Genomic DNA, 72,089 nt, shown 5'->3' with positions numbered 1-72,089 from the left:
AAGATAAGAAAACAACATTCACTACATACATAACACAAAAATCTTTACATCCCGTCACTGAAAATGCATCCAACACTTAAAATATTGCTCCACTATCTAAGATTAGATGCAGAGACGTCTATCGCATCCGTGAACACGGTTACTTCTGATATTCTATTTGTGATAAACTATATCAGATTGTAGCCTCTTCAAACAGATTCATCGGTGGACACCATGCTAGACCACCAAACAAGGCAAAACACTTTATGATATTCCCATAGTTTTCTCATCCTCTTCAGCATGATACATCAAAAGCCGTGAGTCATTCCCCCCCCCTCTCTCCCTCTCTCTCTCCCCCTCTCTCTTAGAATTAGCCACTACATTCCTCTTTAAGTATTTTGTTATATTCTTCGTAGAGTCAAAATTATGCCTGATGCTTTAATAGCGTGACACTTCTCTTTAATCTATTTGTCTATACTTTATACAAACTTGACTTTGTAGCTCACATCGACTGCTGTGTCCTGCATAGCTTTACACCAGTCTATGGCCTCCATAGTACAGGAGCGGTGAGTCTCAGTGCGACCGTGGTAAAACTGCCGAGTTGTAGCTGTCTCATAAGCAGCGCCAGGTCTATAGGCAGAAGTAAAAACGAAACGAAACAAAACGAACCGAAACGAAAAGCTCAGGTTTGTTTCTTATGGGGACATAAACTGGTTATACAGGTCTTTATTTAGAATATCATGTTTTCATTATGTTATGGTTTAGTTTCTTTTTTTACAAAATGCATGATAATTGTTGTAGAAAAATACTGAGCAGAATTTGCTCTCAAAATCTATACCTCTGATGCTATTTTATGCTGAATACCAAAGTTTCGCATTTCACTTCATACATCCTTTTGTTCTTTGGCTGTGTTTGTCCGTTGAAAAAAAATAACAAGATTGAAATAGACGCAATTAAGCTGAACTCAATTATGATATTGTCGCAACGTTCACTCAAGTTCTTACGCAGTCTGCCAGTTAAGTCTGTTAGTTGGTCAGTCATTTCACCATAGCATTATTTTCTATCACATGGATTTGAAGTGCCATTACACATCATGATATCATGAAGATGGATTGAATTAATAAAATCAATTCAAACCAACAAGATGGAAGAGTTTTTATAAATATTGGAACTAAGATGAGGAAGGTATGGAGATCTGGAAAATATTTTCAGCAACCATTTAGGCAAATAAGATGACACGCTGAAGTCATGACCTCACAATTCTATCACTGAACTATACGTACAAATCTTCTCTAGATCTAACCAATTAGGAGGCCACCTCCCTGACATGCCTGATCTAACTTAAAAAACTTAGATTTGATCCTTTCTTCCCGTCAATTTGTAACGTTGCTATACAATTTTTAGCAAATGATGGTACTTATATACGGGGGGAAATGTGTATATTATATAACTATATTGCAACTACATCCATTTCCAGCACAGGGACACGACATTTTTTTTATAACTTAAAGCAAACCGCACAACAGCAACAACAACAGCAGCAATAGTAATAATAACAACAACCAAGTACCTGCCAAATGAGGTGTAGTAGGCAAGTTGTAATGCAAGCTGGATGACACCATCCGGGTGCAAGCCGTGTTTCTTCACGAAGTCTTTGCCGAACACGTAGTAAGAGCTGCAGACTAATTCAAAATTAGCCGCCTGTTGGAGATGAAAATATCGCCGAGAATTGCCTCTGGCATTTCCATCTTCAGCATCGCACATGATTGTTATACAGTATCAAATTTGAAGACAGGACTACACTAGTCGGTCATGCATTATAAGATGTCGGCCTAAAAGGTAAACTAGGCTAGTTTCTCGTTTAAAGAAAATTGGCTAATCCGTTCAAAAGTTTGGATTGTTGAATAAAAAGGATATTGGAGTTCGTGACGTCGCAGCAGGGGAACGATATAAAGAAAATATGAATACAATATCGCTATTACGAATGCGATGGCCCCATCAAAATTTAAAATTTATAACTTTCAAAAAGAATTCCATGGACATCACTGATGTGTTCTACTTTTGATATCGCCGCATTCATTGAATCCACATAACAATCATAGTTTTGTTGTGATGCCAATGAAAAGATTATTCATACTAATATCGTCATATAAAGTGTACTATGGTATTGTTGACGTCATTACACTTTCATTGTAATTTTCATAATGATATAATCTTTTGTTTTCCTCTTGCGCGTTACTATTAATTCTCTTTCGATATACGCTATCATCATTACCTTCATTTGTGATTTCTAGAGTAAGACCAAAGGCAAGAGTTAATTTTTTTTTTTATATGATATATGTTGAAATGGAAAAACATGTTGAAATTCCATGGCTATGCCATCACGCCTGAAGTTTACTAGCCTGGCTGGTTGCTGCAATGTTTTACGCAATTATTTAATGGTATAAGCATATATTAATGGAAATTAAGTTTGTGAAATGATCCGTGTGACAACTCAATACGTATGCATTCCACTTTGTTTACACAGCATGACAACATTTGCCTGTAACAAAAGTTCCCACGTTTAGTCCTCCTTGAATTTAAGACCCCCATTCGATAAAAAGGCGAGAGCATATTGACAGGGAAAATAAGTTTGTAAAATGTTCCGTGTTAAAACTCATCTACATAATGAATTCCAGTTCCCGTGCCGAACGTCCTCCATGCATTTTGAATCTTCATTTGAGCTTAACGATATTAAAGGGCATATTGTATATTGTAAGCGTCCTCTTCCACTAATCATTTCGTCAAATGGTTGACCTGAATACTAGCCCAATATCTGCTTCCTGGCCTTTTTTTCCCGCTGGCTCAAAACAATGGAGATTGTTACGTCTGGTTGATATGAACTGAGCGAGCAGCCAACTTACATTTCTGTTGTACACGTCAATGGCGTGTTTAATGTCCTTTCTCACTCTGTCATCCGTGACAAATATGAGCTCGCCTGGTGTTTGACAGTTCGGTCTGTCAGTTACAGGTTGATGCTGCGTAGTAAAATATGTTCAAGATAATTTATGTTTTTCTTTCCATCATAATTCAGATCAAACTTGAGAAATGACAAGACATTTTGATGCATAATTACAATCCTGTAATGCCGCACTTATGACATGTATGATACATACACAACAATATCTTTATTTGAATATTTTTTTCTAAATACTATATTTGCACGGGCTTTATCGATATTCATAGAGTAATATCACTTTGTTAGATGAGATTGGAAAGTTTTATTTTTTTTTTTACTTGAAAGATAGTTATGTCTGTTTCCTTGTCGATTTAATAATCATGCATTTCAAGATGTATATAGTATGACTATAGTTTTTATATTCTCAAGCATCACCATGTATATGACGACGGATAGCTCTGTGTGCGTAATTCATCTCGTGTTTATTTTGCTCATTTATGAGATATAACAAGAACTTACCGGCCATTCTCCACCACTTGTCTGCAATTGCTGGTAGAGGTACTGTGATAGTGGTATGAATGCCATTCCGTCAAATGGTGCATGCTGGTGGAAAAGACGGACTATTAGTACACTGTATTACGGCGACCATGCTAACTATCTTTAAAGAACAAACAAACATGCAACTTTAACTTCGCGCTCTTCAAATTTGCTGATAAAATTCGTGATAGATAAAAGAGGGATGGTATGGTTTGGGTGGAGATGGGAATTCAAGTTTTAGTTTTTTGCTAGATAAATATAAAAGAAAATCACTTATATGAAGTATTAAAGAGCATACAATTCTATGAGAAATTAAGTTTATTTGATGAAAAATGGTTTTGAAATGGATATCCAAAAATGAATAAAGTGATCCTTATAAATGGTGGGACCCACTTTTTATTGGGACCTCTTTCTTTTTTGGATATCTCAGCCATTCTAAGTCGATTTTCATCAGATAAACTTTTAATTCATCGAAGGATCAGATGCTCTTTAACATTTCATACAAGTGGTTTCTAATTATTTCACACAAAAAAAACACATGAATTCCAATCTCCTCCAAAACTATACCATCCCTTTAAAACAATCTTTTATCCATCACAAACAAGTACAAAATTGCCAAATTGAGGAGCGCGAAATTGAAATCAAAAGATTCACATTGTGGCGGACACTCAATTTGACTTCAACCACTTACGTCAATGTTCGTACACAAAACCCCATTCGAAGTGACGATCAAGCTGTATGATTTGTCGAACCATCTGTTGTGAGGGAAGGCTCCAGCTATACCGTGATGACAGGTCTAAAGACAATGAAAAAGTTATACAAACATATTATGAAGAATTTGGTCCTAAAGCGGGTTAAGCGCCAAATGTAAACATTTTAAAGTGAGACCGCCATCTGAAACAATTAAGGAAACCAAATCTTTGATGCGATACCTCACTTGGTATAACATGGAACACTTTTTGAGTTTTGATTGGTTACGTCTTATAAAGAGCGTATAGGATTACCTCTTTAACTCTAGCCTGTTGGCCTACAGGGTTAAGTTTCTCGCTATAGGCCTACAGTCCTGTGCCAAAATTACTATGGGAATCGAAACTTTTCAGACTACCGTTCAAAGTATAAGAGTCTAGGTCTAGGTCTTTTCTTCCTAAAGTCTGCATACTAATACATCTCATCTCTGATTACATAAACTTATCGTCTGACTTTTTCCCCAACTTGATAAATCTGATGAAAACAAATCGTAGTTTTCTTTTTTTCTACTATATTTTAGTTAGAAGCTCTCTGAGTACAGTCCTTTGGTTTAATCTTATACCTTAACTGCCATTATGGTCACGAGAAGATTTCTTTTTATTTTCTTTTTTTTTCCGAGGAAACTTTTCCAACATCCGTTTCAGGTTCACTATCTTGTCTTAAGAATTGTTTTTCGCGCCGGTTAGAATGTCAAAGGTTAACCAGCTAGAGGGTAAAAATATGAGATGTTAAATGCTACAGGTATATTGAATAAAATCCCAAGCAAAAGTATTAGAAAAAACGACATCAGATGTAAAAGTGGTAGAAGCTAAACGTGTAGAAGAGGCAGAAATGTCCTAGGCAAAACTGTTAGGTAAAAATGCCAGACAAAAATTTTCAAGTCGTTGAAATTCGAAAGATTAAATTGTTGAGAGGTTAAAAGATATAATATATTATATAAGTTAAAGTTACCTTAATGATGAAAGTAGAAGAAGAAATATATTAGAGATAAAAATACCTGATGTAACAATGCCAGAAGTGATATGACAAAAACAACAGAAAAAAATTCAAAGAAGCACAAAATAATTCGTGACTTTCGATATATATGCCCACGCTTTAAACATTGAAACTATTGCCTGATATCTTGTGTTATGTCTTATTCCTTATGCCTTAAGGATCTTTTAGGCCCGTAAACAGGACCTGACGATTTCGAAAGCCTTCAAGAGGAGCATTATAGACATTCTTGGTCAAGATGTTTCACAATGCACTGTGTCCCTCGATCTTGGTCTATGGATACTGCATGTGGTAATGTGTGATGAATAATGGTGGCTGGGCATTGTTTCATAAAGCTGTTCGTAAAGTTACGCATGACTTTACGAACGCCTGGAATATGAAGTGCCAATATGTGTGCCCGTTTTTTTCTTTACATTTTAACAAATACGACTGAATGTCAATATCTTTTTATCTACATTGGGGCAAAAATACACTTTCAACTAAAACGTGTGTCAAAATACAAGAATAATCATTATCATCTGCAAATTTCAACTTTAGCTATTGAAATTAACAATGATTAGGAAACTCACTTGGCTTGCCATATTCCAGTCGTTCGTAAAGTTATGCGTAACTTGACGAACAACTTTATGAAACAAGGCCAAGGGCCAACTTTGGAGGGAGCTGTGTTAACACGGAAGAGACTATCATACATGGGCAAATAAGGTCATATGATTTTTATATGATATTTATTCGTCGTTTCTATAGCAACGAAAAGTCATGTGACGACGCATGGCTACTAGTAGTGGAATAATAGGAACTTAATGTTAAAGAAACCAAGGAAAATTGAACATACTTTCGTGACCTCTCATTATCACAACAATGAAATGAAATGAAACAACATCTACTCGGAAATATAACGTTAATCCTATCATGATCACAAGACTTGTAATTCTAGAAGCCCTGAGGAAAAACATTCCACTTCGCCATCATCATATACTTCCGCATATGTCTTCGGGTTTCCGTCGTCTAGAATGAAGCCCATGATACTGGTTTTGATGGTCTCTATGTGCTTGCGGTTGGCTGGATCCAGAGAACACAGGTGATCAAAGGCCTAAAGAGAAGCAACGAAATGCAAGTACAATGGCCAAACATGATTGTGCATAAATAATGTATCATATAATGTTAATACATACACAATAATTATTGTATAACGAGCGATTTAATTAATATGTTATACCAGAACTATCGTAAAAACTGCGTGCTGTACTTCTACTACTACTACTACTACTACTACTACTACTACTACTCTACTACTACTACTACTACTACTAATGCACTGTATTTTCATGTGTTGATGTTTTCAAGTTCTCTTCGTGCCAAGCATGCAAAGACAGCCAAGCAAACCCATACGTGTAAATATATCGAAATATATATTTTGCTTGTTTGTTTGTTTTCAAACAGTGTGCGTACAATGCATCTAAGCGGTGAAGATATACATTAACCCTTTCTATGCCAATGAGTCAACAGGGCACAAATTTCACATATAAACCTATGGACAGGTTATAAATGTGACACACAAAGGGTTAAAGGGACACCGCCATACCGCCTCGAAGTGAACATTTTCTGATCTCTGTTCCTCTTCCTCTTTACACCCAAAGTAACCATTGAAGATAGATAACAAAAAAAAAAATGATACTACACATACACACATGTCTCTTACATTTTGTTCGTATTTTATTTTTGTATGTGCGTTTCATGCAAGTTTACTTTAAAAAAGAAACAATTTATATGTTGTGTTTTTTTCTACAGTATTCTGCTTTCCTAAAATACCAGGAAAGAGTTCAAGAAAAGCTCACTTTCTTACCTAGGAACTTTGTTTATTAAATCAGAAGCTTTCAACATCGTAGATGATGACGAAAAAAAAAAATAGTCTCCTTTGAATTTTGTGCAGTGTTTTAACACCTTTCTACCTCTTAACGAACGATTGATTGTGATCATCACCTTACCATACCACAAGCTCCCTTCCCCGGAAAAAAAAAAAATCCACATAAAAGAAGCAAAAATATAAGGACCATGCAAAGCAATGATGTACCTTGGCGTAAGTCACTCGATCGTCTGCGGAGAGAGCTCCTATACACTGACCCCTCTCTCTGCTCATCTCTTTGATGTAAGTCAGTTGCCTATTTAATTGAATATTGTGCAGAAAAACTGTTCAGTCCTGGGGATTTTTTGCAGATAAAAACTTTTTATGATTCATGACACTAACTACTGTTTCATACGTTTGATAATAAATGGTCACTACAGAAAACCAATAGATCATCTATCTCTATTAGAAGTATTATCATATCCAACGACTGCTCAAAACAAAACATGGCCTCTTTGACTCTTCTCGTTGGCATCTCTATAACATTTCAAATGTAGTGTTACGTTTATATACCCCAAATGACATGTCGACGTTTTACTTATGTACACTGCAAAAACATCGGTGTTAGATTTAACACCGATCAAGTGTCAATAGAGGACCACACCCACAGGTGTAGAAAGTATGCTGTGATGGTGTTGAAAAGTGTTCACCTGCCACTTCGTGGTGTTAATTTGACACTGTAGCTGGTGATTGACACTGCGCTCGTGTTGATTCACCAATGACACCGCATGGTGTTGATTTGATATTGCTGGTGTTAATGTCAATGGTATAGCAACCGCCTAGCTTCAATAGGAGACCACACCAACTGGTATTAACTGTGGTGTAAATGTGTTCACACCTTGTTTTAAAAAATCAAGTATTTTATCGGAAAATTCTTGATCGTTTTGCTGAAGTTCAAAATCAACTAGAAGAACAGTAACTATATGAAACTATTCTAAAAACAATGATATATTTTGAAGTGACACCCGGAGGTGCTCATCTAAAACCACAAATGAGCACCAGAAATTTAACACCAGCTCGGTGTTTCATATTTAACACCGGACTTTTTGCAGTGTATATAATGTGCTTTATTCATTATTCATTATCCATTATTAATTGTTGTTGGCTGTTTTTTTTTTTTTTTTTTGATTACGTTCAGACGCGTTCTAACTGGTATTCGATAGGTTCCTAGACACGCCATAATAATGATTATCACTAAAGATTACATTTTGTTGTTGGTGTATAGCATTACAATCACGAGAGTCGTGATCCATACTGAGATGACATGCTTCCATTTAGAGCGAACACATTTCCCAGCTCCTGCACAACGCAACCTACCCTCGCTTGTTGATGTCATTGGATATCTTTTGACGAAAGATGACACTTATTTGGATAACTTCCAACTATGACTTAACCGGTTATGATGAAGTCAACTTCATTCCCTACATCCCTCGACGAGTTATAGACACTGAATCTCTTTCACTTCGTTTGTTTGATATTTTTTACGATTATGATAATCCCTCTGTTTACCTGAATATCTCCGATGTTGTGTTTAGATTACCCTCACCATCAAAGGGCAGCATCTTGAATATGTGCCCGTTGCAGATAACATGAATATGCCTCGGACATTGGCCCTCGCTTTCTGAAAGGAAATACAATTCTGCACGTAAACACTCAATCAGGCAGTATCTTTCTATACACTTTCAGCAAAGACAATGTCACCTTTAGATGTTTGACTGAAATTGATTGAGTTTCAAGTTGGAAATAAATGCGGCTACTTTCCGTGTTTTCTTGAGTATGACTTTAACCAGTTTTCTTCAGATATGAATACGGTATTTTCAAATCCAAAGTGCTTTTGGATGAGACCTCTTTGTAGCTTTATTGTCGTTGTATTTGTGAAGATAAAAATAATGAAGATGATGACCTCACTGGAGGAAAAATAATGGTGATTCATTGACGATTGTTATCGTTATTTAAGTCATTGCTTTCATCGTAATTATTATCATCATTACTACTAATGCGTAAGATTGAAGAGCATGTGAAGGTCGGCATAGCAAGAACTGCCACGATTTAAACACGTGGCCCAAATTCACGAAGGTGGTACAAATGAAACCATGGTTTAAACCATGGACAAAAACCATGGAGCGCCAAGTGTCGCACGGAATATTTCGTTACGAAATTGGTCATTTCGTCGACAAAATGACCGTTCCGTTAACGAAATTATCATTTCGTGGACGAAGTGTTCATTTAGTTACAAAATGTTGTCATTTCGTTACAAAATAACCATTTCATCGACGAAATGACTGATTTCGTAACGAAATATTCCATGCCACATTTGGCGCTCCATGGTTTTTGTCCATGGTTTAAACTATGGTTTCATTTGTACCACCTTCGTGAATTCGGGCCTTTGTGTAAAATACTAGAACGAAATAGAAAAGGAGTCTAGACCAGTCTTGAAGAATCTGAAGAGAACGTCCCGCTCTAGTCCAGGTTCGCGACAGGTGTGGAACAGACCCCGCTGCTGGTCCATCGAGAAGATATGTGTTCCGGCCCTGTTCTTGTCCACGGGGATCTGCTCCCTGTATCACAATAATGTAGAACGTATACAACTCTTAGAGCAGTATAGGTCTACTTTGAAATGGCTTTCTTTCCATATAAGTAAATAGTCTACAAATAGCGCCGCTCGCATATACAGAAAAAACAAAACAAAAGTAAAAGCAAAAAGTAAACAAACAGTTGTTTTCCTGCAGACGGAAACGGTGCTCAATGTTTCGTCGTTTGATACACGGCTCATGAAGAGCTGTCTCTTTTGTCATTTCGGATTATTTTCTTTGCAATATGCAAACTTTGTTTACAAGCAATTCCAAGTTTTGTACAACCCAACAAAAACCAGCGGCTCATTTTATGAATGGCTTTCATATTCTTATTTCTTCAAGATGATTGGTGAAAAGAAGCGACAGCAGAACAATACGGTGACATGACATTTGCTCCTGCGACAATTGCTCCGGTCTTATTTTTCTGCTTATAGGGTTAGGGTTAGGGTTGTGATATATAGGTTTTAGGTTTAGTCTGATGTGAGGATTAGGATTAAGGTGAGGGTTATAAAATTGTTTATGGGTAGAATTTATGTTTGGCTTAGAGTGCAGATATTTCATTTTCATGGGAGCAATTTATTGACGTAGGAGCAAATGTCATGGAACCAAACAATACACAAAGTTCATAACGTTTGTTATGATACAATCTTTTATATCAGAAGAAAAGCTAAGTTGTTTTCAAACCTTACTTTCTGACAAGTGTGTAGAAAGTGAGTACATGCCAGAGAGCGATGGCCCCTCGTTCAAGCTGACTGCCTTTCATCGGGGGCCACATGGTGTCTTGGGCTGGGAACGACCCGGAAGGGTTTTGGAAAACTCCAAGAGGACGTCGAGATGACAGATATGCTATTTCTTCCCACCATTGTTCCAACTACACAGAATATTAAAGCGGAAATGATGCGCAAGTGATCTCCTCTGGCTCAAAACCCACAAACAATCTCAGATTAGGATTCTCTGTAATGGACCAAAATATGTCATATGAGTTGACCGTCTCAAATCTTGTAACTTTACATTGTCTTACCTAGGAGAGTAATATTTTCTCTAACTAGATATATACCTGTCAAGATTTTGCGGCTTAAAACGAAACCCAAATCGAGATATTAGCAGGTTTTCTGGACCATTTTTTTTTTCCGGACAGGTGTTACAGTGGGAAATAGGATGTATTTCGAGTAATGCTTTGGCACAGCACGCCTTGTGGTCCTATAATTTTTAAATCGATTTTTTGATAATTTTTACTCCTCTTTCTATGAAACTGCGCACCTCCTTATAAATGTATTAACTTCTGCCTTTACATTTCAGTCACTTTTTGAATGAGTTATGTGTATGACTTTCAAGCTTTTTAGCTTATACCCTTTTGTACCATGTATGAAAAAAGTGGAAATTCATATTGGCCTTTACTTTCTGTGGGTTTTGAGCTGGGCGTTCACATTATCTCTTCCCATGAAAATTAAAAATCCGTCTTCTTTTTTTTTCAATTGTCTCACAAATCTGGTAGAAAGAACAAAAAGGAGAATATATCTAATAACAAGAAGAATGTATTTAAGCAGAAACAACAACAACAACAAATAGGCTATTGATAAATTCTGAAGGTCCCTGCTTTATCTGTTCTCATATATGGGTTATGTTTGCTTAACTGTGTCTGAGTGTGAGCTAATGTTATCTCAATGTGAAGCAAGTGTGTCTATTTTTATATCTTATCATGCCTGATGACAATGTTACATTCTATATGCGCTTTCCGCCTGAGCTTATCAATATCTTAGCTTTGTTTTGTATTGATATATAGTATAGAGTTCAAAGGTGGCAAAGAGTGCTCTGATATCATTCTCATATTCTGTTTGATGGCATATTCTCCTCAATAGACCCAAGGCACAATTATTATTTTGTCAAATATTATATGGAGTCAATATCTGCGGGGTTTTTTGTGTTTTCAAATTAGTTAATTGCCAAACTCGTTTTTATTATTCATTAACAAGTCATTACCTGAAAGTTATGAAATACACGATTCTTTTTATAGTGCCAATAAATTCAGCTCAAGAGGGGAATTCACTTCCAAGTGACCATTCCCTCTGACGATAATGATTATCAGAATATTTTACTGCATTGAAATGGAATATAGTCCAAATGAGAACACATCCTACTAACCGTTAAGGACATATAAGTAAATGCTGTCGGTCTGAATACTTCTCAAATCTTATACATATTGAAGAACACAAAATAAATTGAAGAATGATCATTTACCCAATTTTTTGAAGCCTCAGACTTCTTGAGAAGCTCGTTGTGAAGTGTTTTACCAGTTCCTTGGCCGAAACGTCCCACAATTCTTTGCGTCTCCCGGAAGTCCTCCTCAGACAAGAAGGGTTTTACTATTAAGCAGAAGAAAGTGATACAGAAAAATGGGTGTGCTTAGGGACATATAAATGTCTCGCGGTCATCGTGTCATTGATGTTGATACCTACTCTATTATTGATATATAGTTTCAGCTATCGTTACTTTCATTAGAGGTGGTTCTTATTTCCTCAGATGTGTGATTTTTATAATTGTAAATGCATTGGAAGTATTATCTTACCCGAGTCGACGTACTTCTTCAATGTTTGCTCGAGGGGTGGCACCGGTAAAGGAGGCAGCTCGTCATCGTATTGAAATGTTCGCTCTCTGGATGAAACTTCCATCATCAATGTCACTGGTTATAGTGATTAGTGATATATCTCAAAGATATCAAACTGCGCTCTAAAGTGAAAAGATGGGGAAAAAAGACTCATTGCGAAGCCGGGTTCCTGATCGTGATTACAAAAACAATGAATGTATACAGGTATAATAACAATTCTTGACAATGTGTCGACTACCAATTCACAAACACACATGGATGCACTATATATTATACACACTAATATAAACATACACTACACAAACGTACTCATCATCAAAAGAGATAAACAAACGTGTAAACACTAACACATGGCAATCGGAAAAGTATGTCCTCTTGATATTCTGTACACTGAAGGAACGAAGAAGCCATAATCGTACCTTTTTTTCTTCTTCCTCCTCAAAAACCAGTATACTTCAACTCAAAAAATACCACGCGAAGTGCACGACTGCTTTTCAACAGTCTAAGAATTCATAATTAATCAGAACTGATAGTCGTTGAACTTAGCCGTGTCCCATGATTTCTTATCAACTGTGTATCTATGTAATACGTTAAGTATTATCAGATCCCTGACGGGGAGAACTAATGATTTAAGTTTTGTGAATGATAACCGTTGAACTTTAGACTTCATGACATAAACGGCACACGACAGCAAGATCGAGTGAAGTCGTTTGGGTGTGTGATACCTTCTTCGACCCATCATCAACTTGGTCGATTCGAGATGTAAGATCTCGTCTCGATGAATGAATGGAGCTTAGAGGAAAGGATAGCGACCTCGATCAGGATAGAAGTATAATTATGATATATGATACACTATATATATATATATATATATATATATATGTGTGTGTGTGTGTGTGTGTGTGTGTGTATATATATATATATATATATATGCATATATATATATATATACATATATATATATATATATATATATGCATATATATATATATACATATATATATATATATATATATATATATATATATATATATATATAGCCATGCCTGCTTGTCATCACTTTTGCATGGTTCGCGTCTGCTTCGCGAAAGATCTGGGCGGCTCTGCCGTATCTTGAGAGACGATGAAAGTTGGGGGGGGGGGGGACGTATCACAGCTGTGTAACAGATTCACTTTAACATAACATCTTCATGAGACATATTGTTCTTACAGCCTGTGAAGGTATAATCGACGTTTTAGAGAACTTCTTACCTGACCGCAGGTCCCGAAGACCAGAAGAATTTAAAAAAAAAAAAAAAGATTCAGCATCATTATTTCCTTCGCTGATATTGTCTTCCATTGTGAACATGAAACGCGTTCCACATTAGGAACCAACTACCACTTTTACAAGCATTGCTTTTAGTTGGTTCCTTCATATTTTACATCGTTTGTGACAGACAAAATGTCTTGATTCCGTCATTCACATACTCTAGATAGCCCTGTATTGTCAGATTGTCGACTCGCCCATTGCATTTAGTTTTGTAGCAATATACGTGTTTTTTTTTTCATGCTTTACGTTGTGATATGTTAATTTTGTGGTCTTGTTCTTTTTTTTTTTGGGGGGGGGGGAGGTCCAGTGATATGTATTCTACACTGTATTTGGTTTTCTTGTGAAATATGAGAATAAATTCAATTCAATTGAATATCTGGTTGCAACGACATATTATGTACGTGTATAAATCATTGATTTGTAAATAAACAAAAAAACAACTTTCCCAACCCTGATCTGACGAATCCTTGCTCTATCATACTGTTCGACACATTCATTCTATAAAAATGAAAGCCATCCTAAACGTGATGAGGTAATATAACGTACTAAATTCTTGAAGTTATAACCCGTTTGGAAATCAAAAAGCACTCCATATTCTGGTCGTCTTTACATATGCTTTCACTTTTACTCTATATCAAAGGCAACTTCAATACGGAGTGATATTTCACTGTATAGTTCACATTCTTGAAAACGCTACTTTCATCTCTGGGGAAACACTTAAAATAAAAAGGGAAAAAATTGAAATTGTGCACGTATAAGAGTAAAGACTCATTATATATGAGTTGGCAGTAGCAACATCCAACAGTAATTTTGATATTCTACGTACACATTTAGTTAGTCTTGTAGTTAGTTTTAAATAAGGCCCATTGCATGCCTTCTCATTAACCCCTTCACTTGATAGCGTTGTTTGTTTGTTTGCTTGTTTGTTTGTTTCTTTTGTCACATTGTCATGCTATACTTGTCATATTATTGCCACATTTTTATGCATGCTAAATGAATAAAAAAGTGAAAAAATTTCCTTCAAGGAAGCTTTGACTCTTCTGGCCTATAGAAGCAATTTCACGGTATGAGAAATGAATGTCTGTGGTATGATAAACCAACTCAAACATTATTTTGACGTTTCTTTGGACTTTGGGGGAAAAAAAATCACAATTCTACATTGTGAAGCAGAATCACTCATTAACAATACACCATTTAATGTAGTGTCCAGTCATCGCCATGAAAATCATAAGTGAGGATGTAGCGAAAACCAAAGATTTTAATGCATCGTTATACGTATGATGAGACAAAAGAACTCAGCAACTCTACATAACGCGAGATCATCTGCAGCAAATACATGTAATAAGATAACGCAGCGGAATAAAACGGAGCCACTTGACTTCGTGTCCAGTGACGGCAACGCATTTGAAATCTGATCATTAATCTTTTGTCACGTTGATAGCAAATGGTATACCTGCATCAAACTTAAACTTCAGCAAACAACTAGAAAATCATGGCGACTTTCCTACCCGACAAATCTTATGACAATTCATTTGATAGCAGAAGCAATATCTAAGCAAAACAGTAGGACTTTTCATTCATAATTGCATTTGATTACGTGGAAGTACTCTTACACAAATAGAGCATCATACAGTTGCAGTGAATTTTTGATTGACGTCAACAGAATATTGAAACAAAATCCTTGAGATATTAGAATAAGAGAGAGAGCGAGAGAGAGAGAGAGGGAGAGAGAGAGAGAGAGAGAGAGTGAGGAAGGGCGTGTACTAAATACGCCTAGATACAAACGTCTGATCCTATATCTTTAATCATTGCTTTAAGAAGAAAACTGCTGTAGGGGCAAAGGATTCATTTTCCTGTTTGTCAATGCAGGCTTAATAAAAGGTTGATAAAACTGACTGAAAACTTGGACCATTAAAGTATTGTAGAAATCTAGCTACGTCTCTACCGTCCATTCCTTTATCATCACAATGTGTATACATGTATTTAAAAAGCATAGTGACAAGTTAATCGCATCTTTTCGTGTACATCTATATAGTATTCAAGAAGTATCCTCGAACGCGGTTCAACAAGGAAATTTCACATTGTTGATATATTACACGTTTCGACTGGTGATCGCGATAGTGTTTCAACCTGCGATATCAACTTGCATATACACCACGTTTATTGCATTATAGCGAGCGGCACTTATACGCACATTCAGGGCAGGAGTAAATTGTTATATGTCTGGGAATACCTTCCAGTTCCGCTGCCACTCTAGCCTTTGGTTGTGATACGTGCAACTTTAAAGGACCTATATTATGTCATGCAATCTGTTGATTTATAATACCATGACCATCACTTATATGCACAAAAGATGAATTCAAATATGTGTTATATATTTAAAGAACAATAATCTTGTGCTACTCTTCTTCAGATTACTACGAAACAAACAAACAAAAAATCAAACCAAGATTTTGTCGATGACAATGGCGTTTGTTAACCTCATCGTATGGAAACATGCAAGCTATAATGGTCGGTTTTGAGGAAGGGGTATTCCAGTGTCTTTTTGTGGGCGTATCCAAATAATTTAGATTAAGGAATAACAGGGGGAAAATCAATATATGCCATGTCTCTAGATATTCTTTATGCTACATAGGTATTGATCATGGAAGTATAAATCAATACATGTCAACATGCATTTGCAATGCATAGGTCTTTAATTCATCACATGGATGCTGAATTCGCCAATGAAATTCTACTGCCAGTGGTGGCTTGTACAAAAGGCAAACAGCTTTCTAAGAATGCAGACCGGAGTTCACACAAAACATAACTGCAGGAAGTGGTTTCACTTACAACCGTTACGAGGCAAATGCAGTCACCCTGTCTATAGTGGCCACCCAAGAGAGACAAAAAAAAATGTGACCGTTGTAGACAGGTGGCCACTATAGACAGGGTCTTTGACATGGCTTTTCTCTTGGTGGAATCGTGTTTTCTCGTCGCATACAGCAAGTGACCGCTATAGACGGTGATCGCTATGCAGGTTTGACTGTAAGTTCTATAATAATTCAAAATCGTCTTATTACTAAATTGTTTGCTAAGTGCCGTTTGCCTGAAACGAAACTTCGATATGTGTGTAAAGCCCCTTTTACACTTTCACGGATTGCTTCACGGATGACCACGGATCGTCATCCGTGGTGTTCCGGCATGCAAAATATCGATTTGCCTCTCAATGCCGGTGTGAATACGATCTCAACTGGGTGTCTACACGGACAAGTACGGAAGCTATAAGGACAAGTACGATGCCTATACGGACATTCAAGGAATGAACTCGGACCACAGCAGAAACGATACGGAGCTAACACTGATATCAAGGAAGAGCACGGATGTAACTGGGTCCCTTCGCGGTCTTCACACGGATATCCCAAAAAAGTTGACACATGACATGGTTTGCTTTTGCTTTTGATACTTTATCATTTTAGGGCGATATGCTTCCAGAGCTAAGTACAGTGTATACATGTAACAAGCACACCAGAAAATCTACAGCAGCCTACATACGCCTCTGCTTGTCAACAACATAAAGGCATATCTTTTTGTTGCAAAATCTCTTTTGAATATAATATAGTATAATACATAACATAAACAAAGCAACACGAAATAAAACAAATCAAAAGACAAAAAAAGCAGGAACATGTGTGTGGGTCACTGAAGCTTCTCATGCGACCACTACAATGTATAGGCCTACTAACAGTAAGAGGAGTTGGTGGCTGTACTGATGGGGGAAGATGTGAGCAAACACGAATTTCTCATCCCGACTGGAGCCTATTCCAATATTCACATCCCGATGTCTTCACGGAGGCAACATGGAGTAGCCGGTGCCTTCAAGGAAGGAATACGGATGCAACACGGAGTACACGGTTCCAACAAGGAAGAGCTCGTATTGATTTTCATCCGTGATGTCCGGGATGAAAAATTAAGCAAGCTTAATTTTTGCCGCGGACATGCCGAATGATCAAGGATAATGCCGGATGACTTCACGGAGTCAACACGGTCATGCCGGAAACAGTACGGATGATCCCGGACCGTCGATCCGTGGTCATCCGTGATGTGATCCGTGAAAGTGTAAAAGGGGCTTAAATAAAGCCCCTTTTACACTTTCACGGATTGCTTCACGGATGACCACGGATCGTCATCCGTGGTGTTCCGGCATGCAAAATATCGATTTGCCTCTCAATGCCGGTGTGAATACGATCTCAACTGGGTGTCTACACGGACAAGTACGGAAGCTATAAGGACAAGTACGATGCCTATACGGACATTCAAGGAATGAACTCGGACCACAGCAGAAACGATACGGAGCTAACACTGATATCAAGGAAGAGCACGGATGTAACTGGGTCCCTTCGCGGTCTTCACACGGATATCCCAAAAAAGTTGACACATGACATGGTTTGCTTTTGCTTTTGATACTTTATCATTTTAGGGCGATATGCTTCCAGAGCTAAGTACAGTGTATACATGTAACAAGCACACCAGAAAATCTACAGCAGCCTACATACGCCTCTGCTTGTCAACAACATAAAGGCATATCTTTTTGTTGCAAAATCTCTTTTGAATATAATATAGTATAATACATAACATAAACAAAGCAACACGAAATAAAACAAATCAAAAGACAAAAAAAGCAGGAACATGTGTGTGGGTCACTGAAGCTTCTCATGCGACCACTACAATGTATAGGCCTACTAACAGTAAGAGGAGTTGGTGGCTGTACTGATGGGGGAAGATGTGAGCAAACACGAATTTCTCATCCCGACTGGAGCCTATTCCAATATTCACATCCCGATGTCTTCACGGAGGCAACATGGAGTAGCCGGTGCCTTCAAGGAAGGAATACGGATGCAACACGGAGTACACGGTTCCAACAAGGAAGAGCTCGTATTGATTTTCATCCGTGATGTCCGGGATGAAAAATTAAGCAAGCTTAATTTTTGCCGCGGACATGCCGAATGATCAAGGATAATGCCGGATGACTTCACGGAGTCAACACGGTCATGCCGGTGTCACAGTCGATCCGTTCCGGGTTCCGGGGGAACCGATATACCGGCCGAATCCAGTCGATTAGTTCCGCGGAACGAATATACCGCACAATAGGCAGTACGCAGAAACGTTCCGCAACCGCCGATCCTATCCGGGTTGTGCGAGTAGGCCTCATTAAAAACAAAATAATATCTGTTTATTGTGGCTGCCTATACCATACCCAAAAAATCCAAGAAAGCTATTTCTTCATTTTTTGAATGATATAAAGGACAAACCTATTTTTACGTTCTGATCATTTCCCTTTAAATGAATCATATTATAACCTCGTACAAGTGGCGCGAAGAAATGAATTAATGTAGGGCCTACAATGTATTAGCTAAATAGCATGCACAAATACGTACGAGTCGATCATCTGGAGCCGTTGCACAGACAGTGTACGAATAGCCTTTATTTATAGACAAAACTTCAAAGAACAGTTCAACGAAAGAGCATGATTATACACTGTACTATAGTTATAGGTCCTACATTTATAAGAGACTGCTTGAAGTGGGAAGGAAGAGAGAGGGAGGTTTTGCTGGTATAGGGTACAGCAAGGATAAACATGTTTGGGGTTTTTTTCGATGAGCTTTGTTCTGATAAGAAAATTATTGTTCAGCTGTACTTAAAAAAAAAGAATGTTGGTCTAATAGTCTGCAAACAAATTGTTAATGTGTATGCAGGGGACTAAGATGGAGATATGCATGTGGATTTCATTTCATTTATTTATTTTATTCTCATTATTCTTTCAACAAAACATAACACAAAGTAAATCAAAAATGCAAACATAAGCAAAAGGTATGACATTCAATGGTAATTAACAAACTAATAAAGATATGCACACATACTGGAGTTACAAAGTTATGTTTGCAGGGTAAAAATGAGAACTAAGATGTCCACTAAAAAGCATTGCTTGTAGACTTTAGACCACTCTAAAATATCTTCAAAAATACTTATTTCATAATTACAAGTACGTAATTATGCATAATGCAAAAAAAAAAGACAAAAGGAAACAAACAACAGAGACACAACAACGTGACATGACTAAACTGAGGGGAATATACGAATGAAAGGATTAGAGCAAAAACAAAATTAAAGGAAGAAGGAGAGAAAGAGAGAGAGAGAGAGAGAGAGAGAATGCCTACACGCTGAACAGGATAAACGGAAGAGGAGATTAATTGATTGATTACAATGTACTTAAATTGTCCACTCTGGAAATTCTCTATACATTGGATATTGCAACAAAATTTACATTCAATACATCACAGGTACACCACAATCAGACATGTCATAGAGTACAAAATGAAACTCACTCATATTAATATACAGTAACGCATGCACCATAATAACATGATACATTAACCCGACATTTACAACTACATGTACACAAAAACTGTTAATATACAGCTGTATATGAATTGAATTGAATTGAATTGAATTTATTTATTCACCCACGGTAAAATGCCTTTTTCCCACCTCGTTTTCTGTGTATACGATTGTAGAGTTATTGGTATTAACTTGTGTTACAGATTATACTCCAAAAAAGGATCAGACGCCTGGTAATTTCACTATCATTGACTGCTATCAAATGTTTTGTTTTGTAATGTCAAAAATGTATATGTCACATGACTTATGAAAAAGCACGATGTTTTTTGATCTGATCAATAAGATCCAGAAATACAAAAAAAAAACAAACAAACAAAGCCTGCTATCAGCTATAAGCTGTTTTTCAGTAAGACCGTGAAATGATTACAAAACATAGAAATCATTCAGTGAAGAGAATGCACACAAAACACACAAAATAATCATTACAAACGAACGCCAGAAAAAAAAAATGAACGAAAAAAAAAGTCACTGAGTATACATTGTGTAAGTACAGACAAAAAAAAAGGAAAATTAAACATGTGACAAGTTATTGGGAGATAGTAATTACATAAACATTGTGTACTTTGATAGATTTAATATTATCAGGTAGAATGATTAGCAAAGGAAATGTGCGAACTTGCTCTTGAAAATGCAGTAATTGAAGTTAAGGATCTTGCTTCTGTTGGTAATGTATTGAATAATCTCGATGCCGAATTCAGGGCTATTTTAAAGAATAGTTGATTTGGGCTTATATCACTTTCATATAAGTATTCCACTCATAAATTTATTTGATAATATCCTTTCATATACATCATCATTATACACCAAAATATCACCTACATATCCCAATATATTAGTATAGTTCACTGAAAAAAATCCATAATGATAATAATTATAATAACATTTACCATGGCAGCGCCTTATCAAAATAACACCAAATGTGTCTTGCATGTACACCTGTAAATCATTACATATTCCAAATTTAAAATTACTTAACTTTTGGTTCCCTTGTTAACAACAACAACTTTGTAGAATTATGCTACACGTATCATATTTAAGTATAAATCTCAATGTCATCCTTTAATTATGTTATTGTAAAGGAGTAATAGATAAGTATTTTTTCACATATGTATGTAATTTTACAATAATGTTATAATTGAAAATGTACATGTTCAATTGTTGTTGCTAATAAGACTTCAAAAACTTCAAACTTCAAAAACTTCAAATACTGTGGGAATAAAAAACAAAAAAATAATAAAAATAATAAAATTACCATAACAATGCTTTCTCTATCAAACACACACGCGAAACATAATTATATCCTACAAATCTACACCTCACTTTCATCATCACCAAATTTGAACTCAATTACTTCAACTTATAAAGATAATCACTCAATATCACCATATACCCCAGATTTCATCTGAATAATTCAGATCTGTAGAAAAGTTCGCGACGTATAAACTTTGCGACGAACCGCCCGACCGCCCGACCAACCACACACATTTCCTATATACCTTCTTGTACTCTTTGGATATGCGGGAGTATAATAATAATAATGATAATAATACATACACCAAAAACTAATCATAACAACTTATCTGATTACTCTGGCATTATACGTGTGAATGGAATCCGGGACAAAAGCACTTCTAAAACGGGTACGCTTTGTGCGAGGAGGACAGAGTCTGATCCCTGATCTGTTCAGGCAATAGTAACCGTATACAGACGGTGTGTTAAATCGGTCATTATCTTGTTTACCTTGACCATCATTCTTTCCTGTACCACTGGCAATTCCAACCCAATGATATTTTGCTACTTTCGCGGTCTATCGATTCTATGGCCTTGTCCTTTTGTGTAAGATTGCCATAAAAACAAATCAAGTTATAGATATAGATTTGATAAAGGAATTGTAGAAAAGAACCATCAGTGTTCTATCCAGCCTCAGTTTGCTCAATTATTGCCTGATGATTGAGGATGTATTTCGGACAGCAGCTGGTGACTGCATGCAGCTGTGGAAAAATTATGGAAATGAAATGCCTAATTTCATTGCTTTATAATGTGATTGTTTCATTGCGTTAGGGTGTTACTGATGATGAATCTTCATTTGCTGTAACCTATATAGATAATTAAAATAAATATCTCAGCCAAAATTTAACCAAAAAAAAAGATAAATAACACTTAAAGAGCATAATGATGGAGATTTTTTTCCAGAACTTAATGGAATTTTTCCTGTGCAACAAAGGGGTGTGTTCAGACGCCTATGGTGGGCACAGGAAGGCGCAAAAGCCCATCGACTAGTTGCAGTAAGAAACAGATTGGCTGAGGTATTTTGAAATCGGGTGATTGCCTTGTATCATGATGTGGATTGGCCACCAGAATCTCTGGATCTGGCTTCTTGCGATTTTTTTCCCCCTTTGGGGTTATCTCAAGAGCAAAGTGTTCTTTACCCTTCAACCTGACAGTGCAAAGAATCACTGATGAATTTGAAGCTCTACGCCATCAAGCCACAATGATTCGCAGAGCTGTGCGTGAGATGTAGAAAAGAGCTAATCTCTGTGTGGGAAGGAATGGTGGCCATGTTGAGGGGCATGGGATGTAATATTAAAAAGAGATATCCGAAAAAAACAGTGGTAAGTTGTGATTATTGATTTCATTATTCCATTTGTTAAGTTAATTTCTGATAAGGTGCATTGATTCTTGCAGTGTCTAAACTTGGTCCCAAGTCCAATTTACCCATTGTCTAAAAAGAATGATTACTTAGCCATCCATGACCGTGTATGCATAGATACCATTTTGAAGAGGAGTATTATGGTTTTAAGATGTTGCTACTCACTTTGGTGTAAAGTAAACACAATCTTCACAAATTTGAAATCTAATCTTGTTGCGTTTTTTTATACGCACTGTATAAACAAAGAGACCCTAATTAAAGGATGGACCCACCTTATCTGCCCACTACACATGTCTTTTTTTTTTTCAGTCCAAACCGATTTTGTATAATGTACTTTCAATTTCTCTTAGAATCGTATGCTCTTTATTTCAAATGTGCTTTCTAATTATCTTGCAAAACGTTAAATTTTCAATCGCCCATCTAAACCAAAACTATACTGTATCTCTTTAGAATACCTTGCCTGTTTGAAGTAATCTCTGTGTATAGACCGCCTCCCCAAAAGAGAAAACACACACACACACATACACACACACACATTCATATGCACATTATACACACGGACACAACATATAATAAAGACAACTGAACACACAAAAACAAAATTCATCCCGTCATTTTCAGTTGTTACAACTGAAAAAATAATGAACCAAACGAACATGCATGTATGACGTTGGCGATCATATTGGTCGTTATATCGCACTAAAATGATTAGACTCTGTGCCCTGAAAATAGACATTTGAAATGAAGGTGGACTATTTAAGCTCATAGTATGTTTAATATGAAGCTCCTTGTATTACAGTAATTAACATGAAGCATGCCGAACATCCCAATTACAGTTACTAGTACTCATTCGGTTATTCTGTTCAAAATGATTCAAATCAGAGAGAGGTTGGCATGTCACCTCCCTGGCATGTCCAACGTCACATCGTGCAGAACTCTACAGAGCAGAATTCTGTGACTGCACCATGGCCACCATGACGACGAAAGAGATAAGGGAGGGAAAAAAAGGAATTGCTTTGTAGTCCGGGTTTCAAATTGGCAACTTTGTTCGGTTGGCTGGTCAGAGAGATTTGGAGAAGTTCATTGGTTGTAGAGGGAGACTGGAAGAGTACATTTTACTGAAGGGGTGTTTCCCCATTACCACTTTGTATACATTGTACGGTAGAGACCCGGATCGAATCGGCGGTGGGGGATCTTATCGGCGGTGAGGCAAAAATCCCGCCGATTGGATCTGGGGGATCTTATATACCGGCCACAGTCCGCCGATAAGTTCCGGCGGAACTTATCGACTGGCCGGAACGGATCGCCTGTGACACCGGAAACAGTACGGATGATCCCGGACCGTCGATCCGTGGTCATCCGTGATGTGATCCGTGAAAGTGTAAAAGGGGCTTTAGGAAAGAAAACTAACGGTCCCGACGACTCCGTTATACCGGAAGTCGCCTGTAATCTCTTTTTACTGCTTAAATACTTTGTATAAACAGGCTCTTATATTGGGAGCCTTCAAGCTATGCCACTGCTGCACTGCCCTTTAAAATTCTATTTATCTGTGAATTGGTTGCATGGTGAGACTGGAGAGAAAAGTCAACTTGATGTAAATCCGAGTGGAAAATGAGCAAAGAAAATGGGATTCCATCGGGATTCGACCCGAGACCTCCGGATTGCTAGGCCGGTGCTCTACCGACTGAGCTATGTAGAAAGCCCTAGTTCAGTGTTCGTCCCAGAAACCCTAAATTCTCAATGCTCACACCGGTCAGAAGCTATAGCAGTGTGTTTGTGTGTGACACACACGCGCACACTTGAACCTGGCATAAACCCGAAGGATAATTCAACTTGGGAATAAATGCGAGGGATCACCGAAGTGATGCAGCTTTTTGAGTATGTAACAAACGCAACAGAAGAAAACTGACCAGAAATGAATATAATCTATTAGTGGAAAAAAGAGCAAAGAAAATGGGATTCCATCGGAAAATACATTGCAATTTAAATCCTAATGAAAGGTGGGACGCACCTTTTATTAAGATCGCTTTGTTTTACTTTGTTTTTGGATATCTCAACCATATTAAAACTGATTTTCATCAAATAAACTTTATATTCCCTTTAGACTTGTATGCTCTTTAACATGTAGTGGTTTCTAAGTACAATGTCTCTTGCAAAAAGTTGAAAGCTAAATTTTCATCTCAACTAATACACGTGTACTATGCCATCTCTTTAGAGGGATGGTACAGTTTCAGTTGAGACGGGGCTTCAAGTTTCCAACACTTTTTTATGATTTTTTTCTGAGATAACGAGAATTAAAGATCTTATGAAATATGGAAGAGTAATGTAAGAGGAATTCAAAGTTTATTTGGTGAAAATTGGTTTTGAAATGGATGCGATATTTAAAACGAAGCAATCCTACTAAAAGGTGGGACCTAACTTTCATTAGGATCGCTTTGTTGTTGTTTTTTGTTTGTTTTTGTATATTTTAGCCATTTCAAAATCGATTTTCATCAAATAAACGTTCAATTCCTCTTAATAGAATGCTATTGTATGCTTTTAAATACATGTATTTTTTAAGTGGTTTTGAAGTATCTCGCAAAAATTTAAAAGCTGAATCTTCACCTAAACCAATACTTTACCATCCCTCTAACACAGCCATCAGACTGATCCCTCCCCCTCCTTGAACACACGCACACACGCGCGCGTGTGCACACACACATCCAAACCAACCAACCAACCAACCAACCAACAAAAACAAGGCAGCCCAGTCTAGCGCAGTCAAGGTGTGCATACCTGTTGTTTTGACCTGTGTAAATTAGTACACTGTACACACATATATCTTAATTTTGCTCTTGGGTTTGAAATTTCTTTCAATAAAATCATTTCTGAAAGCTGCATTATGACATTAGTTTGACAATCACAGAAAACAACAAACAAACAAAAAGAAACAAAACTGATGAGGTTTGGATAAGTTGTAAACGGTTACTAACAGAAAATTATTTGTTCAGTCATTGCTGAATGCTATGCCTAGTGAATGTATATCACATTTAATTTTACTGCACTGATTAGCACTGAAATAGTACAGAGCATAACATTTTAAGAGGAATCCAAAGTTTATTAATAGAGGTGGGCTATAGAGGGTCAATTTTAGGTCATATTCTCAGAACATGCTCATCACACCTTAGTTTGATGACTTTTTGCCTACTGACACCATTTTTGAAAAAAAAAAGAACAAAAAAAATGCAAAATCCGGGGTGCCCCGGCCGAAATAATAAACAAGAGACCCGCGGGTCTAGCGCTCACCTGAGTATCGCAAGTTCACCTTTCACGCAGTCACTAATCTAAATTATTCACAGCTCTACCAAAATTTGACCAGGCATTCTGAAGTAGAAGATGAAAATGTACAATAAGGGCCCAAATTTTTAAAGATTCCTTAATTTGGGGGATTGGGGGCCCCCTGGGGCCCTCTGGGTGGGGCATGGTGCCCATTTTGATAAATTGAGATCCTGACCCCCTAAGGATGCTACCTGCCAAGTTTGACGAAAATCTATCATGAGGTTTTCAGGAAGAAGATGACAATGTACGATTCAGGCCCCCATTTGGACCTTCCTAACCTACCCCCCACCCCCACCCCCCCCCCCACCCCTGCCCCCAAGAGGGGCACCCCTGGATCTCCTATGAACAAACTCGAAACTACAGTCATTAATGTACTCACTCATAGTATTATCTTAGCTGTATAACTTCTGATTCTAGAGAAAATTTTTAACGATTCCTTCATTTGGGGGGTTTGGGCCCCCCTGGGGGCCCCCTGGGTGGGACATGGTGCCCATTTTAACAAATTGAGATCCTAACCCCTTAGGGATGCTACCTGCCAAGTTTGGTGAAAATGGGTCATGGGGTTCTAAAAAAGAAGATAAAAATGTACAATTTAGGCCCCATTAGGACCCCTCCTCACCTCCCTCCCCTGGGTCCCAAGGGGGGCACCCCTGATTCTGCCATGAACAAACTTGAAACTGCAGTCATCAATGTACTAACTCATAGTATTAACTTAGCTCCATCACTTCTGGTTCTAGAGAAGAAGATTTTTAAAGATTCCTTAATTTTGGGGATTTGGGCCCCCTGGGGGTCCCCTGGGGGCCCCCTGGGTGGGGCATGGTGCCCATTTTAACAAATTGAGTTCCTAATCCCCTAGGGATGCTACCTGCCAAGTTTGGTGAAAATGGGTCATGGGGTTCTCAAGAAGAAGATGAAAATGTACAATTTAGGCCCCATTAGAACCCCTCCCCACCCCCCTCCCCTGGGTCCCAAGGGGGGCATCCCTGATTCTGCCATGAACAAACTTGAAACTACAGTCATCAATGAACTAACTCATAGTATTAACTTAGCTCTATCACTTCTGGTTCTAGAGAAGAAGATTTTTAAAGATTCCTTAAATTTGGGGGGTTTGGGCCCCCCTGGGGGCCCCCTGGGTGGGTCATGGTGCCCATTTTAACAAATTGAGTTCCTAACCCCCTAGGGATGCTACCTGCCAAGTTTGATGAAAATCGGTCTTGGGGTTTTCAAGAAGAAGATGAAAATGTAAAAAGTTTACGCACGACGCACGACGGACGACGGACGACGGACGACGGACGACGGACGACGGACGACGGACGACGCACGACGCACGACGCACGACGCACGACGGACGCCGGACGAAGGGCGATCGCAATAGCTCACTTGAGCCTTTGGCTCAGGTGAGCTAAAAATCCAAGATGGCCGCCGTTTTGGCTTTAAAAAGACATTTTTGGCTATAACTCGGCTATTTTTTGGTCTATTGTGATGGTTTTGGTGTCTAACCCCATGTTTTAGGGGTAAAGGAAATTGATTATCATGATGATTTTAGTGGAAAACCTAAGCTTCTACATGAAACTAACCTTTTCCCCATATTCAGGGTTAAATTTCCCTCTCCTTTACCCCTACCCCAACTGCCATTTTTTGCCTCCCCCCCCCCCCTTTTTTTAAAGTCATGTTAACTACCATACTTTTAATAACAAGTTCTAGCAATCCATTTTTTTTTCCTACCGACAATACAGCAAGAAATATACAAATAACTTACGGTATTGCATGTATGTGTCATGCCAATACTGGTATGTGGCTGGTGCATTCAGAATGCACGGTAACTGTGGAACCAGTATTAGATACTGTATCTGCTTTATACATAGTGTCCATTAACATTTTGGTGCTAAGACCTGTAACAATATGAATAAGTAAATATAATAACAAATAATCGCAAATAACTTACATTATACATGGTTTACATATGTGTCATGCACATATCGGTATATAGTGTGGCTTGTGCATTCAGGATGCATGGTACATTGTAACAGAAGCCAGTGCTTATACTGTATCTGCTTTGTAGTACTGATAAACATTTGGTATTCAGATCTGTAGTGCATGACACATTTGTAAACCATGTATAATGTAAGTTATTTGTATTTCTTGCTGTATTGTTGTAAGAAAACACCATATTGATAGCTAGAACGAAAAAAAGTGCAAAAAATGGCGGTTGGGGTACGGGTAAAGGAGAAGGAATATTTATTATGATATCTATTTATTTATATTGTTAAAGGTCTTATGACCAAAATGTTAATGAACACTATAAAGCAGATACAGTATTTAATACTGGTTCCACAGTTATCATGCATTCTGAATGCACCAGCCACATGACCAGTATTGGCATGACACATACATGTATACCGTAAGTTATTTGTATATTTCTTGCTGTATTGTCGGTAGTAAAAAAAAAACACAGATTGCTAGAACTTGTTATTTAGAGTATGGTAGTTAACATGACTTGAAAAAAATACGGAAAAAAGTGCAAAAAATGGCGGTTGGGGTAGGGGTAAAGGAGAAGGAAATTTAACCCTTAATATGGGTAAAAGGTCAATTTCATGTAGAAGCTTAGGTTTTACACTAAAATTATCGTGATAATCCATTTCTTTGACCCCTAAAACATGGGGTTAGACCCCAAAATCATCACAATAGACCAAAAAATAGCCAAGTTATGGCCAAAAAATGTCTTTTTAAAGCCGAAACGGCGGCCATCTTGGATTTTTCACAATTTCGGCTGGGGCACCCCGGATTTTGCATTTTTTTCGTTCTTTTTTTCAAAAATGGTGTCAGTAAGCAAAAAGTCATCAAACTTAGGTGTGATGAGCATGTTCTGAAAATGTCACCCTCTATAGCCCACCTCTATTATTAAATGAAAATCGGGTTTGGAATAACTGAAACATCCAAAAACAAGGTAAAACAAAGCTATCGTAATAAAGTGTGGGTCCCACACTTTGTTAAAATCGCTCTGTTTTGGATATCTCAGCCATTTCAAAACCAATTTTCATCAAATAAACGCTGAATTACTCATGAAATTACATGCTCTTTCATAATACATTTGATATAAGGTTTCTCATTATCTCAACAAAAAATGTTAGAAACCTGAAATTAGGTCTCAACCAAAACTATACGATCCATTTAATTGAATATCAGCATACAGCAGCTGTGTAGATCTCAGATCAATGATTAAATTAAACATTACAATTCTCATTTTAATTCATTAGTTTCCACAGTTGATGACGCCCAGTAAGTCAAAGACTTGTAAAGGGCCATTCAAAGGATTCAATCCTGAGCCTGAGGAGTTCCATGTGATGTATCCATGGGATGGTCAATTTATGCTATCTGGATTAAATTTGTTACGTTTCTGTTTCCAGTGATCATTGAGATTAGACTTAAAGGGGAAGGCTAGTAACTGATCAGTTGGAATCAGTGGAAATGCTGGGAGATGATTGTTCCAATCCTTATGGGATTCATTCAAGAGTTCATTGTATATCTATTGTTGTGTGAAAATGATTTGCTTCAGAACGGTCTCATATTCAAGTAATGTGCAGATTAATGCTCCGTCACTGACCAGGGACGCTAACCTGGAAGCATTAAACTGCACATTACTTGAATATGAGACCATTCTGAAGCAAATCATTTTCACACAACAATAGATATACAATGAACTCTTGAATGAATCCCATAAGGATTGGAACAATCATCTCCCAGCATTTCCACTGATTCCCACTGATCAGTTACTAGCCTTCCCCTTTAAAGGCGTTAACTGATGTTGCCTCGACAGCTTCTGCACAAAGGCTATTCCAAGTATTTACTACTCTCTGGCTGAAAGAGTTTAACCTCTTTCTAGTTCGAAACCTTCCTTTACACACATAAACTTATGATCGCGTGTAACGTGATCACAGTGTTATCATGTTACGGTCTCATCTACCAATGGAAGTCTCACATTAAAGTGTAAGCATTGTTCTCCCAGTGGGCCGTGTATGTCAACCAGCACTGTCATGTAACAATGAAACCTTCAAGTTCTGGGGTAATTTTGACAATATGATAATCTTGTCGTCATCAACCTGGCCAATCTGAATGCAGTGGACTCCCGTTATAACGAAGTCCCTGGGACTGGCAGTTCTCTTTCGTTATATCGAAATTTAGTTATAACCCAACAAATAAACAATAAGAATACATAGAGAGGATAATGTTGCGGCCTGAATTTTTACTTAGTTGTAACCGGAATTTGTTATAACTGTGTTCGCTATAACGGGAGTGCGTTGTACCATACACTGGAATAAGCTTACATGGAGATGGTAACATTCATGTAATTTGAACAAACTCAGAAAACAAAATGTAACAAAATTTCACCAAAGTTGAGAGAAAAACAGGTCTGGAACTGGTATTCTTTAAAGTGTGTTGCCAAATCAGAGGCAGTCAAGATGTCTTGGAAAATGCTTGTGTCTGAAATAAATTATTGTATATGAACAACAAAGGGCTAGAATGACAGAGAAGTTTGTACTCTACCTTATCAAACACAAGTAGATCGTCGGCTGCGAAACAAGAAGGGCTTTATCATACTTTTTTTTTGGGGGGGGGGGAGGGGGTACTGAGTTATAGGTATCACGTTGCAGAGCTTGATTTCCTCTACATTATGGTGTCAATTTTAAATTACTTTCATTTTCAGTCAAATGTTGAAAAATTAAAACCATCGGGGAGCTATTTTACCCTATACATTTGGAACAATGCTTACAAATCTACCCACTTTTGATTAAATAAACTTTTTATTTGATTGTTTCATTTCTGTTTACACTCAAATCTTATATCGTGATAGCGCCCTTCTGGTTGTCATCTGACAAAATGCTGAAAACTTTTTAAAAAAAGAAAAAAGACACAGCATCCACGCACTAAAATGTGGTTTCTAGGAACACATGGGTAAGAACACCTCAGTGAGGATTGGCATACTGAATAAAACATCTTGTCCATGGCTGTACACGTCAGACAGGCCTAAAACCCAGGATCGCATCTTACGACGTTTGGCAAAGTCTAGAGCCCTATCTGTGATACAACAGTGCTGGCAAGAACGCGTGAGAGATAAGGGTGATTTCCATGTACATGTACTTCCATATCTGGCTTTGAGATGCGCTCTTTAATAATCACACAATTATACTTGCACATCAGCATCACATGACATGAAGTTGATCAATCAATCATATTACTGAGATGTCCATGTGCCCATAAATACGGAGATACAATATAGAGGTAGACTAGGTAAGGTATTTTTATATGGAAAAGAATTGATTGACTTAATATGCTTCCTTACATTGAGGCAAAGAAGGGGATGGGGACGGGGGATGATGTTGGGGAAGAGGAAAGAGACATAAATCTTAATTTCTCTTTTTCACTAGATGAGAAAATTCTCCTTCAACATAAGTACATCATACTGCTTCATAACACAGATTTACAACTTCATCAAAACTCATTGAATTACCAGCAATGAATTTTCCTTTGTACTGGTGTCAAATTGCCTATCAAACATACACATGATATGAAGTTATTCTCATCTTACTATTGGGTACAATATACTGTATGCAGAAACTACTTAATATATCATAAGCACATATATTTCTTCATTCAATTTTATCAATATTCAACATACAACAAAGAAGACATCTTAACAATGATGTACACTTTTGGTCGAAATAATCTCACAAAATCACATTCAAGAAATAAGAAATTGTGACCTGATGATCACTTGATGAATAGTAATGATCAGAATAATAACACAGTCATATAATTCATGTCCTTGACTGGTTGATAACAATCATCAGGGCAGCATTGCAGTTACTAGAAACACATAGTTTTCACTGGATAAGAATAGCATCAAATCAAAACAGCTTACCATTGCACAGCTTTGACAGCAAATATAGATAAGTGTGGCATAATACTGCAGCCCGTCCCAGGCTAAAAATGTTATCATTGGTTCTTTGATGTTCTTTTCACCAGACTCCAAGGCATACATCTTGGTGCATGGCACACAAAAGGAATTCAGCACCTCCTTTAAAGTGCAATGCTATTTCGTGTTCAAGTTATTAAATAAATACAATATTCTTCTTTTTTTTCCCAACTGCAGATGGTTATTTAAAGTCAAACAAAAATTATATAATTGACATATTATCAGAAAATGGTGATATTAGTTGCAATTGCATGTAAACAGAGCTAGATAAAATGGTGATGTAATCAACTCACAAGTTTACAATCAACCTGCTCAACCACATTCACTACATTCTCGTCTTTGATACGAAATCAAAACCAACTATAAGGCCTATCCACATCAAATGGCTGTACAGTTGTAACAATTTCACGAGGACATTTAAAGGAGAGACGACTGTACAAATTACTTCAAGAGCTTTAATAAGCTAACATCACCTCCTCATCTAATTTGCATCTAATTTGCATGTGAGGTTGCTACCCATATCACTGTCTCATGAAAACATGTGACATTTCACTATTCTACGTCTGGTCTATTGCATATCTGAATCTATTAAAACTTTCATTGTTTTCTTCAGCTGATTACTCCATAGTCGTTGAAGTCAAATTCATCAAAGCGTAACATTCAAATTTATTACACAGACCCCTCCATATCCTCATGAATATGCAATATAATCAAGAAACATGATTTTTCCTTTCATTCAGCACTTTGACAGTGAATTGTTGTGCTTTCTATGAGCATGCAATACTACAAAATACAAACAAGTACAAAGGGCAATAATACGTACCTTGCTGCAATAACCTTTGTTTGTTTGCACATATTTTTATCACAGGAAAAAAAAGAAGTACATACATATTAATCATTTGGCATACACTTTCACCGAAATACATTTTTGAATGAGGGTAGAGTGAAGAATCTTGACATTATATAATTCTAGTATCTGCAACATAAAAAAAGTAGATTATTACACTTTGACAATGAGAAAATTATACAGAAAAATCACTGATATGACTTCGATCATGGAATTTCTTGAAGCTTCTACACTTAACATGAAATTACCCAAAACTTGTACTTTGGTTTTGAACTTGACAATGATGTGTGTCTTACTTCTTTGTAGATTTTACTACCCTTAAAGATGTTTACATGCATTTACAACCTAAAAACTTATACAAAAAGCATTGATACAACGACTTTAACAATTCCTTGGATAAAAAGACACTCCAGTCTTCAAAAGACCATGCTAATCAGACCAATACCATGCTTATCAGAACACACATAATTTTCTTCATTGTATGACGTGCTGCTTGCTTCAGAATTTTTGTTTCCTGACTCGTACAATTCGAAAGAAAGAGATTAAACAACCCTGTTAAATCATAATAGTAACACAGTACATACAATTATGAAGACAAAAACAGCTGCATCATTTATACTAATGTTGTGATCTCAACACCACATTACAATTATTTAATACTTTCAAGACAGCAATGGCAGTTTTTGCAGCATAGACATCAGAAATAATGTTTAAGTTTGCACAAAGTAAAACAATCAAAGAAACCCCATTCAATGCATGGTTTGCTCTTCAGTCAGTTATGTATCATGACACTAACAACGTGTCAAGAAAGGTGAGTTTACCCCTAATATTGCAAAGTCAGTGAATGCAGAAATATCAGCAAAACAATTCAGTGAAGTTTGAGCAAAATCTGATAATCCATTCAAAAGTCATGAATTTTCAATGCTTTATTCAAATCCCAAGTGCCTTCATTGATAAGAAGGGTTCAACAATTTGTGATGTGACAGTCACAATAGTACAGCAATATCAGACTAGAAATGTCGCTTTGGCGACTGGTATGCCTCCGCCATAATGCATGATTCTCCTAATAGGTCTATAGTACATGTGGACAATGTGTGATTACATTTTCACAAAATTGGCAAAATATTAAAATGACATGTTTGTCACAAATGTATTGAATGTTTAACTTCCTTGACCTATGTTTAATTGGAAGAATAGGAGAGCATGTATTTGGGTATTTAAGAACTTTAACTTGACTTTGACCATTTCATAAGTTTATGCACTGAGTAATTTTCAAGGTATGGAGAAAAAGCGCAATTTCTGTATTGAACAGTAAATTGTTATCATTTTCATCTGGCCTTTGATTTATAAGAGAAGTACTGTCAGGCAGAACATACATAAATTCAGCATGTACTAAGTTTCAAGATAACTTGAGCCACTTCCGAGATATGGAGAAAAAAGTAAGTTCAGCACTTTCACATGATCTTTGACCTTTTGACCTTTGACCTTCTTGGCAAAAAAAAAAAATCCCAGAGAATCTCTATTGGGTTAGACATGCATACATCAAGTTTAAAAAAAAAAATATCCTGCTGGCATTGCATAAATATAAGGAAAATAGTAAGATTTTGAAGTATTGCCCTTGACCTTTGACCCCTGACCTTTGACCCCATGAACCCTAAATTCCCTAGATAACCACTGCCAGTCAGTAGATGCATATACACTATGTTCCATGAAGATACCTTGAACAATTTCCAAGATACAAAGAAAAAAAGTGAAATTTTAACATTTTACTTGACCTTTTGACCTTTGACCTTTTCACCTCATGACCCCAAACTTTCACCAGAGAATCTTAATTGGGTAGTACATGTATACACTAAATTTCAAGAAAATATCTTCAGGCATTGCATAGATATGGGGGAAATAGTAAAATTTTAAGCATTTGACCTTGACCTTTTGACCTTTGACCTTGAGCATGTGCACCCAAAAGTTGATAGGCACAACTTCACCCCCTAATACACATACATGCCAAGTTTCATTAGGATACCTCAAAAGGTTTTGGTAGTTACCCTGTCCACAAAATTCATTACGGACGGACGGAAGGACGGACGGACGGAAGGACGGACGGACGGACGGACGGAAGGACGGACGGACGGACGGACGGACGGACGGACGGACAACCCGAAAACATAATGCCTCCGGCACCACTTCGTGGCGGAGGCATAAAAAAATAGAAAGGGTTCCATATTCTATTTTGTCCAACATAATGAAAAAGCACTTGACATGCCTCCTTCAGAATGGAAGGAGAGTATTAACATATATTTGTAGTAAGTTGACAGAACATGTACTTTTCATGAAAGTACTTAACAAGTTTTTAAAAACAAAGAGAATTTTGTAGCATTCCTTTAAAATTCTTTATATTGCTGTACTATTGTAACAGTATGTATTGTTAATCTTCCCACCCAGGATTTTCAGCACATATTGGTTTAAACCATTTTCTTTTTCAAAATTCATAACTCTTGACCAATGACTCAAAATATCCTAAAATTTTCTCTGATATGTCCTCTTCAATTGCTCTGCATTTTCTAAGTTCACTATATGCCTAAGGTATATTCCATCTGAATAGCAAATCAACCACCATCTGATGGCCGGGATTAAAGTTTGGCACACTGTAGGAGATTCCATATCCGATTGAGGGAGAGCGTGATTTGGTGGAAGAAGCGGTTGGCATCTGTTTCCGAGCAGTTCTTGAAGGCACTGACCGTGAACTGGAACCTGCAGAGGGTGGTATTACAGACATATGCTGCAGAGGCTTGTGGCAAAGTCCGTGTAATTATGATGAACGCTTCAAAATTTGTGACAAGCACACAAAACCTGCACTTTGCAACTGAATCTGCTTTACCCTGTCATGACTAGCAGTAACCAATATATACAAAAAATGTCTAGATGGCATTTTGAAAATGGTGCTGAAGGGGTTAATTACCCCTTTATGTGCTATTCAAAGCCACTTTGATGTAGCTTGCCTGCTTTTTCTGCAGCATTGTAGATAATTACTGCTAACCTATTGAATATGGACTGATTTTCCTGCAACACACACTTCCTATTTACTCGAGAGCGAGAATACTTGGGACAAGTCTACAACAGGTAGACTTGACTTAATTAGCAGGCCCACTCAGGGACAACAATGTGCATCACAAAAACAGGGAAGGTGACTGTATAAACGAATGAAACATGTTGAGGATGAACAGGTGAGCATAAAGACAACAACAACAGCAAAAGAACAAGGAAGAAAAAAGAAAGTCATAACTCACTCATTGCTGCCGATCCTGTAGCAGCACATATATCCATCCTGCCTCATAGGGGCTATGGCTCCCAGGATAGGGGTGTACCCAAGGGTGCTGGTAGAGAGAGGGAAGTTACCTCCACCTCCACTGAAAGGTGAAAAACCCATTTCAAGAATCTCTTTACTCCTCTAGCTACATATATCCAAATTACCTGTTTAACATAGCTTTTCAAACCTTTCTGCCATCAAGACAAACACTCTGAAATAATCATGAAACATCCTGGACACCATCATACACATTGAGACAAGATACAAATATTATCTATATCAGAGAGGATTTTGCCCTGTTGTTCGTACGGACCTGATGTGACCATGCCTTCATTCAAACAAAACTAAAAAGACAACACGTACAATCCTTATTAGCATTTCGTCGCTTGTACAAGGAACTTTATTGTCTGTTAAAAATACAAAATGTATGGCAGAAGCTAAGGGCCCTAGGAAGTTTACATCGTGCAAGCCTTAGGGCCCTTCTGCCGGGCAGGCAACCATTCTAAATGATGCTGTTGTGCATTGTAAAGATGGAAACAACAGCCAAGGTTCTGGGTGTGCAGATATCTCTAAACATAATGGCGACTGGTGCCACCAAACTGCATGTGCCTAGTGCAGTGTGTACAACTTTACACGTATGCATTGGTGAGTGATGAGGTCAATGACATTGCAGTCAAGGACTTTTGGGGTCACTGACCTGAGAGTGTAGGCCTTGTCCGTGAAGAGCTCTGGGACCGGTAGGCCCATCTCCTGAGAGATGAGGTAAAGACCAAGGAGGTGCCGGTCAATCCCCTGACCACTGGAAGCTTCTGCCATCAGTGCAAGGTGTCGATCGTGTGCTCGTTTCAACAAGGCAAGCTGGCTGGTTTTCTACAGTTGACATGAAGAGTGGAAATTGATGATGAAATCCTAGACATGTTAATGGGGAAATTTCTTTGAATCTTGATAGCTTTTAACCAATTTAGCTTTAATCTTCTGCCCCAAAGGCATTCAAAACAAAAATCTTCTCTATATCATGATATCATAATTTCTACATATTCATTGCTAGTGTTCATCAGGTAAAGTATACATTCTTTTAACTTGAGCTCTTTTATTGTACCTTAATTGTTTGTTCTGGGTGCAGAACTTTCTTTCTTTTTTTTCAAGCTAAATCTATATCAGATTCTTAAATTTAAGACTTAAAGTTGTAACTTTAGAGTTCCTATCCTCTCTTGAAATTGTCTGATGTTTGGAGATATCGGCCTGACTTCATGCACATTGTAATTGAATCAAACCAGTTCTATCTGATATTTCTCTATCAAGATACGCAGTGAAACTTTAGTGGGCTTATCATTCAATGATTTCAAGATAACTCCTACAGGGAAATTCCCCTGAAGACTTCATGGATTACAAAATGGCAAGTCATGATCGTCAGTGGAAATCCCCACTGCTACACACTGTATTGGCTAACACTGCTAACCAACTCACTGCCATAACCCTAATGTGCTCTTTTTCAAATCGCATCAGAGACACTACTCATTTAAAGGAAAATGTTAACTTTGAGGAAGCTATCAATAAGAAGATATACTACAAGGGTTCAATTTCAATCATAATGATATTACATCTCAAATGGCATGGGTGGGCAAAAGAAACCCACTAAAAAACAAAACAAGATATATGAATGGAAAATTATGGCTAAAAAGTGGTCAATATTTAAAGTTTTGGATAAACCCATGTGATGTCAGCTCTGGACAAGACAATTATTGATGTCGTAGCGGTGGAGGGAAATGAAGAAAATACCACGAGAACTCTATTTATTCTTATTCTTCTAGCATGATGAAAGAGCAGTTGACTCTGTCCCTTACAGGGCAGGGTGAATAATGCCACCCTCTTCACATGTCAGCCACAAAGTAAGGGAAGAGCATGCTAAAAAAAATAATAATAATAATACAATTAAAAAAAGATTTACAAAAATGAAAGTATTCTTGAGTTCTCTTTCTACTAGTTTTACATCATTCAACTACTACAACTTTAGATTCCAATCTAAAGGTTATTTTGTTTTTTTCTGGATGCTTTCCACACACCCTTTCACTTCCCTCGAATCAATAACAAGATGAGACTTTGTGTGGTTTGGCAGGAAGCTAACGAGACACATAAATCATATCATGTTAAGGAAAAATAGCCAGTGGCCTACATGGCAACTGACTGGGTGAAAATGGCGGAGTTACACCGGGGAAGTACAAAATGTTGTGCAATATCCCTTTCACTAAACATTTCATACAAAATTACAAAATTTATCCATGTGATTCTGAGTCATTCTGCTCCTCTAGATGTTGTGCCCTAATATGGTAAAGGGTAAGCTCACTGAGCCATAGCTTGCCTATATTTGGTCAAAGGCATCTTCTGTACCATTGTGAAATAATATCCCAACATCTGGCAATATATGACTATTCTGCTTGCAGTCATGTTGTTGGGATAAGTTTTGCAAGGGAATTTTGCCTCCATCTGTCCTGCTATATCATATAAAAGCTATATCACCATCATCAAGATTCAATTTATTGTTTATTCTAATATAACAATCTTTTTCAGACAGAATTGCAACAAGTCACTGTTATGCTAATACATTTGAAAGCAGGAAAAAAAAATGCAAACTGTGCATAACCTATTTCACACTATTACAATAAAATCATTGAGTTCCTGTGAAAAAAGAAATTTCTGTGGTGTGGAAATTTTCATTAATTTTGTGCAATCAGAAGCTTGTGCAAAAATAAATGAACTTGCCATTTCTTGCCATTCTCTTAAATCACAGAAAACAATTTTCCATGCTACAAAGACAATCATTTGATCACACTATCTGAGCTTTACTTCTCTGACACCAGTCTTGATATTGCCAGTTTGGGCACAAGTCAAGGTAATATAGATATTCCAGCTGGCTTTAATATTGATGTCATCACAAAAAGCAAAAATAAAATCAGAAAAAATAAATAATTCTTTTTAGGGGTCATTACAATATCGAAAAAAAAAGAAAAGAATCTTTAGTTGTGGAGCATACCCATTCTTGTAACTTTGCTATGAGTCATATCTCTCACATTTTTTAAATCTGGAACCAAAGTAAGAGGTCTATGACTAGAAGAAACAAACATTTAATGATTTCAAACCTTCATTGGGAATTGTGACATTAAACTTTGTTCATCGCTGCATCAGATCGCAAGGTAACATACGGTTAGCAGTCCAACACATGTTCACCAGAACTGTCACAATTGCTCCATCTCAATTCATTTGTACAAATACTATGCACAGATGCAAATCTAATCCAAAACAATGGAGGGGAACAGGTCTTAACACTTGTTTTTCTTTCACAGCTAATGCCTCTGTTTGTGTGAAAGTAGTAAGAGATGAGACAGTACTGCTAAACACTCCATCCTGCCCTGCTTAAAAGCTCCCTTTACCTAATCCCCTAATCCCTATCATGTCCCCTCAGACTTCCCGTTGGACTGAGCTACATTGCTACACTTACTGGCAAGTGGGATTGCCAACTTTACAACTACATGTATTAAAACGTCAAGTTTGGAGAGATTACTCAAATGCTCCTGAAAAAGATTTAGAAAAAAAAAAAAAGTGAAAGCAGAAATCAATGAAACTCAAATACATAATCTGTACTGAGGGAATGCAGCAACAGTAGCTGAACGTATTTAAGCAAAGTTTGAGGTAAATCAGATAATCTGTTCCAAACTTATGCATTTTTAAAGATTTGGTGCAGCCACTCATGGATGAGAAGACTACAGCACTTTGTGATATCACATATGGAAAACAATATAGAAAATACATAGAAAATTCAACATATTTTCACTTTTCTAGCACAATGAGAGAGCACTTGTCTTCCCTCTCTCAGAAAACAGAGAGAATAATAAAGAATTATTACCCTTTATGTCAGTGATGGGTGGAGGGAATGAGTGCTTTCCATTAAGAATGTAATTTTGTGGGATTCTGTTCATATATTATGAAATTTCTCATAATTAACACTCTATCCACAAGCGGTTCGCATTTAAAATTTCTAGTCTTGTGGACATGATAATCGACAAACTTGAATGTTAATATAATAATAATAATAATAATAATAATATGAACACTTGTAATGCACCGGTATCCATCATGAAAAGATGTTCATGGCGCAAGAAAGAGAGGCAGAGAGAAAAAAAAAAACAGTGAAAAGGAGGTATGAGAAAAGGAATAAAGGAAATGTTTACAAAAAAGCTTGTCTAAATAACCAAGTTTTAAGTTAGCTCTTAAACTCACTTAGAGAGGACAGATTGCGTATGTTATGTTATATGGTCTCTTCCTGAACTCAATTTACCCTTAGCTTTCTGGTAAACTTTCCAGGGCATGCAATACACAATGTATCTGCACATTATCAACTTAATTGCTAATGTGTGTATGTTTTCTTCCGTCTCTGTGGTTTACTCAAGTGGGACTCTTGTTCTGTGGTTTAATCTTAACCCATTGAGGACGAGTCCAGAGTATACTTGGGCAAGCATCTATGGGAAATGTGTGTTGCAGCAAAATCAAACCCTCCTCAACAGGTTAAAGGCTAGGCATCATGGGGATGCTTGTCATAGTTTATAGTATGGGGTAAGCTCTTATGATTGATGGCTAGCCTGCCTCTTAATGTATTAAGTCAGTGGCATTCTGCTTGTAGACATATGTACACAACTTTTCCATTGGCTCCCCCTGAAGTACTTTCCTTTTCTTCAAATTCTGCAATATTTAAAAAAAAATCACACCCTTCACAATGATAAACAAGGACAGCATCACAAAATGATTCAAATCTTTCTGTATCCAGAGAGCCAAGACATCTTGCATCAAAATCCAATCTAAAGAAGTCACCATGCATAGTGCGATCTAATGATGGGTATGTGGATTAGGGCAAAGGTCAAGGGAGGGGTATGTGGTAAATGTCCAGGAGGGTAGTTGTCTTAGAACTGTAATGATACAAATGTATGTTGGCAAGTTCTTCACATTAGCACATGGCCATGAAAACAAGAGTATGAAATAAAAATAGCATCATACATGTATGTTGGAGGGTGAGTAAAACAGACTAAACATAATAATGCAATTACACCTTTAATAGATGGTTTGCACTTATAATTCAAGTAATGTGAGTTTTGCTCACATCCACTGCTGTGTCCTGCATAGCTTTACACCAGTCTATGGCCTCCATAGTACAGGAGCGATGAGTCTCAGTGCGACCACGATAGAACTGCCGAGTTGTAGCTGTCTCGTAAGCAGCGCCAGCCCTTTGAAACAAAAACAGACAAATTCAGTGATTATCATTATCCCTCTCTTTTATTCATCCCATTATTCAGTTTCTCATTCAACTGGTCATTATTCATTGCTAATTCATTCATTGCTTCTATTTTATTCAATACTACATTGTGTACTACATTCACTTATATATTCATTCATTCATTCACTTGGTTACTCTCTCATTTAATTATTCATTCATCCATCCATTTACTCATTTTCTTCTCATTTATTCAATACTATATTCACTTAATCGATTCATTCATTCCCTCAGTGACTTTCTCATACAACTACCCATTCATCCAGTACATTCTTCATTCATTCATTCATTCATCCATTCATTTATTCAAAAGTCAACTAATATTCCTGAAATTTATAACATAATGTACCATAACAGTGGATCTTATTGCATTTATGCAATGTATTTCATTGGCAAGGTGGGAATCACAACATTTCGATAAATATAGAATCTTATTGTCCTGGTTCACTCTGGCTGGCACAATGTATAATGACATGTGAGATATTCCAGGCACAGCACACATTGTCTTTGTAAAGATGGTGTCCTACATGTCAAAAATAATAACCATATAAAAATTAGAATTCATAACATTTGCATACACATCATCAATGCAAATCATCCAGATTATATGGGTATATGACCATAACTTGTTCTGAAGCATACAAGGGCAGAATATCTTGAGTTTGGTTTAACTGCACTTATAAGACTAGGTAGCATGGGGATACTAGGGAGTGGGAAGGCTTGCCCAGCGTGCAAAAATTTGAGAATCCCTAACGAATTGTGAAGAGTTATACTAGTAACTGGTAATCTCTATGTAAGTATACACAAAGCCAAAGAATTTCGACTTGAGTCCACTGTTACAGATTAGTGTATGCTTTGACATAAATATTTGCTGATGGGCTTCATTAATTGTGGTTTTTTAATGTACCCCAGTTGGTTACGAATAAAGATTGAATTACAATCCCCATGCTACCAGGTCTTTAGTATTTCTAGTCATCCAAAGTGTTCGACTGAAGCTGAATGATCAAAGGGTGACAGTTAACAAACTCTGTGTGTAAGAGGAAGCAACTAGTCTCATTGTATAGTGTACAGTAGACTCCCATTATAACGAAGTACTCGTGACTGGCAGTTTTCTTTTGTTACAATGAAATTTCTTGGTAACCGAAGAGACAAACAATTAAAAAAAAAGCATAAAGAGGATAATGTTGCGGCCTCACTTTTTATTTCGTTGTGACCGGAATTTCGTTATAACCGTGATCGTTATAACGGGAGTGCAGGCATATACCTTTTAAATGCAGTGTAGTATGCCAACTGCATGGCAAGCTGGATAACTGCATCTGGATGCAGCTTGTGCTTCTTTAGAAAGTCTTTGCCATAGAGAGAATAGGTGCTGCACACAACTTCATAGGTATCCGCCTGCAACGACAATCACCACGGAAACGACATGAACACTTTCTCACTTTACAGATAATAAAAGCTGCAAACAACTACTTCGGCATCCACCCTCTTTGATGTGAATATTACCATGGATACAGCATGCACACTTTCTGCCTTATTTTTCACGAGAACAGGGTTGAAATCTAAGCTTCCTTGGTAACAGCGCATCTAAATATCTATCGTTTGAATAGTCCCTATTTTTAGCTACAGATGAATATTCTGCTTTGTCAGATTACAATATTTCCCATATCAATAAGACATACCACAGCAAAACTAAAGCTGTGTAAAATTTGTACAGCTCGTTTTATGACTTCACATATTGATATGGAGAATATGCAGACATACTCACATAATTAAACCTACATATTCAATATACCTGGTGTTCTTACTAGATAACTACTCTACATCCTCTTTGATGAGTGGCAGAAGGAATGCATCTTTTCAGTAGTGTTCTTATTGATTGAACAGGTTTTGTCAAAATCATGTCTGGCAGCCAAAGGCTGAATTGCACATGTTTACAATCATAAAAACAGATTATTGCAGTACTCTGAATCGACAATGATATAAAGATATGATACCAACAAACAATTCTAACTTTCATGGTAAAGCTAAAAAGTAAAAAAAAAAAAAAAATACATGCATAATTGACAAAACTAAAACTGTCCATGCTGATGGAAGATGCGTTTTCTTCAATGACAAAATATAATGATACTAGGGTTACATAACTTACAAGTTTGAGGTAGACGTCAGTGGCATGCTTAATGTCCTGCTTCACTCTCTCATCGATGGTAAAAATGAGCTCTGTGGGCATTGGGACATCTGGCCGGACAGTTCTTGGTCCCTGCAGTTAGGGAAATATTATTTCTAGTGAGCCACATTCATCAAAAAGTTACTGACCAAACATTTCACATTCATTGATCAATTACATCAAAGACTGTTATGTTTGACCAATGAATAATTTGTGACTTTCTTTTTCATAGTATTGCAATTGAATGCAGTGATTTAGCATTGTGTTTTGATAATACATGCAATTTGAAATCTATTTTAAACTGGTAAGCAAAACGAAATATTCATCACGTATAGCAAAAAATGACTTTTTTTTTTCTTTTGGCATTTACTTAACTAGGGATATTGTCATACCTGATTTCTTCAGAACTACAATATGTAAATCTGATGAAACTTTCATTAAAAGAACATATGAACTAGGCCACATTATCAAATGTCCGAAGACAATTTTCAAGAATATACATTTGCCATGATTTTTTTTAAATCTCATTGAAAGATATTCCGGCATTGACTTTTATACCACTTCACTGCAAGTCCAAACTGTTCAAAGAATATATCCTCCTGAAAGAAAGATATTATTTGGAGGGGTGAAGGTTCAGGTATAAGTTTGTTCAATTTGTCTCCCTCTACAAATTATATTTGTTAATTTACAGATCAGCAGTAGCGATCTTAACAATCGAATCTATAGAGGGAGATACACTGAAGAAACTTAGACCTGAATATATCCTCTTCTTTGACAATACCTCCCCAGATACTTCTCCAGATACATCATTGTGCTAAACGGGTAACGGGGCGATCGCTAACGATCGCCCCATCAATTACAGGCATGCTTACCTGGAAACATTAAACTGCACATTACTTGAATATGAGCTCATTCTGAAGCAAATAATTTTCACACAACAATAGATATATAACGTACTCTTAAATGAATCCCACAAGGATTGGAACAATCATCCCCAGCATTCCCAATGATCAGTTACTAGCTATCCCCTTTAATCTACTCACTGGCCAGTCCCCGCCATTTTTCACCAGCTGTTGGTATAAGTAGAGTGACAGGACCACCACTGCCATCCCATCAAATGGTGCATGCTGGAGAGAAAGGTAATATTTGTCTTTCAGTATTATGGGAGGAAATGAGGTTTTTATCAATCTTTCCTCAAATTGGTTTTATCAGTAGCACGCTTACACACATACTGTAAAACAAGGAATGTTTGCGTGCATTTTAATTTCGTGAACTTTGTAAGAGCCAAGATTCGTGAAATTAAAATGCATGCGAACGTTCTTGTCTATTAGTATACGTATCATGAATATTAAAGGCAACTCACCAAAATTCATGCCGTGAAAATGGCCGTTGGCTCCAATTCGCGAAAATTTCATGCAGTGAAAATATTGTGTTTTACAAGAAAGGTTGTGGATTGGGTTGGAAACAAATATTCCAAGATACCTTCCAAAAATGGAAGGTGGGTTTTATTACTGTGAAAGTGAAATTTACACAGAATACAATTTTATAACTGAAGGCATAAATAGATTCACATCATGCAGATTTCTTTTTTTCAATCAAAGATGCTTTTACATTAACTTCTGTCCGATTGATTTTAAAATGTGTAGGTACTCTACTATCATTACCAAAGTTCTGAATGAAACAAACAATCACTTGAGTTCATTTCAGAAGCAATTCCTATTTTAACACTAGTCAATCATCAAGGATATTATTCAAATTTAATACTCTACCATACCAATATTTGACGGAAAGTCTGGTGTTAAAAGGCAGCACAAAATTTGCATAGCAGCTGTACTTAGATTTCTCTTGTCCATTGCCCCCATCCTTTGGAATAAACTCCCTCTTCATGATCAGAATGCCTCATCTACTGAATCATTCAAAATTCTTCTCAAAATTAATCTTTTTAATCAGCTGTATTTTTTCTTTTGCATACACAGCTATTCATTGCTTATTATATCACATATATATTTTCTTTTCTTTTTATTTCTATTATTTTAGTTTTGCATTGTAATTATGTTATTGTGCTTATCAATTTCCTTGTATAAATAGCACCAGTGCACTTTGAAATACCTGTATAAAGTGCCATATAAATGCAATAGTAGTAGTAGTAGTAGTAGGAATAATAATAATAATAATAATGATGATAATAATAATGATAATTTATATTTATTATTATTATAATTATCATTATCACTATTATTATCATTATTATGATTGTTATTATTATCATTGTTATTATCATTATCATTATTATTATTATTATTATTATTATTATCATATAGTAGTAGGAATAATAATAATAATAATAATAATAATGATAATAATAAAGATAATTTATATTTATTATTATTATAATTATCATTATCACTATCATTATCATTATTATGATTGTTATCATTAACATTGTTATTATTATCATTATTATTATTATTATAATTATTATTATTATTATTATCATCATTATTACCATTATTATCATTATTGTCAGTGTTATCATTACTACTACTTTCTGTACTACTACTACTACTACTTCTACTTTAATAGAATCCTGTAGAGCAAAACTCACATCTATGCTTGAGCAGAGAACTCCATTGGAAGTCACAATCATGCTGTATGATTTATCAAACCACCTATTATGTGGAGACGGCCCAGCTATGCCATGCTGACTGGTCTGGAAAATCAATACACACCATAAAGTCAAACTATGAGGCACTGAGGATAAGAGCACACAGCACACATATGGCTAAGTGATTCACTAAATTCACTAACACACAAAACAGCTTCTACTGACCTTGTATCAAAAAGCAAAAAAAAAAAAAAGTCCTCATAAGAGAAATTTCTTTTCTTTTTTTCTGTTGGTGTGCAAGCATGTCAGATTTCAAAAGAAGAGATCATCAGCTCTAAAGTGATGCACAGTTTATCAAAATTATAAGTTTCTAAGTAACCAAGGCAGAAAACCAAACTCGTACTTTAATTTGAGTTAAGGGGCTTTAAGTTCAGGGTCTATGGAAGTGCACCAACTTTATCTCTCTGAAGTGCACACATATAAAGAGATTTTAAAGCTCTACTGCAATCAAGGGATAACTGCATATGCCAAATATTTTGAAAGCTTTATATTTTTTTGCGAATTTCGCGAATCAGGTGCTATTTGCGAATTTAAAGAGTAACACACACAAATATTGCCTCTGTCAGTTAATTACATGAATGCGATGTGCACCTATTATTTCTCCAATCATGAAGTCCCTATTCGCAAAAATTTAGACTCTCTAAATATATGGCATATACAGTATTAGATTATCATAAAATTGGCAGACCGGTACTCATCAAATTACTCGTCAAGAGTATTACAAAGTGTTAACACTTTTGCTGACTATTTTTAATTGTTCTTGTAAGGCCTCCATCTTGATAAAACCTCAGTCCTATTCTGAGATGAACATTTCAAGGGCCATTCCAATCAGATATAAAAAAGCTAAATGAAAGCTTATTACTAGGTAACCCTTAATTAAACATGTTATTTCAAGTGAATAATAATGATCACAATCAAATGCAAAGTAAATGAGGAGAAGCAGTCATTATCTCCTATTAAAGTAAAAAAAAAAATTCCTGAATTCTCTTTTTGAATTTGAAAAGAACAAAAAAAAAAAATACATGTATATCCTTCAACATCAAAATATTCCAGAGTTGAAATTATTATGCAACAGTATATGATCGCTTATACCGATACTACTTTAATATACATATACCTTGGTGAGTTAACCCAGCTCATTACCTAATCCACTTTGCAAGTTTTGAAGCGACTGCTATTTCTATTTCGGCAAACCATGTGAAACTTACAAATTTCTTAACTTCCTTACTTCCAGTGAAAGCAAGAGAATATCAATAAGAGGGGTTAAGGTTGAGGTGTGAATTTTCTCCAATTTGTCTCCCTCTACAAATGAAATTTGCAAGATTGCAACTGCTGATCTGTAGTTTAACAAACATCTTTCAGTGTTCTCTACGTTAGCTTTGTCCTTCATTAAAGACCCAGTAACATTGGGATTCATGGGTGTTCCTATTCATTCGCTGCCCACTGGGGTACATTTGAAAACCGCAAATAGCACTGGTCAGTGAATATGTACATCAAAGCTTATGCTCATGGGTAACAGATGACCCCAGCTGAGATACTTTGGCTTTGTGTGTATTCACATTGAGACAGTGACAAAGCTGTAGGCCAAGTGGGCTTCCTAATGATTGTTAATTTCAATAGGTAAAGTTAAAATTTGCAAATGATAATTATTATTCGTACATGTTAACAAGCGTTTTTAGTTTGAAGTGCATTTTGGCCCCAATGTAGATAAAGTATTGACATACAGCCATACTTTGTTAAAACGTAAGGGGAAAAAAAAATGGGCACGTGTATTCAACTATTGGCACTTCATATTCCATTTATTCGCAAAATCATGTGTCACTTTATGAACAGCTTTATGGCAACAGGGCCCGGGTCTTTAAAGTCAACTAGAATGTGGAGCAGCGTTTCAGCCTTTGTGTTACCTCAGCAAGGCTTTGTGGGTGTCCGTCGTCCAGGATGAAACCTATGATACTGCTCTCGATTGTCTCAATGTGGGCGTGGTTGGCTGGGTCCAGAGAACACAGGTGTTCAAAGGCCTGGGTAAATGTTACAATGGATACATACATACATCAAAAGTGAAGTATTGTCAAAGATTGATTGACCAGCATCAGGGGTGGATCCAAGAATTCTGTAAAGGGGAGGCACCTTTACAAAATTAAAGGGGGGGGGGGGCATGCATCCCTCCCATCTTTTTTTTCTTTTTATTTCTTTTGTTTTTACAAAAATAAAGAGGGGCCGCGCACATGGTAAGCCCCCTCTGGATCTGCCACTGAGTATTGAAAAGATAAAAGCTCTTGTTGTGTTTGTTTTGTTTTATTTTGTTTTGTTTTGTGGTGGTTTTTTTTGGGTAAGTCCTCTTCTTGTTTTCACTACAGATCATCTACAGATGGCAAGCATTAATATAATTACACCTGTCAATCTCCTCTGACAGCTCTCTATAAAGCATTAATGGATCTTTAAATATTAAAGAAACTCTGGTTTCATTTTTATCTTCAATGAAAGCATGAGGCATCTTCTAGATACCTGAAGATGGCTTCATATTCAGTTTGATGCTCCTGTCATTCTGTGACAAAGAGATTGAGTCATATTAATACCTGTAGTGCAGTCTTTTCGAGTAACATGTAGTCTCTCCCTCCTCCTCCCCCCCCCCCCAAAAAAAAAAAAAAAAAAATATATATATAGTACAGGAAGTTCTGAAAATGATTGCTAATGCTACTACTTTTAACATCCCAGCATATATTCAGCATACGCTATGAGATGCTGAAGGTTACTGCAGGACCCAAGCTTTGTTGCCCAACCACATTTCTATTCATTTACAGTTGTATATTCACATTATAGAATTTCATCACAAAGGAAACTTCTTGGCCACGCTGTGTGAGAAAATAATAAGACTTCTAGCGTTAGAAGGTGACAGTGTCACCACTTCACGGAGTGTCACACTAGCCAAAATTGTAATTATTAAAACATCTTGTTTTTTAATATCTTTATCATCTGAAGTGTTCTAAGAGCAATCACAAATTTGGGAGGAGGAGGAGGGGAGAATTACAGCCAAAAAGTTTCATTTTATTGGTGTTGAACACAGAAAACAATATCACGGCAAAAAAAAAAAAAAAAAAAAAAAAAAAAAAAGAGCAGGAAAGCACATAAACATACATCGCTACAAGTTCTGGCAATAACATCATGCTCATTACACAGGTGGAACAGATACCACACGTGTGACAGAAACATAGCAACAGCAGTGAACACTCTAGGTTTCAGTTCACAAGACCGAGTCTATAAACTGTTGCCGACAGTGGGCAACTGACTTACTTTTGCAGAGGTGGTCCGGTCATCTCCTGTAAGAGCTCCTATGCACTGACCCCTCTCTTGACTCATTTCCTTGATGTACGTCAGCTGCCTACGGAACAATTTAATCATAGTAATTACTGTATACACCATAATATTTTGTGAAGTTTTTATTTTGACGAATTTCACAATCTACAAAAATATAATTCCTGAAGGAGAGCATGAGTGGAATAATACACTTCAGTATCCATGAATGTTTGGATTATCATACCCTGTTTCCTTTTCGGATGAATGAACATCTACGTATATGGAATTTGTGTGTTTGCAAAATAATGATTGGACCTTCAGTATTATGAACTTAATTTCATTTTCAGATCAACTACCCTTCAGAATGCACTACCCATTCAAGTTGACTTCAGTAAATCAGTTGATAGCAGCTATAAAGTGAATGGTACAAATTTTTATCAAAATCACACACAAAGTAAAGATATTTGGGGAAGTCTAACAGTCAATCATTTTCCACTAATAAAGATATTGGTCACAAAATAAATCATATCCAAATAAGCAAGGTGACGATATCATGAACTTACAATCTCCAATTTACATCATTGACTTGAAACTACAGTTGTCCTCATCCAAAGTCAACCCTGCACAAGTCAAAAGTCTGGCTATACACATACTGTATACAGTATGCCATTTTTCCAAGTCAGGTGTTATTTGCGAATTTGATAACATGCAAAAATATAAACTCTGATCTCGACATGCATGTGATGTGCATGCACACCTTTCTTCACCCATCACTGTACTCCATGATCGCAAAATCAACCACTCGCTAAAATGTCACGAAGTCTTCATTTGCGAAACATTAGACTCACTACACGGCATATACAGTAAACGTGTCTTTTAATACTTCTTATGTGAAAGATAATATTCACGTAATTCTAACATTCTCCAGTCTCTTTGTATTTGACTTAATAGGCAATATTGACGGTACTTCAATTTTTTTTTTTTAAGAATCGAACTAGTATAAATGGAAATTTTGTTTAGCATACGAAACAAAGAAGGCTGCAATCTGACTATTCTAAAAATGTGTATGATCTACCTGAACAATTCTGGTGCTGAGTTCAAATCTCCCTTGTTGTCAAATGGATACATCTTGAAAATGTGACCATTACACATGACATGTATGTGCCTTGGGCATGGTCCCTCTTGCTCTGCAAGGAAGAAATACGTAAATTTTTTCAGTAATTCATCACAAAACAATGATTAAAACATTACAATTAGGGAATACAAGACAAAAAACAGGCATTGACACACGCTTTTGTACTTCAGGATACCCTGCATAAATATATATCTTGATAACAAAGAATATAAGTGTGACTCTTACTGTTTGTCAAAAGTTCTTTAAAACTGGAGATGTCAATTAATAAAACACAAATGTAAACATGGTGCATAACCAAACAACAAGAGAGTTGAAATACAACACAATATCATGTGGAGTGAAAAATGGTTACTGTTATGTACGCTATATCTAAGTATTTTTTCTTTTCCCCACTTCTCAGTATTTTCTCACCATCCTCTTTATCTCGTCTTCCCTCTCTCAGCCTACATTTTGTTGACAATCCCGTTCTCCCTTTATTCCTCTTTTTACCCTCTTTTTCTTTATCTGTATAGTCTCACCCTATCATTTTTTTTTTCTAACTCCTCCTTCATCCCCCTTTTTTTAATGAAATGAAAATGTAACACCATGCACAACCCATTGAGGATGAGCTGATTTTGTTAAATAGTAATAATACGCATTTCTCATAGACACCTGCCCCAAAATATACTAGGGACTTGTCTTCAACGGGTTTAAGTTGAATAAATATGAATATGGTATAGTCAGGCAAACCGATTGGTAGCAGTTTCATTAAACTTAGACATGAAACAAGAAAGCAACTGAATTTGAAGTTTCACATATTTTCACCGAATGATATCAGTCACAACCACAAAGGCAGATATGAAAACGCAACGTTGCCATCACTTTACAACTCTTCCACTGGTCAAAACAAAAACAAAAAATTACTGAAAATAAAACCCCTTGACACTGAAAAATCATCATTTGAGGATTAAAGCAAGAATAGATTTTTTTTTTGTGGGAAAGAACTTATTCCTTTTAATTTCAGGTTAAAAAAAAATGAAACTTTGTAAAAGATGTGTTCAGGTCAATGGGAAACAAAGTGAAGGGACGACAATCACCTCTGTTAATTTCTGTGTGTAAAATGTAATTAAAATCACTTTTTTTATAAAAAAAATTACATGAAACTATAGAATTCAACAACTTTCTCATGTAGATCTGATTTTGATGAAATCCCTACCATTCTGCTCTTCTGATTTCAATTTGTTTAATATCAGTCCCAAGCATACTATTACCTGGACCGTTGTCTATTGTCTATTGGCAGGTGGGTGATAAAAAGATCTGCTCGTCTTCAACAAGTTCAAGCTAATTTGAAACACAATGTGAAATTGCGGCAAAACTTTGTATGGCTAAGAAAAGACTTTGTCTGCTTCTATGGTGTCTATGAATGCTAGTAATGATTATCAGTCTCAGACCATGACACTATAAATGAAGATGACAAGTATGCAGATATGTTCATACCTGTCTTGAAGTATCTGTGAAGTGTATCTCGTTCTATGCCAGGCTCCCGGCAAGTGTGAAACATTCCCTTCAGCTGGTTCATAGAGAAGATGCGTGTCCCTGCACGATTCTTCTCCACTGGATACTGTTCTCTACATCAAAACAGCGCAAACAATGATTTGTACTCTGTCTCAGTTTTCTTTGATTACTTTGTTGAAGTATGTATTCTTTTGAGGCTGCCATGGTTGTGGAACATCTGGAAGAAGGTGGTTTCATGGTGCACCATGTATTCTTTCTTGAATTGAGAGTGGTCCTAAAAAGGACCATGAAAATTCTTTAATGAATGAATAACAGATATGCAGTCAAGACAGCATTATACATATAATATACTGGTTATGGTCACAATCACTGCTGCTATCATTATCATCATATTCATCACTGCTACTATTTTTCATCCATATTACAACTATTATAACTATGATCATCATTGTCACTATCACAATATACACTACTTTTACTGAACATCACTAAATTGCATTTGTCATTGAAAAAGCTGTAACTCTGGTACTATGTCAAGAAGTGCATAACAAAACTCCAAAAAGGGGGGTAATTCCAATAAATAACTTACTTCCTGACTATTTCGTGATACGACATTACATGCCAGAGTGCGATGGCAGCCCTCTCCAGCTGTGAGCCCTCTCTGGGAGGCCAAACAGACTCTTGGCTGGGGACTGGTCCAGAGGGGTTTTGTAACACCCCCAGGGGTAGACGCGTTGCTAGATATGCATTCTCCTCCCACCACTGCTCAAGCTGCATGGAAGAAGAGACACAGAGCACACCAAAAAAATCAATTTTCATATTAAATCTTATAATTTGTAAAGAAAAGAATGTACAAACAAATATGAATTACAATACTCCCAAATTACAAGGCTACCAAGCCCACCCCAACCCCACCCTTCAGATCTCGGCCGTCGACCGCGCGATCGCAATGAAAATTGGCACACAAATTGCCTACGACGTAATCTACAGTACCATGAAGTTAATTTTTCAAAAAGTTATAATTTATGCTAAATTATGCTAATTTATGCATAATAATGCATGAAATCAGACAATTTGGTATAAATCACTAAGTAAAGTTCAAAAGACACATTTTTTGTTCAAATATTCATTTTAGTGTCCTTAGCAAACGTAAGAGAAAAAAATGTGTGATCAAAAAAAATTCTTATAAGAATTGTATTGTTTTTTAATTTCTTATGTATTTCTTTGTTTTTTAAACTTTGTTTTTCATTGTTTTTTTGATGAAATTTGTCCACAACATTGTTCTTAACCACAAACTGTGTTATTAATTGATTTTAATCAATGAAACCCTCAAATAATCATGCTTTTATGTAATTTGCCTGTAAGCACAGTTTGCATTGAAATTGTACACAAATTCACGTTTTTGAGCAATTTTTGGTCTGACATGCACGTACAAATTCATGCACAACTTTGCAACCACGCGCCCGGGCATCGCATATTTGGTGTCAAAAGATGCGGGAGACTCGAAAGAAGAAAGCCATGAAACATCGTGGTGATAGCTTTTCACGACAGTGATACATCGCGCGGAACATCGGCGGGGAGGGGGGGCCTCGGAGGGGGGGCCGAGGCCCCCCCCCCCCCCCCCCCCCCGGCCTAGTTAGGGTTAATTCTGGCAAAACATGATTGAAAAACATCTCTGGATCGAGATTTGAAACTTAATTGTAATTAAGTTTCAAATCACCCTCTGCTATTCCAGTTTATATTCACATGTGAATTGACATAGCAAATTTGCTTGATTACAAACTTGATTGGAGTTTGCTTCATTACAAAATTGTTTCAAATTAAGCAATCTCGGTACGTTTGCAAACATCACAAAATTAATGATTTACTGTACATATCAATCAAGGTAAGTCACCTTGGTGTCTATGACTATGAGTACCCCCTCTTATTCTTGACTTTGTAGACTTTGTGCTCAAACAACAAACCAGAGCTTCCATTACTATAGAGTGGTGTCTAGAACCTAACAATGGCCACATACTATCACCACAGCATGGCGAGTTTTGTGTGTGTGCTCAGTGAGTAAATACTGGGCAGTTCAGGGTTACAATGGCTATACTAGACAAATGCGTGCATTTGCACTTTGTATTCACTTTAATAAGGTATTTGATCTCTTTGACAATCTAAACACTTGACAGCCTAGAAACCCCCACCAATGCCCTTTGCAAGGATTAAAAAATGGAATAATACAAATGTATATGATTTATAAATCATTTTCTGCTGCTTCTGCCCTGCATTTATCCTGAAAAAAACAAAACAGAACAAAACAGGCACACAAATACACACACATTACATAAGCCATTGTCATGGGGGCTCAATAGGAAATGTATTAAAAAAAAAATAAGACATGAAGATTCAGAAAGAACACTTGAACAAGTGGCAGCACAATTTCCAATCATTATGTCTCTGTAGGTAATACCACATAAATGATAGATTTTAGAATTGGCCCTTCACCTAAGATCCCTGCACCACTCTCTAATGATCACATCCTTATTTATGCAAACAAGTCTATTTCTATGGAACACTATTTCATAGAATTCTATTGAGTGCATGATATGGAACCTTTGCAAAAAGTTTGCAGAAACACAATTTGCATGATGTTTCTGCATCATATGTGATAAAGGCACTATGTTTTTCTGTTGGAAGAATAAAAAGAGATAAATCACGATGGTTTGCAAATAGAATTCCTGTTATTTGGCTGAAGTATACTTTACCCAAAATGGTACTACCCACAGCAGTCAAAATAATAATGATGACAATGGCAATAAAAAATAATAATTACGATTATTGCAATACCTACAAAAAGGTTCGCTTGTTTTAGATTGACTTTATTATTGATGATGAATATCTCTCAATTATTATACATCATCATCATTATCCTACGGAGTGGTACAGTGCAGAGGATACAATTATCACAATAACTTTACTGCTCAATATCATATTGTAACACAAACAACATCACAAGCATTCTGTGTTTTTCTTTGCATTTACCCAATTTTTCACCGTCTTGGATTTCTCAACAAGTTTAGCATGGAGAGTTCTGCCTAGTCCTTGTCCAAAACTTCCCACAATTCTTTGTGTTTCCTGAAAGTCCTCCTCAGACAGGAACGGTTTCACTGTAAATGAGAAATTGAAAATAGTGCTCTAGCTTTAAGACTTATAATACTCATTATCCATAGACACAAGTGTAAGAGGTGGGTCAAACTTAAAGGAAGAGAACAGATTTACCACTCCAAAAATTGCATGTGCTTTCATCAATTCAAATCAAGTTATCTACATAAGGATTCTGACAAGATAAAAAAGCAATAGATAACAACATTTTATCAAACTGATAATATTCACAATTGACATCATTTTTTTGTTGTTGCAAAGTTCAAAATATAATAATTATGCTGGTATCCAGAAAGGTGCATTTGTCTAGATAAGGGTATCCAAAAACATATTTTCTTCTCTTCCTTTTTCCTTCATTTTTGGGGTCTGTAGATAGATTACTACGAAATTGTTGGTATCAGCCACCAAAATTAAATCCCTTATCTGCAATTTCATAAGAAAACGGAGAAGAAAAGAGGTAGATAGCAGAAACTACAACAAACCAGGGATATAAAAGCACACTTTACCGGATTCCAGGTACTTGTGAAGTGTCTGTTGCAGAGGTGGCACTGGAAGAGGGGGCAGGTCATCATCATAATGAAATGTTTTTTCGCCATGTTCAGCTGAAAGATTTTCCATCCTGAAGTCCCTCATTCGAGCATCACACTAGACTAGAGTTGAAGAATGACTAAATGAAAAAACATTATAACAAAACAAAAGAGAATGCTGGATGTTAGTGAAGATAGAGCACATCATGTTTGGCAATTGTTTTGGAAATATGCAGTACCGGTATCATAGTTTTTTGTTTTGTTTCGTTTTGTTTTTTGCACAAATGATATAAAGTTGAGGCATTATCTTGTGAGGTTTTGCATGAAGATGTCTGGATTTTTTTTTTTTTCATTCCCACAATAACTCAAGATTATAACAGTTGATAAGATTGCACAGAATGAAGTCACAAAGGGAACTCTCACAAAATAAGAGAAAAATACTCAATCTGTATTACTCATTAGTTTTACCCCACATAGATTACTGTTAGCTGGGGTTCATATTCCAAATTACACATTAAGAAATAACAAATGATGCAAAATAAATATATTTGTATGATTTTTTATATAAAGCAACAAGAATCTGTATCACAATATATTCCAACACTAAATTGGCAAAATATCGAAGACAGGATAAAATACTGGTCAGCATTGTCACATGGTCTAATCTTGAACAGGTTTGCACTGCCTTACCTGAATCGCCTGATCACACAGCAACCTGTTTACTACGCAACACGGTGTGCTACCAACAGTCAACTGTTTGTTCCTCAGGTTAACATCGAGTACAAAAAACATAGTTTTTCTTAATATGGTCCAACGCTCTTTAATATGTTTATACACCTTCCCGCCCAGACGCTGAACTCATTGCCCCTTTCTAAGAAGCACTGTCGACCATAACTGCATACCTTATGATCTTAGTTTGCCAAAGCATGATGGAAAATATTTTTTTTTCGTTTATCTGATTCTGTATCGAGTTGATTTGTTTACTACTACACTGGTATCCATTTAGTGACCTTTGCAGTGTAGTTGTAAAGAATGATTCGTAAATACTGTATATATTTTGCTGTTTTTTATTTTTGAATTGTTCGTTTTAATTTGAAAGTCTATGTTTACTGTCTACAGGGCTTCCTTGAAAAGCAGGTCTGCTGGATATCAGCAGTAACTGAATGGAATATCCCTGTTAAAATATGTTGAACAAATAAATAAATAAAGTGAAAGGGGGTATGAAATTAATCAGCTATGCATTAATAGGGAGGGGCAGAAGTTGAGACATGGCTAAATGTCAATTAAGGCAGAGAACAATGAATGAAAACAAAACAAAAGAGTTAAATAAAATAAATGTCGGCTTGAAATTTCAATTTTAAACTTGAAAGGTATCATACAGGGTAACTGCGAAACACAGCCCGAACGTCACACAGTTATATACTGTACACAGTATAACTGTACACAAGGAGCGCCCTAGGGTTACATACAGGGGAGTGACAGCAGAAGAGAAAGAAAAAAGGAAAAGGCAAAGAAAAAAAAAAGAAAAACAAGAACAACAACTCCCACATTCATCCATTTCCAAATGAGTATCTAGTAGGCCAAGCCATCACCCATCAATTTTGGCTAATTTTTCCGCTATCTTATTACCAGCATGCACCGACCCACCTGGTATGAATACAATTCTGTGTATTTAGCTAGGTTGGTTAATTAGGCCTTAGCCTACAACAGGATAGTATTCAGTGGCGGATCGGGGGGGGGGGGGGGGGGGGGGAGTGCATCCCCCTTTATTTTTTACCAAAACAAAAGAAATAAAAATGTTTGAATTCTTCTGCTTCTTGTTCCAATTAAGTACAGACCAGCGTTATATTGTACTTTCGTAACGAAGCTTTGTAAACTTCTTGTTGCAACCCATGTTTGAAAATTTCGAGAGACTCTACTACTGTGAGGTGCTACTTGGTGGTAAAAGATGGGAGTTCGAACTTCTATATTTTACTAGAAGATCTAGCCAGTGTCTTGGAGAGTTACCAGAAGCATTCCATATCACTACACACAGCTCACAATGGACATTATGTATGGATTTCTACAGTGAAAGCTAGACAACATGAGAAAATTATCTCCAGCGTTTTAAGGGTCACCATGGCATAGCATGAATAGGTGGAATAGACTTGAGTTATTAAACATCGTGTCGTATAATTAAATATGACAAAAGCAGACAATACTTGCTTTCTAATTCACGGCTTCTGTCACCTTACATTCACGTCGCAGCCCCGCCAGTTGATGCTCTTGCACTCGCAGTCGACAGTGCCAGCATGCAACAGGCAGGTAGCAGGGTCGTGTGCGGGTAGGGCCCGGCAAGGATCGAAGGGGCTGGACTAGGCTGGAGCCGGAGCTGACTGTAATGTGCCCTGGATGGATCGAACGGGGTCAACAGGGTCGTCGGTCGCAGCGGGCAGTAGTGAACGGCACGGCAGCGTGTAGTCTGGGCTCCGTCCCCTTTTCCTTGGTGCGACCAAGAGAGGGCGCAAATTTTCTTATTGCGATAATCGAGAGACTGCGCGCCCAACGACGATTCTCGGGTATCGCAGTTCTCGGCGTATCGCAATCCTCGGGTGTCACGCCCTCATACGGCTTGTCGCGTACAATCACGGCTACGAGTAAAAAGAGTCCAGAAGCTAGACTAGGCAGCGTGCAACACAAGCCGCACTTGCACTGCAATCATCCGATTCGGCCGAGGGCGCCGCGATGGGGGATCACCGGGGAGCCACCGGGGATCGTCCGATTTGTCGTAGTCTCAGTCCCAGACCATATTTGGTGCACCAGTACTAAAATCCACAGCACATTACATCATGGACCTACGTTGACAGTGAAAATAAATGGAGCCCCCCCCCCCCCACACACACACACAATTTTTTGGCCTAAAAACCCATAAAAACAAACAAACAAACACACACACGCACAAACATCAAACACACACACACAAGAAAACTTGTGACTTTTGAGGGTTTTCACAGATCAGACTCCAAAATCACTGCTCTTGGACATAAAAGAATAATGTAATCATGATAATATTATATTACATAACTTGCCTTGGCGACTCTGCATAATGATCTCCACCCCAACACAGAAACAACACAACAATTAAACAAATCACACACACACAAAGAAAACTATGAACAGAGAAATACAACTCTGTGCTTTATTTTTTACCAGTGTATAAGATAATCGATTTGTACCATTGTCATTTTCCTTGCTTTCTTTTCATCCTTCTCATTGATTTTCATTTCTCCTACAACTCCTCCTAATCCTCTTGTCCTTGTTCTTCTCCCCTTTCTTCTTCTCTTTCTTCCTTTCTCCTTTTTCTTACTTCTTGTTTGTTTGTTTTTATTCTTTCTTTCTTTTCAGGAATAAAAGAGGAATGATGGCGGAATTGCGTCAAAAGCCGCCAGAACCTATCAAACAGTTTGTATTTGTTAATAGGAGTTTCTGCAATTTACAAGCATTGCTTCTCAGCAGGTCTCCTATTTTTTTCCACCTGATGTATAAATATATTAAGTCTCTTCAGCTATCTGTCATCATTGTCAAATCATTGATTTTTGTCTTTTCGCCCAATATTACAAATTTGTAATTTGTTATTCTTGGAGGAATTGAACAAATAAATTGAAATTGAAATTGAAAATTGAATTGAATTGAAAAACATATCAGGTACTTTTGCTATTTTTTACAAAATTTTGCAAACCCACAATCACACACTTACAAACACACACACACACACACATCAAATTTGTGTTCTTTTCTCACCGTGAATGTTTTCAGAAGCATCACAATTTTTCTTCAGCATTCATCACCTGCTTTTACACAATTTTCTTTTCATCATAATATACCATATATCATTCTATGTGACTGTCTTTTGTGATTTATGGATAGATCTTTCCATAAAAAGAAAACTTAATCTGTAGATGGCTTTGACATGACAAAAGCATGAGATATGTAAGAAACATTATATTGCACACTGAATAATGTGATGACTGGGTCAACAGTCACAGAACTAATTTTTTCATGACAAGATGAAGTACTATATATAGACACATATCATTTCATAATTCATACTTCTATATTATTTGGTCACAGTAAATGAATGTGAGAAGATATGTCAGACATTGCTTGACAGAAATGGAACTTAATACGTCAGTTCAGACAAGATCCATTGAGAAAGAAATTTAATCATGCATTTAAACAAAGGCCCTTAACAAACAAACAACAACAACAAATCATTTCATTGTGTCAATGATCTTATAAGTTAATGTTATATATCTCCACTCAGTTTGAGAAGTGCACATGCTTTTCAAATAGCCTGCAGGTCCAGCCTTTAACAGTACATTGCATTTTGACTCCTGTGAGTTATACTACTACACTTTTTCTGAGGTTTAATGTCTTATCAAAAATAAAAAAATAAAAAATAAAAAATAGACACCTAAAATCCTTCTTGTGTGAATATATACCCATGATGACCTGTTATTATACATTTTCTGCATTGAGAGCACTAGTCCCGATTACTTATGTACTCTATTCTATCTTATACTCAGTTAGCAACGTGACACTTAAAATGTCTACCAATGAAATGGCATCTTGTCAATGGTTCCAACATGCACACTGACCTCATATCCATCAAGTGACATCCACATTTGGTATACAACTCACAGAGATTTGCTCACTTTGTCATTCATAGTATCTGTATCTATCACAATGCTTCAGTAAAACATTCATTGTAATTATATCCAACAAATGTCAGATTTTGTGGTGTCTGCAAAATTAATGATCAAATATTCCTATATCTCCTCCAATGAGGAAGAAAAGCCATACAAAGCAGTCACATGATAACTATGACACACATTTAACCAGTTACACACAGCAGACACTGACTTTCTGTGGGAATGTGATTCATACCAACTTGCTAGCAAATTGGGTTGTCCATTTTCAGCTACAGTATTTTTCGATAATTTGTCTAGTACAATAACATTTATACATCTGCGCCAATGAATGCATTATGAAGTAAGCCAAAATGGTACATACAAGGGTATGCATAGATGGTACACTTTATGATTGCAGTTGATTCAAAAAGGGAGTTGTCATATGTAATTCCTGCCATCAACTGCTGAAGGAGTAGCTAAAATAAGTCACGACATGTAGTAGTATTTCAGGTTTTTACGATTATCAGTAAGCCTCTGACATACAGGTAGAGCATCCAATGATGAATCCAGGTTTTCTATAGGTTGAAATTGCAACAATCAATGGAAGTGATTACTGGTTTGTCTTTGTTGCAACTGCTGTCAGGTGGACAGAGTTACTGATGGTTTGTGGTGCTATAATCTTTGGCTTACTGTGGTAGGAATCACTATATTCTAGCAACAATACTAGTTCATATACAGTGCCCATGAATACTGTTTTTAAATGAAAGTGGTTGACAGTTTGGGTTAAAGGAATCACTGGCTTCTATAGTCAGGTCGCTTAACGTCAAATTATGAGATTACCGTTACACGGTGGATAAAAGCACCGAATTTGGAGAGATGACCCCTCAGGACCTACTAATTGATATTTGAGTAGGAGCCCTCTGTAATTTTTTTTTTTCATGGTATAAATGCTGAATTTCATTTTGCAGAAAATTTTAATTCGCGGGCATGAAACTTTCGCAAATTTTGCGAGGAGCTTATATTCGCGAAAGCAAAATGCGCTTGATTCTTAACAATGCATTTAATGCCAGTGGCAATTCAGGGAATTTTCATGCTCCGAAAAAGATCGTCGACTCCACTACGCAAAAATCTTATGTCGCAAAGATAACACTGTATTTCTGTATCTGAGGAAGAAAAGTAACAAAAAAAGAGGTTTTGATTTGTTGTATTTTTTTTATTTTTCATGGAACTAGAAAACATGACCCCAAACTTGAATTCCGTGATCAACAAAGTATTTGAAACATGGAAGTGTTGAATTAATTACCGATTTATGAATAGAAAATGCTGTTGAGGTGTCACAGTGTGATGTACTATTGCCAGTTCAGAGTTATGTACATGTACATAAAACATAGACCCGATATTAAAGGGGCTGCAGAACGTTTTCTAATGTTGGGGGAGGGAGGGGGGAGGGGAGCTGTGAACCGTTGAGGGGGGTGTTCAAGAGTCAGTGATCCCCCCCCCCCCCCCCCCCTTGACATTAGAAAACGTTCCAAGCCCCTTTGATACTTTATTATACGTGATTAAACTGGGAATACTATCGTAGTAGGGACCTACATCACACTGACACCTCAACAGCATTTTCTCTTCATAAATCAGTTGGATAAGTAGACATCAGAGTATCGAACAGCACTATTTCTGCACACTATCGGGCCGGCTGGACTTGAGATTTACAACAGCTTTGTATTTGCTAGCGAGGAACAGAGCAATGAACTTACAACAATTATAGCTGCCTTTGAAGACTATGCTATCGGAGAGAAAAATGAGACATATGAACGATACCTCTTCAACAAGAGACGCCAGGAACAAGGTGAGAACTTTGCCAGTTTGAGATCGTTAGCAAAGTCATGTAATTTTTGCCAATGCATGGCTGATTCCCTACTGACAGACAAGATAGTCTTAGGGATAAATGACTCGCAAACCAGAAAGCGTCTCCTACAAGAGAAGAAACTCACTCTTAGTAGTTGCATTGACATTTGTAAGAGTGCTGAGACAGCAGAGTCCCATCTCCGAGCCTTCAGCGACAGTGGAAATGGCAAGTCAGCTGCTACAGTCCACAGAATCAAGCAGTGTGGCAGCAAACGCAAAATAAGCATCAATCGCAAAAGCAAAGCGGTACTGCTGCACGTCCTAAGCCAAAGAGTGGTCAAAAGAATGCCACCAGGGAAGCTAAGAGCTGCAAGTATTGTGGAAAGGAGCACCCCAGAGATAAGCAGCAGTGCCCTGCCTATGGACAAACATGCAAATCCTCCGAGGGCAGCAACCATTTTGCAAAAGTATGCAACAAGAAAAGAGTCCACAAGGTAGACGAGCAAGCAGACAGTGATACTAGCACTGGATACATTGACAACGTCACTATTGTGATAAATTCAGTGCGGCCCAAAGATGAAGTATATGCACAGATGCTGATCAACGATTCACCTGTGGTCTTCAAGGTGGATAGCGGGGCAAGTGTGAACGTCCTGCCCAAGAAGCACTTGCAGGGTACAGACTGTACTCTCCAGCCAACACGAAAAAAATTGAAGATGTGGAATGAATTTGCCACTAATGCGGAGGGAATCTGCCGTCTGAGGGTGCTAAATCCAAAGACAAATTGCAAGTACTCAGTAGAGTTCATTGTGGAAGATGCTGATTTCACTCCACTACTTGGTAGCAAGGCCAGTCAGTGAATGAACTTGATCACAGTCAACAATGAGAGCTTCCATCGTGTAAATGCGGCAACAACCACGAGGAGTGCCAAGCCTGAGGAACGTTTCAACACAGTGTTCAATGGGGAGCTTGGCGAGCTGCCCGGGGAAGCACACCTAGAGGTAGACAAAGACATGCAACCAACTGTTCTACCATTTTGACGCTTACCTCATGCAACCAAACAGAAGGTTAGAGCCGAACTTGACCATATGGTGGAGCAAGGAATCATCGCAGTTGCCCACCATCCTACCAGCTGGGTCAGCCAACTGGTAGTCGCAGAGAAGAAGAATGGAGACCTCCATATCGGCATAGACCCGCATCCACTCAACAGAGCATTGAAACGGGAGCACTATCCACTCCCGGTAATAGAGGACATCCTGCCAGACCTGAATCAAGCCAAAATTTTCAGTAAGCTGGACATGAGTTCAGCCTTCTGGCAGATCAAGCTTGACCAGTCTTCGAGCAACCTGACGACGTTCAACATGCCCTTTGGTCGCTATCGCTGGTGCCGACTGCCTTTCGGCACAAGTGTATCTTCGGAGATCTTCCAGCGGAGACTGCACCAGGCGCTTGAAGGACTGCCTGGCGTTATCTGTGTAGCAGACGACATTCTGGTGTACGGGGGAGGAGAGACCAACGAAGAAGCTGTGGCTGACAATGATGCAAAACTTGAGCAGTTGCTACAGCGGTGTGTTGAGCACAACATAAAGCTCAATAAAGACAAGTCAGTCTTCAGGGCAACCGACATACCATTCCTAGGTCATGTCATCACGAGCAAGGGGTTGCAGCCTGACCCCAAAAAGGTTGCCAATGTCATCAATATGCCAGCACCTTCAGACGTCCAAGGGGTACAGAGACTGGTAGGATTCGTCAACTACCTGAACAAATTTCTACCCAGCCTATCAGACATCCTTGAGCCCATCAGACAGTTGATGAAGCCAGAAATAGCTTGGGAGTGGTCATCTGAGCAAGCTGACGCTTTGCAGATCAAACAGATGGTCTCGGAAGCACCACTGTTGGCATTTTACGATCCCAAGGAGGAGCTCACAATTCAGTGTGACGCAAGCAACAAGGGCTTAGGAGCAGCACTGCTCCAAAATGGCCATCCAATCGCATACGTGAGTAGAGCCCTCACTGACACGGAAACGCGTTATGCTTCAATTGAAAAGGAAATGCTAGCTGTAGTGTTTTCAATGGAGCAGTTCCACCAGTACACATTTGGTCGGTTCACCAATGTTGTTAGTGACCACAAGCCACTAGAAATGATAGTGAAAAAGCCTCTAGTGAAAGCGCCAAAGTGTTTACAGGGAATGCTTCTATGTCTGCAGAGCTACGATTTCGATATCAGCTACCAGCAAGGGAAGCTGATGTATCTCGCTGACACATTATCTCGAGCCATCAGCAAGGCGACAAGTAGCGTTCATGCCTTCGAGGAGATCAACTCGGTGTCGCGACTTCCTATCCGCGATGAGCGCCTCCAACGAATTCGCGAGGAGATGGAAACAGATGACACACTGCAGATGCTGAAACGCATCATTATTCAAGGATGGCCTAGTGAGCGAGACAAAGTACATGAGTTGTTGACGCCTTATTATAGCTATAGGGATGAGCTCGCAGTGCAAGATGGTTTGATCTTTAAAGGAGAGCGGGTGATCATCCCGATAAGTCTTCGCAGAGAAATGAAAGAGAGGATACACTCTTCTCATCTGGGCATTGAGGGATGCCTGCGACGCGCATGTGAATCTTTGTTTTGGCCTGGAATGAGTAGCGAAATAAAGCAGTTCATAGCCACATGTGATGTGTGTCGCAATTATGATGTGTGCCAGCAAAAAGAATCGCTTATGAGCCACGAGTTGCCCACGAGACCGTGGGAAAGAGTCACAGCAGATCTGTTCACATGGAACGGAAAGGAATACCTTGTTGCGGTAGGTTACCACAGCAACTTCTTTGAAGTTGACCACTTGAAGGATACAAGCAGTGCAACGGTTATCCACAAATTGAAAGGCCACTTCGCGCGGTATGGCAGCCCATGCCAAGTCATTACCGACAATGGCCCCCAGTTCACATCGGCCCTTTTCCGTCAGTTTGCCACAGAATGGGATTTCGAGCAAATGAAAGATGGATTGCCGAAGTAATTGATGTGTTTACACCAGATAATACATTTTGTATTCGGGAGATTTTAAAGATATTTTCCTATTAGTGTATTTTGATAGTACACGTACAGTACTCACTAAAAAGACAAATTGTTTTCATGTAGGCCTATGTGTGGTCTTTGGGATAACAAATGCCATGAGTATATACCGATTTATATTGTTTAAGTTGTAGGGACAGCTATTTACAACAAAAACAAGAACAAAAAATAAGTTTTGTGTCACCTAGTTCGAGAGAAGTCATGTGCGTCAAATGGAGCCAGGTCGCATCCCGAAGGACATGCTATATGGAGAGCTATGCGAGGTGTCTCACCCCATAGGAAGACCACATCTTCGCTTCAAGGACATGTGCAAACGCAACATGAAGATAATTTAGACCGACACCAACACCTGGGAAGGTGCAGCTGACAATCGTCAGCTGTGGAGAGTCACTGTCAGGGAGGGCATCAGGAGGGCTGAAGCGGCAAGAAACGAACAGCAGGCTGATAAGAGAGCCAGGAGGAAGGCAAGGACAGCCTCAGCTTCATGTGCTCCAGAGATTGTCATTCAAGAGTGGGACTGTTCAGCCACTCAAGGTGATGCAAACTTCTTGCCTAGTGTTTAACCACCGTCTCTCAAGATGAATGGATGCCGACGATCTCTGGTTTGTGGTGACAGTGATAGCTTGTGTTCTGTTGCACAGAATGCTCACTTGTGGCAATGGTGATTAATGACTTGTGGTGGCTATGATTACTCATTTGTGTTGGTCGTGGTGGTGGTAGTGATCTCTGGTTTGTGGTCAGGATGTTGTGGTATTTGGTGGCAGTGCTCACAGGCTTGTAGTGCCAGAAAGTGATGGTTTGTGGTTGCAATGGCAATAATCATTCTGTCATCACAGTGAGTATTCATCAGATTGCTAGTAAGCCTTCTCATCGTGCCATGAAAAACTTCATGTCTTTGTAACTGATTGACAATTTTGAACTTAATGTTCAGCAGGCCTAATACCAAGATGCGACAGTCCATTTCAACAAGACCTGGTCTACTTCTACAGAATGTTTAGCCTATCATTATTAATGAGGTAGTACTTGGTGTGTTTGTTTGTTTTGGGAGAGCTTATGGTTGTTTGTTTTGTTTTGTCTTTTTTTGTTCTTTCTTAGATGTTTTATACAAAGTCTTGGCAGATATAAAACAGACTACGACAGAAGCTCAAAAAAGGAATGGCATTGACATTTCAAGGTTTTCTGCAGCAAGACCTCACATGATTTCCTTCAATCTAGAACACTGTAATCCATCCATATCTTTGAGCATGGTTTTCTCAGTGGCCTCTCCCTTGAAGGTTTAACCAGACCAGGAGATGAATGGCCCACAGTCCATGCAAGCAACATCTAGAGATCCTGATGTCAGAGACAGGTTCAGATGCCTTCTTGGTCTCTACTGTCCATCCATCGGCCCCAAACTGGCTTCTCCTCGGGTGGTTTTGGCACAACAAGAACCGGTCACCACTGACCTGGCGTTAGGAACATCACTGTGGCTATTAACCCAATTCCAAGGGTGACCGGAGGACAGGGTGTACCTCGAAAGACCTCTGCCGTCAATTGTCCTTGAAGAGAGTGCTCTTCATGTCACGTCTTGGAGGTCTGAGGGGCTGAGTGCTGGCCAGCATGCGTCTGGCGTAGGGGTTCTCGTGCAGCCCAGCCTGCCTTAGGGCCTGTTCCAACTTCAGTCGGGGGTCTGCCATCACCTGACATGGGTAGATTCACAGACGGAAAAAAAACAAGGAAAAGTAGAAATTACGCGGTGCGTAATATATGTCCCCGCCGGAAGTAGCATTTTGTAGCAAAATGTACAATATAGGTCAAAAATCAAGGTCAAAGGTCAAAGAAGTCTAAGGTCAAAATTCTGTGTAGAAGTTTTGAAGCCCTCACCTAGTGCCATCACATAAAGCAAACGGAATCGAAATCGGGTTAGAAACGGCGAAGGAGTAGCATTTTGTAGCAAAATGTACAATATGGGTCAAAAATCAAGGTCAAAGGTCAAAGAAGTCACAGGTCAAAATTCTGTGTACAAGTTTTGAAGCCCTCACCTAGTGCCATCACATAAAGCAAACGGAATTGAAATCGGGTTAGAAATGGCGAAGGATAGCATTTTGTAGCCAATGTACAATATAGGTCAAAAATCAAGGTCAAAGGTTAAAGAAGTCAAAGGTCAAAATTCTGTGTGGAAGTTTTGAAGCCCTCACCTAGTGCCATCACGTAAAGCAAACGGAATCAAAATCGGGTTAGAAATGGCGAAGGAGCAGCATTTTGTAGCCAAATGTACAATACAGGTCAAAAAATCAAGGTCAAAGGTCAAAGAAGTCAAAGGTTAAAATTCTGAGTGCAAGTTTTGAAGCCCTCAACTAGTGCCATCACATAAAGCAAACGGAATCGAAATCGGGTTAGAAATGGCGAAGGAGTAGCATTTTGTAGCAAAATGTACAATATAGGTCAAAGGTCAAGGTCAAAGGTCACAACTGAAATTCTGTGTACAAGTTTCAAAGCTCCCATATGCTATCATATAAAGCAAACAGAATCAAAATTGGCTCATAAATGACAGAGAAGTAGCAAATTGAACATTTTGATCACACACGGATGCACACACGGACACACGGACACACACACATACGGAGCCCGTTTCATAGTCCCCTGCTCGAACTCGTTCGGCGGGGACAAAAAATGAATATAACATCTTTGTGAACTTTCTGAGCAACGCTTTAAATGGTTCTATTCCACTCTGCTATTTCATTCGATTATTTTGCAGAGGAAGTTTATTTCATCATCCAATGCTATTTTACTAGTTTTGAAAAAAACACATGAAAAATCACCTTTTTACACAGATGGGCTGCAACTGCACTGAATCGTACAGCATTAGTTACTGATACAGTATGACAGGTGAAATTTCAGTAGAGAGTACGCAGCATAATATTTCAACTGTCACTTACAGCAAAAGAAAGAAACAGAAAATGTATGACAAGACAATCTCACTGAATAAAGATCAGCTTCCAGCAAAATGATAACAAATGTCAATACCTCATCACTTCAATGTTTTTGTTTTTCTGAAACAAACACTTATGGCAGCTTTACATTGGGCTCACTAAAACTTTTTTACAAATGTGAACACAAAGTTTGCTACAGGCATGCTGATTATTTTGTGTACAAATTGAAGGTGTTGTACCCTCACATACTGACATTCGAGCCATTTATGCTTTTATATTTGTCTAAATTCCTTCAGTTTCACTTAGATTTTGTTGTCTGTACGTCACTTCGTCCCATCACAAGTATTTGGCTGGGTGCCTTCCTCTCCATGGCCCAACCAACTACTTTGCATGGCCCATAACATTGCAACACTAGACTTCATCATCATTCATGATGACGATTACTACTAACTTTACGATTACGATAATAATAGCTCTCACTATTACAATACTCTCAATAGCTCTCACTATTACAATATTATAAAATGGGTTCAAGAATGTAGCCAATAGGAAGCGCTGAAATGAGACACACCTCCTTCCTTTACTTCAGTACAACTGCACTGCCTGTAATCCTATGGTAGATTGCCGATCGTCTGTGCGCGCGGCGGCTCCTTTGATGAATTGCATGCATACGCGTACGCGCTGTCAATCCTGTAAACAACTTCTAGTTCGGGCTGCCGGCCGGCCGGCCTGTCTTCCCTTGTGCATAACATATGTGGCGTACGTACGTATACTGTACTATACGTACACTTTGTACAGTACAGTAGACCAAGCGTTATGGGACCGGACGCGTACATGGAGTCACTTTGAAGAGCAAATCCAACGATTTAGCAGGTTAATTCTCACGCCGTCTTCAGAGTATGTTGTCTAGTAGGCCTATATGAGGAGTCTATATCAAGTCTTTAAGGTAAAGGGTGCATATTCTATGTAAAATAAGTAAGTTTTCATGCGGGTGTCCGGAAACCAAACCCCCCATTATACTTATACACACTATACTGTATGTGCGGGACTTCCGCGAGTGCGACGTGCGTAAAAGTTTGGGACGAACATCTTCGGACGTCTTGACCCACAAAGGTACGTGAAAAACGCTGAAAAATGATGTAAGTTTTCGAATTTTCGACCCATTTTATAAAACAAATGATGCACAGGATTATTTCGCTCGTGCATGTTTCACAATTGTAAATACCCTCGAGTGCACTACGCCTACACTAACGCACTCTATCCTGTGCATCATTTGTATACTAACAATAATAATAGCTCTCACTATTACAATATGTCATTGCAGTCACTGTATACCCATGATCACTCTTCAATTGAACTGAATTGAATTCAACTCCAATATGCATGGTAATTACAACTACAACATTGTAGGAGCACTCGTCTGATAATTGATCTCACCTTGTCGGAAGGAAATGTCCTCATGTCAAAGAGAGGTCGTTGAATGTTTACATCCTGTTCAGCCCCAATCCCCATGCGAGCTTTGGATGCCTGTCCAGATAGGAAGAGTACATCTCAACTGTTAATCATTTCCTTCAGAGGTACAAACGAGATGAGCAGTTATCTTACGGTATCATCTTGAATGAGACCCTTTACTTGTTTTGAGATACAGTTCTGATACCACTTCATATACATTTCAACTATTTTAATATAAATTTTCAAGTCATACTGGACTGCAGCTTTCATGATATGAACTTCCTCTAGTTGCCTCTGGTATATGTTTGTACCTCACTAAAACTGAAAATTTTATTAGGTAACCACAGAAAATTGCTACATGTGACATATCTCTATAAGAGTATCTCTCTCGGTATATATATCATATCTTCAATTAATCTGTGACAACTTCACATTTTACAATTTCAGCTGAATTGCATTCTATGACAATATCACAATGCAATCACTTCTTTATTACATAAATTATAATGAAGCAAAAGTATCAATCTTTAGTAAAAATTAAACAGCTTGTAAAATAGAAGAGATTTAGAAAATGTCAATTCTTGCAAAAAAATTGTCATGATTCCTTAAACTAATTAAAAAATGCACTGCAACAGTCATTCATCATGTCAGTCTGCACTTTAAAGTTGTGCTATTACTCAAATCTCAAAATCACTTTTCTTCTTTGCAAGAAAAGATGAACTGTAAAATGACAACAAATGATGTCTCACTCATACCGTAGTATCTTTCATCATGCGAACAGGATCACTCTCAACATGGACAGCAACCTAATAATTCAACGAGAAAGAGCACCAATTTGAGATTGGCATAACCAATCATGGACTTGGACTCTCCTTTTTCTGTCTTTTCTTTTTAGTTCATCTGTCATTTTTTATTATTTCTTCTTTTATTGGAGGGGAGAAGGAGGGGGATTTAAAGGATATGAGCAGCTACTTTGCATGGTATTAAAAACAGTAGCAACAGTCAGATTGTATGGCACAGTAGATTTTTCTTTGATACTCATGAAATAAAAAGTCAACCTTCACGTCCAGGCAATGAAGATTGAATCCACAAGTGATATGAATATTAAAGCATACACAAATTACATGTATCTGGAGGACAAATCCATGCTGAATGAACATACTGAATCAAATCTAGAGCACATATAAGTCGTAACATGAAGAAACTTATGAAAAATACCATAAAAGTGAACACAGGTTGACTGTAGAAAAGTCATATAATATAGGCACTGTGCGACACATTCAAACGGTCATTGAATCCACAAGGATGATATCACTTGCATCATATTTGTTGATTGCTCTGTCAATGTAATGACACCTGTCACACATGAGTTATAAAAACAATATATTTGCCTCTGCTCTGCTAAAGCAAAAGGTAAAGGAAAAATAATACATCATTTCACAGTGGTCATGAAGAAAGAAAGTGAATTCTTTTATACATATTATTGCAAACATTGCATTTCAGTCTTTTTATGTGCAAGACAAAGAGGGTATTTTGTGTAACTATATTTTCCACCTTCATCTCCTACCCTGTAAATTCACAAAGATGCGAAGAACATATTATGGTCTATAGCTTCCATAGACAAAAGTCAAGTTGCTATAGGAGAAAAACAAAATAGTATGATTGTTTTGTTTTTTTTCCCTTTTTAATCAAAGCATCAGTCGAATTCACATTTTGAAGAACTCGTAAATAAAAAGTACCAGCTGAGATGGCATTTTAAGAATACAGGAAAACACTGTCAATTGTTGATGCATTTCTCTTCTCTATCCAGATTGATTACTAAATACGCCAAATATATTTCGCGAGTCTAAATTTTCATGAATCGGGACTTCATGACAATTTCGCGAGTGGTTAAATTCGTGATCGTGGAGTCCTGTACCGAACGGAGAAAATGTGTACGCGTATGTCACATTCCTATCGGCATCACAGTCAATATTTTCACGTGTTTTTAATTTCGCGAATAGCAGCTGACTTGCAAAATTCGCGAAAATAAAAACCTCGCCAAATATTTGGCGTATACAGTACCTGTTCCCTGAGCGCCTCAAGCCGTCTCTCTCGCTCCATCTCCTCCTCCTCCAGTCGCATCTGATCCTCCTTCATCTTCTCAACTTTCAGCTGCTGGAGATGATCCCGGAAGGCCACTCTTTGTGAGAGAAAATAGATCGTGCAGGTAAAGGGACACATGAGTGGAAAGCAGGACACTTCACATACAAAATCCTGATGTGAGCCTTGCTAAA

General features: G+C 37.6%; 3 protein-coding genes across 3 annotated transcripts in view; all 3 read right to left on the bottom strand.

Annotated features, from left to right (window-relative positions):
• The window catches only part of LOC139729499 (peroxisomal carnitine O-octanoyltransferase-like), a 15,563-nt gene extending 3,224 nt beyond the window's left edge, over positions 1–12,339 (bottom strand). Inside the window, exons 1-12 of the mRNA XM_071640424.1 lie at positions 12,237–12,339; positions 11,909–12,033; positions 10,360–10,541; positions 9,525–9,655; positions 8,607–8,718; positions 7,266–7,353; positions 6,171–6,284; positions 4,146–4,250; positions 3,437–3,520; positions 2,883–2,996; positions 1,550–1,680; positions 486–609 (exon numbers count right to left, since the gene is read on the bottom strand). Coding sequence (XP_071496525.1) covers positions 486–609; positions 1,550–1,680; positions 2,883–2,996; positions 3,437–3,520; positions 4,146–4,250; positions 6,171–6,284; positions 7,266–7,353; positions 8,607–8,718; positions 9,525–9,655; positions 10,360–10,541; positions 11,909–12,033; positions 12,237–12,339 — 1,413 coding nt within the window. The remainder of the gene's footprint in view (positions 1–485; positions 610–1,549; positions 1,681–2,882; positions 2,997–3,436; positions 3,521–4,145; positions 4,251–6,170; positions 6,285–7,265; positions 7,354–8,606; positions 8,719–9,524; positions 9,656–10,359; positions 10,542–11,908; positions 12,034–12,236) is intronic.
• Positions 12,340–35,108: 22,769 nt separating this feature from the next.
• Positions 35,109–55,966, bottom strand: LOC139729515 (peroxisomal carnitine O-octanoyltransferase-like). The gene is made up of 15 exons (XM_071640440.1): positions 55,844–55,966; positions 55,218–55,342; positions 52,780–52,961; positions 52,173–52,303; positions 50,637–50,748; positions 49,559–49,646; positions 48,172–48,285; positions 46,208–46,312; positions 44,646–44,729; positions 43,585–43,695; positions 42,703–42,833; positions 41,268–41,391; positions 36,816–36,988; positions 36,099–36,218; positions 35,109–35,562 (listed from the first exon to the last, which is right to left on the bottom strand). The coding sequence occupies exons 1-15, from the start codon at positions 55,953–55,955 to the stop codon at positions 35,442–35,444; spliced, it is 1,833 nt and encodes a 610-aa protein (XP_071496541.1). The 5' UTR covers positions 55,956–55,966; the 3' UTR covers positions 35,109–35,441.
• An 11,012-nt stretch (positions 55,967–66,978) lies between these two features.
• LOC139729544 (coiled-coil domain-containing protein 148-like) overlaps positions 66,979–72,089 on the bottom strand; it is a 7,092-nt gene continuing 1,981 nt past the window's right edge. The window contains exons 3-6 of the mRNA XM_071640472.1: positions 71,878–71,995; positions 70,569–70,619; positions 69,799–69,888; positions 66,979–67,128 (exon numbers count right to left, since the gene is read on the bottom strand). Coding sequence (XP_071496573.1) covers positions 66,979–67,128; positions 69,799–69,888; positions 70,569–70,619; positions 71,878–71,995 — 409 coding nt within the window. The remainder of the gene's footprint in view (positions 67,129–69,798; positions 69,889–70,568; positions 70,620–71,877; positions 71,996–72,089) is intronic.

This window comes from Diadema antillarum, unplaced genomic scaffold (genome assembly GCF_040938485.1).
Source record: "Diadema antillarum isolate AM-2024a unplaced genomic scaffold, OU_Dant_1.0 seq00000244_RagTag, whole genome shotgun sequence".
Taxonomy (NCBI): Eukaryota; Metazoa; Echinodermata; class Echinoidea; order Diadematoida; family Diadematidae; genus Diadema; species Diadema antillarum.
Note: the sequence above shows the minus strand (reverse complement) of the source record. Positions and strands in the feature narration are given on the sequence as shown.

What these genes read in the sequence shown, in the direction of transcription:
- LOC139729515 (XM_071640440.1), bottom strand. Translation starts at nt 55,955, where the DNA reads ATGGAAAATCTTTCAGCTGAACATGGCGAAAAAACATTTCATTATGAT. An exon ending in CTGACGTCTACCTCAAACTT is followed by an intron (nt 42,834 to 43,584) that starts GTAAGTTATGTA and finishes TTGTCGTTGCAG; the next exon opens with GCGGATACCTATGAAGTTGT. An exon ending in TGCAGGACACAGCAGTGGAT is followed by an intron (nt 36,989 to 41,267) that starts GTGAGCAAAACT and finishes TGTCAACTGTAG; the next exon opens with AAAACCAGCCAGCTTGCCTT.